The sequence below is a fragment of the Cygnus atratus genome, chromosome 1 (assembly GCF_013377495.2).
Source record: "Cygnus atratus isolate AKBS03 ecotype Queensland, Australia chromosome 1, CAtr_DNAZoo_HiC_assembly, whole genome shotgun sequence".
Classification (NCBI taxonomy): domain Eukaryota; kingdom Metazoa; phylum Chordata; class Aves; order Anseriformes; family Anatidae; genus Cygnus; species Cygnus atratus.
Window position 1 is genome coordinate 7,963,943 of NC_066362.1, and position 72,089 is coordinate 8,036,031.

At 40.8% G+C, this 72,089-nt stretch overlaps 1 protein-coding gene across 1 annotated transcript; it reads right to left on the bottom strand.

Annotated features, from left to right (window-relative positions):
- Window positions 1–3,651: 3,651 nt before the first annotated feature.
- Window positions 3,652–48,134, bottom strand: GRM3 (glutamate metabotropic receptor 3). Its single transcript, XM_035549390.1, has 5 exons — window positions 47,637–48,134; window positions 34,999–35,854; window positions 14,878–15,944; window positions 9,114–9,288; window positions 3,652–3,725 (listed from the first exon to the last, which is right to left on the bottom strand). Exons 1-5 carry the CDS (start codon window positions 48,132–48,134, stop codon window positions 3,652–3,654), a joined length of 2,670 nt encoding a protein of 889 aa, XP_035405283.1.
- Window positions 48,135–72,089: the final 23,955 nt, after the last annotated feature.

Consider the following 72,089-nt stretch of genomic DNA (forward strand, 5'->3'; position numbering starts at 1 on the left):
TATTTTCCTTAATCACCAGTGATATGACCCGCGGTAATGGTGTCAAGCTGAGGCAGGGGAGGTTTAGGCTGGACATCAGGAAGAGGTTCTTCACCGAGAGGGTGGTTGCACACTGGAACAGGCTCCCCAGTGAAGTAGTCACTGCACCAAGCCTGTCTGAATTTAAGAAGCGATTGGACTGTGCACTTAGTCACCTGGTCTGAATTTTTGGGTAGACCTGTGCAGTGCCAGGAGTTGGACTTGATGATCCTTATGGGTCTCTTCCAACTCAGGATATTCTATGATTCTATGAATATCTTCTGGACATTTTGCACTGATTTTTGGGTTGTTCAAGGAGGACGTATTTTTAAAGTAGGATTTGATCATTTTGAAACAGGTATTAGAGTTTTTCAATTTGAAAAGAATTTTGGAATTCCTTTTGGAATTTCTTTGACTATGACTAAAACCTGTTGTATCCAATTAGTTTAGGAAATACAATCACTTGAAGACAAAATAAAATGTTTTGTTTTGCTTCAGTGGATTTTGTTTTTGTTTTCAAACTTCAGTCAGGACTTTAAAAGAAACACCTCTCCTACCTAATAATAATAAAAAAAGAACACCACCACCACCACCACCAAAAACAAATCCCTTTTACTTCAGATCGACCTGTGATGATTTTTTTGTCTTATTTCTCCGTTCAAGCAATAACTACAACATGATCAGCTATTCAGACATTTCTGCACAGACCTTTATGATTTGTATCAGTGAGCTAAGGTGCTGTAAGATTTTGTCTTTTGAATGAGAAATGAAACTTGTCTGCAGCCTCCATAGGCACCACAGACACTGGGTTAAGCCTCACTCTCATCCCCAGCATTTCCCCCTGCTCAGAGCCAAGGTGCCTGGGGATCCCATGGGCTCTGTAAGGAACCAGGGCAGGTCCCTTCTGACCCAAACCATTCGGAGATTCTATGATGGGAGCACTAAAGAGACCAAAAGGGTTTTATACTATAAAATGAGGTTTTATATAAATGGAAACAAAGAATGGATATTGTTTAAAATAGACAAACTCAAATGATGGCGTGAAACAACAGAAATAATAACAATAATAAAAGCAATAATAATAACAATAACAGCAATAATAAGAATAAAATTGCCCTTTCAGGACATCTCCTTTCAGGAGATTTTGATGCCAGTGCAGTGTGCAAAGGTTTTGCCAGACTTTGATGTTTTCCTTTTTTTTCCCTGTGTTTTGAAACTGGATTATTTGAAGCATCGGGCAATATCACATAACCTGCAACTGTGGACATCCAACAGAAAGCTGTAAAAAGCTTTCAAAAAACAAACCAAGTGAAATACAGGAATATCTGGAACATTAAATGGGGCTGGAACTCCAGAAGGCCACGTGCTTTTTTTTTTTTTTTTTTGTGTGTGTGTGTGTGAAAAACCCACAAGCAAGTGGCTTTCAAACCCCCTTAGTATTCATAACGTGTTCTGACAGACATTAGGTCATTTTCTCAATAGTGCTATTGAAATGAATGAAAACTCAGGGACAATAAGATCCTCACCTGCTATAAATTAGCTTCAATGATGCCAATTTAGATTTTAGGGGTGTGGTTCATCTGACACAATGCCTTTATTTTTGGTGTAAATTTTGTGATCTGAACTAGCTGTGTTAGACCTTGCTTAGAGAGATTTATCTCAGTCTAAAGTAGCAATCCAAGGTAAGTTAGGGGACTTGAGCCCACTTCTGTCCACAAAGGGAGGTTGACTGTCTCATAGGTAGTTATCTATATTCTATGCAGTGGGTGTTAGGTGAAGTAGATCTGACCCTGATTGTTGCTTCCCATAAAAACTGAGAAGAAATTCTCTCTGCCTTGGGCATTTTTAAGATGCTCATAAAGATGATGTTGATGCAAGCACATTATGATCAGACACTTTGACCTTTTGCCGTACTGTGAACTGCCTCTTAGTCTAAAAAAGAGCATACAAAACTCCCATGAATGCCACTGCCCAAGACGTCCTCACTGGTGAACACATGGGTATGCAAAAGAATTATTCATCTACCTGTGAGTAGGAATTTTAAGAACCTCTGTGTTTAATTTTTGCATTCAAAATAATATTTCCTTTGCTGGTTCAGCCCTTAAGACTTGCACCATTCCAGAAATGTGTAAAAACCTCTGAAAATGAAGGAGAATTGGGCTCCAGAGAACTTCTGCATCCAACACCATGTATCTCTAGTCTCTGCCTTTCAAGCCTGAGTGGTGTTGCCTTTGAAGTCAATGCGACTTTTGCTATTGACCTTAGCTGGAATGAGATCAACGGGAACAAGCCCTTAGGTAAATATGCCCAGACACATTAATCAAAGGTGTGTTTGTTTCCTTAATGACTTACTGGACCGAGCAGAATGGAGGATTTCAGATTGTTTCAATAGAGTGAGCGTGGCTTGCAGAGAGAAGCTATAAAAGCCAGACTTTAAGCGTATTTTGCAGTCCTCTCAGTAGCCACTCTGTGTGTGTGTGTGTGTGTGTGTGTGTGTGTGTGTGTGTGTGTGTTTGTGTGTTTTGGATTGTTTGGTTTGAATGCAAAGGTCTCCTACATTTCTCTTTTGTAACTTTTTTTGGTCTCCGTAGCGCTCCAATTAACTTTCACGGCACCGGTGATGCAGGCAAACAGAACCAGCTTTGTTTTGGCTGGAGGTATAAAACAGTCTTAGGTAATTTTCTGACAGATTTTCTTCTCTCTCTTTGCCAACCTAATCTAAAATCTCTCTGCTTTTTATATGCTACCAGTCTACTCTGTGCATAACGGATTTAAATCATGCCAAATGGGTGAACCAGTAATCAAAATTTTTTTTTGCTAATACCTCACTGAGATGCAATTAGACATTTTCACTTTTGGAAATTATCCTGCATTTTAAAAACAAGAGAAGCACTTGAGATGCTTTAATAATGTGCTTTTTTATTACTATATGTTTTTAAGGAGAGGAAATTTGTACTTGGCCCTGACAAAGCATCCATCACAAGCACAGATTATGTGCAGTGGATTTAGTAACACAGGAACACACTCATACACACCTAAGTGTACACATACATGCTTAAACTGTAGGCTTTTTATCCTTTCTACCTCCCCTGGTGTTTAGGGAGGACCCCTCAGGTGCGTGATGACCTTGAGGGAGGAAGAAACAAAAATGAAACCATGCTGAAAAACTTTTATCTCTTTATTATTGGTGCCTTTACATTAATACTGCTGTTTTGTGCTGAGAAAACCAACCTGTTACACGTAAGGTAACTGTAATATACAACATAGAAATGCAGTCTAAGTTAATTACAACAAGGAGCTACAAAAAAATTTTGTAGGAAAGAAGTCACCTAACATTGCAACTGTGCTTGCAACAAATCACTCCCTTACTGCAGGACGATGCACATTGTGAACCATGGCTATTTACACGTCCCTTACAACCGTTAACAACAGAAGGGCTAAAATCAGTCTAAAAAGTTCCAGAACATCACTATATACTGTACAATCCTCAAAAATAATTTATTACACTGTTTCTAAAAAAAGGTACTAGTCTTGTTTTGTTTTCTTTTGTCTTCTGGTGTTTCTGGAGTGCACAACATGTGCAAAATTTTGCCTAACAGTCTAAAAACTCAAGAACTGAACCGCAAGTCACAATCACAGAGATGAGGTGGTGGAGTCCAGGACTTCCCTTCCGTTGCAGACGGTCGGTACGTACATACTAGCAGATGCTGAAAGAGAAAGAGAGGAGAAAATCAACTGACTTTGGGGGCGACAGAGAATCACAACGCATAGGATTAGGATCTGGACCATCTGGACCATCTCACCCAATTTAACCAAGATGACCATGACGAGTCATGGGCAGAGGTGACTGTGTCAGCCGTGGGGCTGCTGGAGGTGTGCTTGCACCTCTACGAGGTAATTCAGATCTGAGGCTGAGGCACCCTCTGGAGGAACCTGATTCCTCTCTGCTGAGTGTTGAGAGAACTTAGGGTGACTAAGCTTCACTAAGAAGTGTCTGAATAAGATGCATGAATTTTTTTTTTTTCCTTTTTTTTTTTTTTATGATTCTGGGCCACCAGGTCTCACATTACAGCATGTTGCATGGTAATGTGAGCTAATGTAGCTTGAGTGGTGCAAAGGTGTCTTTGTAGAGTAAAACGTGAGCCTGTGGATTTTTCATTTCTTCTTGGCACGAAATTATAAAGTCTGATCCTACGTTCCTGAAATAAAACATATGCATTTTTAAATCCAGGAGAGAATCCACCTCCACACATTAGGGCTGTGTGTTAATGTATTTTTTAATAACAACAACAACAAAAAAATTCTATGTGCATATTGGATGGAATAAAGAAGTTTTTGAATACCTGAATTTGAAAGCATAATTATTTCTCACTTAGTTCCAGAATATTTTGTGGCCATAATCCCCTTGATTTCTAGGATCTCTGGATCAGGCTCCAATGTGCATCCAGAGGTAAGGGCTAAATTCTGTTTCCCTTATCTATCTATATTGTCTAATGCTTTTTTCAACAAATTTTCATTGCTTCAGTGATATGACAATTGAACCTGAGTAGCAGAATCTGTTTCTAAATGTAGTTGTATTTTGACTGTAGGATATATTACCGTTCTGCCAAAGACAGGTGGTTTTTAATTCAAAAGCAAGCTGGTTTGTCCATCTTTGTAAAAATTATCCCCTGGGCATCAGGAATGTGTTTTCCGATGCTCTGTGACATCTCTGCTTACAGCACCTTAAAGCTGTTTTTTGAAAGATACATTAGGTTAATGATAACAGTGACCCCTAGAAATGTGATGCCTTCATCAAAGAAAACACACAGCAAGCAATGACTTAGTAAACTCAATCATCCAGTGTAAAAAGCAATTTACGTAGCTGACAAGGGCATGCTCACTCTTCCAAAACTGGTGCTGGCTGCAGTCTTGGTTGCAGACTGGTTCTCTAAATACTCTCAGCATCGTTTTCAAAATAGATCATTATTTCTTCAAATAAACTCCTATTTCTAATTCTTTCATCGATGGGGTAAATATTTCATGGAAAATAGAACTGCTTTAACATGACAAATTTAGAGGCACCCCTGGACTAATCTGTTACTCAGAGAGTGGGGCGTGCCCCTAATAAGCAGAAGAAGCAAGAATGAGCCCTGACTCTGAAGTAGGTAGATGGAATTTCATCTTTCACAGCTTGTGTCTATGCTGAAATCTGTAGGTAGAAGGGGACAGGACATCAAGTCCAGGATTTTATGATAATTAGCTATCAGGTTCTATATTCAGTTTTTAACTGGAGGTATTCTGGCAGTACACTGACCTGAAGTTTTTCTTATTGTTATTTTTATTACCGCTTACTGTAGGCAAACAGAAAAATCCGTACTACTTAGGAGACTTGTTTCAAACCCTAATTCTTCTCCAGTACGACTACAGGCAAAAACATTTAGCTTCTATCAACATCAGTCGCCCACCCAGAACTTTTTTAGCTTCAGGGGTTCTTTGAAGTCCAGCCCACTAAAGAGTATGAATAGCACAGTAAGTGGGTCAGGAGGATGCCAAAACTGGACAGAGAAATATGGTGGTAGGCGAGGAACAAGTGGCCTTGCTTTTTCAGTCCCCAGGCTTTCACAGCATGTGAAAGCGCTTCTCTTGTAGTGCCGGCAGGCAGGTATTAACTCTGCCGGGTGGAGTAAAGGGTTCACACTGAGTGTCCAGCTCTCTCAGTTGTCTGAACAAAAGATTTTACTTTTCCTTACAAACCTTGGCGATCTTAAGCACTGGCACTGTAGAGTTCTGAGCTTCATGCCATGTAGCAAGTGAGGGGTCTCCTGAAAGATCGGTGAACCTGCTAGGGACACCTCAGCTCCATTTTGCCTTGTGTTCAGGCCATGCAGAAATGTAAGACAAGACCAGAAGTCTTGATGTGCCTGCAGTTCATGCTTTTCATAGAATCCCAGAATGGTTTGGGTTGGAAGGAACCTCAAAGCTGCTCCAGTGCCACCCCCTGCCATGGGCAGGGACAGCTCCCACCAGCCCAGGCTGCCCAAAGCCCCATCCAGCCTGGCCTTGGGCACTGCCAGGGATGGGGCAGCCACAGCTCCTCTGGGCAGCCTGGGACAGGGCCTCACTGCCCTCTGAGTGAAGAATCTCTTCCTTATAGCTAATCGAAATCTCCCCTCTTTTAGTTTAAAACCATTCCCCCTTGTCCTATCACTATCTGCCCAGCTAAAAAGTTGTTCTCTTTTGATCTCCTCTTTTCCAGAAGCCCTTCAATTTTGATTGGATAATCCAAGAAAAAGACTCAGGGCAAAACCACAAGAGCTCAACACCACCATAGGCACCTTGCACCATACCTATACAGTCAGGCAGACTCAAACTTGCTGGGTGCAACTTCCTCTACTTATGCTCATAACTGGACAGCTGTGAGTTAATTATGTATAAAAGCCATATATTAGCGCTCGTTTGGAGCTAGGGCTGGGCAAAGAAGTTATGAGAGAGAAAATTTACCAGCTTGGCTGTAAACAGTAGTTTCAGTTCTTCTGACCCCTGTGGAGGACACCTGGAGGAGCTGACGTCTGCGTACAGCTCTCCATGGGGACATAAATGGAGGTAATGACACCTTCTGGCTGTAAAAGCTCAGCCCCCACCATGTAGGTGCTTAAATCAGTCCTGAGTTCTCTAGGAAGGTTTATGAGTGCTGATCGCCTACCTTATGGAAACACCTTTCCTGTGCCCCATAAAACAGTCCCCAGGAAAACTGGGCAAAACTCTGGATGGGGGAAGCAGAATTTGTGCTCTGCCAAAGGTGAAATTCCAGATCCAAATAAATGTGTATGGATATAAATAAACATTTCAGAGCATGTCATGTACCTACATACACATATATCCTACTTCTTAAAAGTCTCAGCGAGTCACTTGCTGTTCGTGGCCCCCTCAGCTCATGGCATTAATGACTGATAGAGTGAGGAGGTGGTGGCAGCCCCTAGCCAGCAGAGATGGGAGGCCATGGGGGTAAGAAACACACTACCCGTTCAGGCAACTGAGCTGCATAAGGGTGTAGGGGAATCTCCTGTTCTCTGAAGCTCTGATAATGAACAAGAACTGGCTGTTTGGACGTTGCTGACACCAGAATGCCCTGCAGCTAATTTTGATCAGCCTCATATTAAGCAGTTTCTGACTGAAGAAAACACCATCAAGACCAAAGGAAAAACAAGCTGACAGCTCTGGGACTGATGAGAGGAATATTTCAGATTCCTTTTTTTTTTTTGAATAGATGCTGCGTGGTTATTGATGTTGTCTCACTCTCCTCCTGCTGCCACTGAAGGAACGTACCCAGTGATGAACAGGGTGCAGATAGAAGTAGGCTTGTAACAGGCATGGAAAGGGCCGTGGTATGGATTAGAATCCATTTGGAAGACAATAGTTTTGGAGGTTTATGAATGACTACACAGTTAAAAAAAATGCATTAAAAACTTAAATAAATGGAAAGGTGTGAGTGCAAAAGTATTTAAGGCTTGATCTTTATACTTCCATTAATGTCTTAAAGATATTTACAAACTTGAAAAAGTGAGCTCTTAATCTAAAGGTATGCACTGAGGATCTCTCAGTTGCATGCATGCACACATACATACCCATATTATCCAGCCATTGCCATAATAAAAAAAATCAAATTCCAAAATGCAGTCCTGTGCAAAATTGTCCATGAATCAAAATGATTTCTGACTTATCTTATTTAATAATATGAGGGAATTAAATATATATATATGTCAGAAAAAAAAAATCTTTACAAAATCCGTAAGGGACAAAAATAATCATACGAGACTTACCATTTTGTCAGAGGGCCAAACTTCTAAAGGTTTTTGGGAAACCATGGGTCTTGCAAGTCCAGCCCCTTTGGGAGTGCTCTGCACTTTGGACACTTAGGGTCATTTCATCTCTCTTTATTTAAGTTTTCAGAAATAGTAAATAAATTTAGTTTCTGGAGCCTGGGCTGGATGAGATGGAGGATGTGCAGGGCCACATGGCTGCTATCTCTTTTTAAGGGACCCCGGGCATGCCTGGCACAGAGTGGTTTGGGAAGGGAGAGGCAGGGATGGCTGGGTTCCCTTTACCTCCTCATCCCTGCCCACCTGACACACTGCAGGGTCTATAGCTCCTTCCACATTCTGTCTGAAGCTTGTTATACCAAATATTTCTAGAAAATTTTGAAATTTAAGTCACACTCAAAAACCTGAGGCTAGGTTAGCGTGAACTTCCTGGCAAGCCTTGCTCTGTGCGTCCCCACTTTCTTCTCTCTCTTATACCTCGCCTCTCTCTAGCTGCAGTGTGTTTTTCAACCAGCTCTCCAGGTTAGGCATGCTGTCTGCAGAGCTCTGTGAACAAGGTGCTGTGTGCTCCCATCCTTGCCTCGTTAAGTTTGACAAGGAAAAAAAAACACACATATATGTGACCTATTTTTTTAACCCCTAAAAATCTCTGAATAACACACCCAGAAGAAGAGTGACAGCCTCATAACAAGATCACAGACATGAATCTACTTGGGATGAAGGCACAGGGAAGGAGGGAGGCTGAGCAGGTGAGCTCTCCTTGCAGCCCAGCACCAGTTGCTTTTCCCTTCTGTGGCATTTACAAAGGGTGTTGCTTACACTCAGCATACAGAAATGGTTTCTGGCATTCCTTGTATGCGCTTGCTGCAGAATTGGAGCTTTTCCTTTTTAAGTCAGGTGATAAAAAGCATCGAGAGAGAGCTGCATTGTGGCCCGGGTCCTGCCAGAGTGTCATTTTGATGGGAATACTCCAGGGTAATCTGTTCCTGGTGTTGCCGCCAGAGTGACAGTGACAGCAAGCAATGGGGCCTCCTTGCTTTGTGCTGAACAGGCTGAAGTCAGAGCCCGCTGCAAGCTCTCTGCTGGCTTCAGTAAGCTTTAGATCAGGCTCCGAGCTCATTCCCATGGGAGGAGGAGGAGTTTTTCTCTCCAGACACAAAGAGATGCTTCCATGGGGTACACAGCCATGCCTACAAAAGACTTTTTGTTGCTGGTGAAAAAGCATCCTTTGCCTTTACCCCAACCCACTGCAACCCCAGATCCTTACAGAAAGGCAGCAGTTTTGCTACTTACACTGGGAGTAAGTGGTCCCGGTCCCACTGACACTGAATCTGTTGAGGTGGAGTCTGTGAGTGACCACATTCTTCTGGGGCTGGAAGAGGATGATGTGCACCTTGGGTGCGAACAGACAGCCCAGCACAACAAAGCCGCTCAGACTCACGGAGATGCACATGGTGGTGGTCTGTACCTGGGAGAGAGCGGGGGCAAAGGGCCAGGTTTCAGTGTGGAAAGCTCGGAGATTCAGAGTGTTAGAAGCATCATCATCATACAACAGTAGGAATCACAATCAGCACTGGTACAGGCTGGCTCGAACATCTGTTTCATCCCTATCTTCCACAATCCTAGGATTGTACAACAGAGCTGCATGGTGCTGATGGTGCTCTGTGTCTCTGCATATTATCAAGGGGTGCTTGACCAAGTGTGCAGCTAAGCTAAGCACAAGAGTGAGAACAGTCTCTTTCTTTTACCCCCATACCGTTGATTCCTAACTTGATCAGGAAGTCCTCTGTAAAGCCTGTAATGCTACAACTGAGCAAAGCCAGCTACACTGGAAACCAGGCTGCAGGCACAGTGCTTCATGTGGGGTAACATTTGATGCTTCATGAGAAACATCCATTTGAAACCCTTTTATCCTCCAGTTTCCATCCTAATTAGAGAACCTGATCAATCCCTTACTGAGACATAGGTATGAATTTGAGTAAGCCTGAGAACTGGTGACATTTGCCAGGCTGACCCTGAAAGGTGCCCTGACTTTGAGGCAGGAACCCTTGGGCTGAGAAATGAATTGTTTGGAATGCTACAGGATTTCGGAGTAGTTGTCTTGGGCCATTTGTTAGCATAGCTTTTCTGTCACTGTCTATCTTCCTTTTTTTCACAACTAGGTGCCAGTTTACTGCCTCATTTTCAGTTTATATTCTTTTCTTCCAAGCAGATTCCTTAATTAAGATGTTGAATTAAACTGCCATAAACTCTACTGCTTAATTTGAATGATCATACATCCATGACTCGTTTTGCCTTAGTCACACTCCTGCAGTCCTTGGAGATTAGCCTTCTTCCGTGGGAATGCTTCTCACGTCTCCTCGTCAGAAATAGTTGTTGCAAAATGAAAATTGGAGTAGTGAATGGACTTTGTTGCTTTATATATCCACAGAGCGCCATGTGTGTTGTCAGCAGTGAGTATAATTTGTGTGATCATATAATTAATTATCACATATAATTAATAATCACCAAAGGTGGATGTGGCAAGTATAATGGAAAGATGCTCGGATCTCATGAGGGGAGGGATCATGGAAGACCCTATAGGGACAGCAAGAGAAAGGGACACCTTAACATTCCCAATTGCACTTTCTAGGTCACCAGTCTGTTTTTGGTCCCCAGGCCTCTGCCAGCACTTCTGAGCAGGTCTTGAACCATGCACTGTACGGGTGAAATAGGACTAGGAGTTTTCTAATAAAACAAACATCCATCCAGTATTTTCAAGATATGGTCTGTGCCTTCGGGAGTAGCTCAGCTGTGCGGACACAATTACACACCTGATCAGTGAAATGGTTTGGGATAAAAATAGTCCCCCCAGGGTGTCTTTTAACCCGTGTCATTCAGAGGCTCCAGGTGTAACCTGGCCCCACAGACCCCAGTGCTGGCAGAGCCAAGGCAATCCTGCTAGAGCAGGCAGGATCTCCCAGGCAGGGGAGTGAGAAAGTGAAGAAAAGGCAGGGAGAAACTGTTTATACAATAGCAAATTCTGACACACGATTTCATTATAACCAATCTAACTCCCAGACTTTTCTCTTCCTGTGTATCTGCATTTCTTTAGGTTTTGTCTGAGGTAATTGGGTGAAAAAAAAAATCACTCAAGTGTGCTAGGTATTGGAGCTGCTGTGAAATATGTGTGCTTATTAGTCACATCAGGTTTCTTTGTATCTTTGATTCTGAAGGATAACGCCTCAATGAAATCAATGTGGACCTCTGCATAAAAAAAAAAATAATCTTTTCCAGAAGCTCTCATTTAAATTTCTGAGAGTGCAGCCACCAAATGCAGCAGTTTCTGGGTTCTGCTTCTGGGACTTTCTGGGAACTAGTTCCGGGATCATTGAGGGATTCTTGGGAAGTCTCCAAGGAACATCAGGGTGTCTTGCTGCTGCTGGGAAAAGGATTCTTGTAGGAAGCTGTGACTTCTACCAACCTCCAGCAGCTCCTAAGGAGCTGTCAGCTGCCCTTGATCAAAGAGTGCTGGAGTTTGTGCCCCAGGAAGGTTGGGCACTTGTGTTGCAGGCACTGGGAGGAGCCCTCTGTAAGAGCTGGGCAGCTAACAGGTTCAGCAGCATGCAGAAGTGTGCACAGAAGAGGGTTAGAAATGATGCTGAAGGCTATATTTGTGTGCTGAGTGATGGTGATGTGCCGCAGGGCATGGTCCCCAGCTGGGACAACTAAACCTGGCACGTCAGAGGGCTCAAACCAGACTGAGCTCCTGAGGGAGGATACAGCTCTGCAGTGCTGGAGCTGCAGGGATGCCTGGGGAGGACTGGGGAAGACTGGGAGGTGGTCTTCTTCCCCGCAGAAGGTGGAGGATTTCTGCTTAACCAACCTGATCTCCTTCTACAACAAAATGACTGGCAGTGTGGGTGATGAGAAAGTAGCTCGTAGTTGTCAATGTCTCCCATAACTTCCTCATTGACAAGCTGACGCAGGAAGAACTAGAAAAGTGGGCAATGAGGTGGACTGAAAACTGACTGGGCTGCTGGCTCAAAGGCTTTTGATCGGTGGCACAAAATCCAGCCAGAGGTCAGTCAATAGTGTCATACCCAAGGGGATGATACCAGGGCCAATGCAGCTTAACACCTTCCTTAACAGCTGGGATGATGGGACAGAGTGCGAGTGCACCCTCAATAAGTTTGGAAATGAAACAGAACTGGGAGGAGTGGTTGATACATGAGATAGCTGTGATTCAGTAGGACCTCAGCAAGCTGGAGAAATGGGCTGGTAGGAAACTCATGAAGTTCACTGAAGTGAAAAGCAGAGTCCTGCAGCTTGAGTGGAATAACTCCATGTACCAGTATGAACTGTGAGCCAACTAACTGAAAAGCAGCTTTGCAGAGGAGGTACTGAGGGCCGTGGTGGACAGCAAGTTGATCATGAACAAGCAAAGTGTCCTTGCAGCTCTGGGTAGGTCAATGGCCTCCTGGGCTGCATTAGGCAGAGTGTTGGCAGCAGGTCAAGAGAAGCATTCCTTTCCCTCTTCTCAATGCTAGCGAGACACTAGTGAGATGGAGTTGCTCAGCCTCAGAGAAGAGAAGGCTGAGATGGATCTTATCAGTGTGTATATGTACCTCATGGTGGGAGAAAAGAAGAGGGAGCCAGACCCTTCCCAGTAGTGCCCAGTGACAGGACATAAGGCCATTGGCACAAAATGAAATAAGGGAAATTCTATTTAAACATAAGGAACTATGAGGATGGTCAAACGTTGGTACAGATTGCCCACAGAGGCTGTGGAGTCTTCATCCTTGGAGATATTCAACACCTGACTGGCCACGGTCCTGAGCAACCCACTGAAGGTAACTCTGCTCTGAGCAGGGAAGGTTGGTTGAGACGATCTTGAGAGGTCCTCTCCAACCTTGGTGCTTATGGGAAGACAAATTTTGTGTGGAAAAATCCCAAAGCTGACCTCATGATTGAATCACCATGAGTTCAACTGTAAACTCTTCTCTCAGAATTTCATTTGCTGGTAAAATTTATTTTATTCTGGGAAAAAAGAATATTGGTCTAGAAAATATAAGCAAGCTTAGTCTAGAAATAAAAAACACAGCTATACCATAAACCCTTCTCAAAGTAGAGGAGGCCTTAACTAAATAGCAGGACTTTCTGGTGGGTAGATCTGTAAGACATAAAGATGTATGCCATCCCAGCACATCTAACATGCTCTCTGGTGCTTCTCATACAGGGTTCATACAGGGACATTTCCACATCATTACTGGTAGGGATTAGTACTATATCTATCTATCTATCTATCTATCTATCTATCTTTATTGTTATTTTTGAACTACAGTGAGGCCAACACCAAGGATACGTTTCTAGGAGTTCTCCCTCTTTTTTCCAGAAGGGTGAGTCCTAGCAATGAATCTCACGCCAGTCAGCATTTACTTTTTTCTTTGCTAATATTATGTTTCTAAGACTGGTCATTAGTGATACCACCAGTATCAGTATACATTAGGATGGCACAGGTTAATTTGTAGTCTACATGTGATACTTCATGGAAAGTAAACGAGAGATTTTCAAAGGAAAGCTAAAAATGTAGGCATAAGGAATGGGATTTTCAAAAAGTTCCTGACATGTCATGAAAGTATCAAAAAGGTGTCAAATTAATTTTCTGTTATCTCAGTAGGACCCAAGTTGGCTTATTTGGAACCTTTTATTTAAATTAAAACCCCATGGGTGCTGCTGAAAAATCCCACTCAGGAGACGAGGCTAAAAATATTGCTTGAACAATCATCATTCTCCTCTTGACCATTAGTGCCTGTGCTGCCCACTTGTGTGACAGTCTGCACCAATATTACCCTCCTTCTGTGTCTATCTTTCTGATTACTTTGAGTGTCAGGAGCTTTTCCCCAGTGCCCACCTTAAACTTTTCCTTCATTAGCTTCAAGTCATTACTCTCCATTCTAACTTCTCCTGAGACTGAATAATTCTTTTCTCTCTTTTTGTTGCCTTGAAATTATTTATAGTCTATGATCACGTCTCCCTGGGTTTACTCTTGTCTAGACTAAATATATTTAGCTCTTTTACTGTCACTCTGCGTGTCTTACTGTGGTTGTTTGTTATCTACCCTTGTTTTCTCGAGGTTTTCAGTACCTTTCCTAAGCTGAGAAAAATAGTACTAAATATACTGGTTCAGGATGGTCACACTAAAAGCATGTTAAGTGTCATTATTAAATCTCCAGTTTTACATGCTATTTCTTGTACATACTACTGTTAATAATTGCACCCTAAGTTAGTCTCCTACCCTTCTTCTGGACAGAAAGTTGAATTAATTCAGTATAATTTGTTGTAGGGGCCAACTCCATCAGTCACTTCTCACATCATAATAACTGTGAGATTTCCAGTGGAGCAGATCAGAATCTTTTTCTGAGACAATTTCCTTCTGTCCAAAAATACAATCTTATTGAACCTGAAGCTTTGCAAGAATATGTGACAATTTAAACAATTTAGTATTTTTTAAGGTTGTTGGTGAAGTCTGACCAATATTTTCTGCTCAGTGAGGTATGTGTTTTATCTTCTACAAAGTGGAGAGAAACTAAAAAGTTCTATATTAAAGCATAAAATCTGTTAGAAATTAAAAACAAAAAATAAAACAAAACAACAACAAAAAAAGAAGGGGACTAGTTGCTTCAGTTTTTAATTTAAGGCCCACCTCCACCAAATAACTCATTATGACTCACTCTAGCTTGTGATCTTGTTTTTTCTGGTGAGACTATAGCTTCACATACTGATGTACTAGTATGAATATTTAATTCCTATGTTATGTCTCTATCACAATCAAACTGATAGTATTAATCACTTCCATCCCCATACATACATACACAGTTCAAAATGAGACCATCTTTCTTAGAAATAAGCTAAAATTTTGTAATATTCTTGGGTGGACATTAACATTGAAACAGAGTTTGTTTGCGAGGGATCCAGGGGACAAAGGATGTTGAGAGAAGCTATTAGTGAATGAATGATGACAGGGTCCTCTAAAGTGGTGCACATGATTTATGGAAACACATATCCAAAGACTTACTCTGTAGTCACTGGATGTCACATAAAATATGGGGAGAAAGGCCAGCCAAATGATGCACGTTGTATACATTGTGAAACCGATAAACTTGGCTTCGTTGAAGTTCTCTGGGCATTTCCTTGTTTTGAAGGCATACACAGTGCATAAAACTACGAGGATTACATCATATGTTAAGGAGATTAACATACTGGAATCTTTAACATTGCATTTCAATATGACAGTCTCTCTCTTCTCAGGAAGAGTGTACCTCCTGGTGCCAGGGGCCTCCAAGATGAGCCACACAGACACCACCACAATCTGTACCAAAATGAGACTCAGGCATATGAAGACCTGAGAGCTGGGGCTGATGAACTTTGGCCTTTGGGCACCGTTCTTAACACCATCAAATATTCTGGCTATGCAGTTTGTTTTTGTCAGGAGGGCAGAGTAGCAGACAGCAAAAGAACTTCCTAGCCCCAGACGACGCAGGGTGCAGATAGCTGGAGAAGGCTTGGCTATGAAGAAGAAAGTCATGCTGTATGACAGGAAGACCCCAAAGAGCAATATGTAGCATAGTTCACGGCCAGAGGCTTTGACAAGGGGAGTATTGTTGTGCTTGATAAACACTGCAATGACCATAAAAGTACAGATAAAGCCCAGGCATGCAATGGTAACAGGACCTATTGCCCAAGCATCTTCCCACTTGATGTAGTCTTCTGGTAGGTCATAGCAGCCAGTCAGGTCAGCTGTGGGCCATTTTCCTGGCCCGCAGTCTGCACAGGTAAATTCATCAGCCAGGTACTCATATGTTTCACAGGGAATGCAAATCCAGCAGCAAACGTCTCCCGGTTGCATATTCTTCATCTCGTTAGGAGCACAGGGGTCACTGCACTGCGAGACAGGGACAGAGCTCCTCGACCAGTGGATGGAGTCCACCTCAAGTGACAAGGTTTCTGCCCAGTGACCAACCTTCACGTAGGAGTATCTGTCTCCAGTGTACTGGAAGTTGAACACGTTGTATCGGCCTATCCCATCTCCGTAGGCATCAAATTTGACCATACTGTCTGCAGCGTTGGGAGGGTTGAATGGAGCTGTGAAGGAAAAAAAATGAGAAAAGAAAAAAAAAAAGAGAATATTAGTGTCAAAACAGCAGCTGACTTTTTTATCTCTTTGGGAAGCATAGCCACCAGGCTGCTTACAGAGTCCAACTCAACTGCCAACAGGTAAGGCAAGAGGTCTGTATCTGTCAGATTTTTTTTTTGCATTGTTTGAACATGGAAGAAGCAAAGAACTCAAATAATAGAACTCTATTTCACTTGATTGAATGAGAAATAGTTGTGCATGTGGAGAGTTATGTTAGATTATCAATGTCCTTATCTTTTTATTGGGTACAAATAAATTATCCAATGTTTTCCCCCCAGCATGCACAATCATGACCTTTCACATTATTTCTTGAAACAAAGAGGTCTGCTTCTAACTCAGACTCAGAGTTATTTGGTGAAATTCAGCTATCATAGAATAAGAAATATTAAATGGTCAGATCCATAAACATCAGTTTTTAGACCAACAGTTTGAAATGAAGTTGAATAGTGTATTAGTGATGATGATGATGAAGTAACTATGAAGTCCTCAACAATTTCTTATTATGTCTTCTTAACTTCTCCCTATGTTGTAGGAATTCAAGAATCCCTTCTACTTTGCTTCAGTTTTCCCATCTTTTGTCATTTCTTGTCTGGTCTGAACTTCCCAGCATGTGCTGCTTTGGTCTTATATCTTGTTTTGGGAATAGGCGAAAAAAACACAAACTGGATCTGTGACCTTCTGTGGGAAGTCAGTATTGTAACACTTCCAACTGGTAAGCTCTGTAGAGTTTTTATTTTTCCTCCAGCTGAGGTTCATGCAGAGAATGAAGAATTATTAAAAATGTAGGAGGAAATTGCATTTACCATGTGATTTATTGGTTGTTTTCTGTAGCATCAAAGGTGAATGGCTTTATAGGCAGGAAGCAAAAGGGTGTTGTGTTTTTTTTGCCATTGATGAGCAATAAAGGTGATTTCATTCCCAGTGTCTTTGGTTACAGAAGTGGTTCCACTGTCATTGCTGGAATAAATCTTTTTCCCTGCATCTGTGCCCATGCTGTGCTTGAGCACCAGCAATATTGTATATGGATGTAATATATTCCTCCATTTCAACCTCCAGATACTCTGGATTTGTTGCAGTAGATTTATTTAGCTTCTATAAACCACTGAGGCCAAATTCTTTCACCTTTTTCTCCTACAGAGCATTACCTTACTTTGCGGCACTCCCACTAAAGTCAGCGAAAGGGACAGTGATTTTTTGGCACAGAAGCCCTGGTTAGAGGGTTCATACACAAGCTGGACCTCCCCAGGAGCTATATCTGGAAGCGTGCTTCTTCCTCAACCTTCTTTTTACCTTAGAGCAAGGTAGGAAAATAATTTATTTCTATGTATAGTCTTCTGGTTTTGAGCCAAGACTCAAGACTTTAAGTTTTAAGTTCCAGTTCTTATCCCTGCTCTCTGTTGCATTTTGCCCCCTCACCTGTATCCACTGCAGTGGTGGACAGCCTTGGTTTGCAGGATTACAAAATAAGTCTGGGTAACCCAGGAATATGTAAGTGGACTTTTTTTTCTCTCTCTTTTTCTTCACTCTTGGCATCAAGTTGTACCACAGTCTTGCCCAACAAGACCTCTGAGTACATAAAAATTAAGGACAGCATAATACTCCTCCAAATGGCCCGTCCTCCTGGAAATAACATGCTCTAAATTAAACAAGTAGCTAAATTAAAAATATAGGTCAACAAGAAGAATACTAAGCAGCCTCCCTTCAGTCCCTCCTCCTCCTCACACATACGCACGCAAGCTCTCTCAGCCAAAAGCAGCATTAAATGAAATCATAATGCAGCACTTAACAGCTCTTCAATAATGTGTTGTCATTGCCAGTGTCTTATTTCATTATTCATAACACTTATATAGATTGTAGAAATTGTTAACACAGCAGCCCAGTTTTAAGAGCCAATTTATTCACTTCGGTGTCATACAGGCCACGTCCTGAGGTGTGCTGAGAAGTGGTGACTTCTGCTGGAACCAGTGGAGCTGCAGGTAACTCTGCTAGAGTATTTGTCATTTATACAGAACTAAGTATTTGCCTTCAATTTTGCAGGTAGGTCCAGAAGGCAAAGCAGGTAATCTCACATACAGTTAGCTTGAAGCTCCCATATATTCACTTTCCATGAGGCTGTTTCCACACTAGAAATACGATGAAAAGATTTTTGTAGGACAATTTGTTTTAGATCAACCACAGCTTGTAGCTGGAAACGTTCATTTTTAGTGGCTGCTGATAGAGGAAAATAAATGGCACTCTCTCAAATGGAGAGGATGAAGTCATTTACCCAAACAACGATGTATTAAATTATATTATGGTGAACCAAAGCATACAAATGAGCCCACTGGGTGGCAGCAATTAATATACCTACTGATTTTATGTAAAATCATTCAGGCATTTTAACTGATATTTATCAACATATTCTAGATCCTGTAACACCTCTTCCAAAAAGACATGTTTTCAGAAAAGTGGATCTAAAAATTATAATAAAAATAAGATGTTTATATGCAAGAATACAAATCCATAAGAAAATAAGATTTTATTTTCTAGGTTAAAAGAATATTTTTTTGTGTGTATTGGCAGATGATCTTCCCAGAGATGAAATGTCAAGGCTATGTCACATATCACTCAGATTTTTTTCATAGCTAGATTTCAGTTTTGTAAGTAAACCTGTGATCTTTAAAACAGACATTTCTGCCAGAACTTTTTCAGAGTTCTGGCTAAGGTGTTTTGTTTTCTTCCCTTGGGAGATGAGAGGCAAGACCCTCTGGGTCTATCCATGCTATCTGATTGACAATACAAGCTTCAACTCCTTTGAGCAGTATCTTGGAGTCTTCTCCTCCCCATGCAGTTCTTGAAGTGAATTATCCTTAAGTAAAACAAGTTATCCAGGAGAAATTATATAAAAGAAGTTGTCAGGGAAAAGAAAGGGTAATTAAAAATGACTTAAAGGTAAACCAGTGATGCTTTGTACTCCAGCTTGCAGCAGTTTTGCAATGAAGGTATAAGAGCAGTGACATTTATGAGAACAGGAGAAAAAGGTACACATAGTGCAGAAGACAGAAACCTATGCAGCCATGGTGCAGGCAGCCCACATCTGTCGGCTCAGTGAAGAAATCCTATCAGAGGAGAAAGATGCAATTATAGAAGTGCGGGACAAAACTCCTTCAGGTTCAAATAACAGAGGAAAGACTGTGCAGCTTTATGACTATTTCAGTATCAGGTATGGATAAGAACATGGCATAGCTTTTATATAGTAAATTATATAATTTCATTTCTATCTTCCTACGTTGGGATCATCTTTTCTATCACATAACTCACAAGTATAAAATCATTATGTTTTTGCTTATGTGCAGTTAGAAGCAAGTCAGTCACTTTCATTTGGAAACCTTTATAATTTTTCATGTCTGTGCTGTACAGCTCTTGGTGACATGAAATAATTTGGAAGGAAAGTTTGAGGGGAGGATTAATTTAATTATTGAGTAAAACATTGTTTTAAGAGGCAGTATGGGGAATCTTTTCTGAAATGTATCTGAATGCAGTCATTTGTGTCAGTTGCAATGCAGAATGTGTCAGTTAGGTGAAAAATACTTCAGGATCTTTCAAGCAGGGATGAGTAGGTGAAAAAAAGCAAAACAGTTTAAATCCTAATTAGGCACAAGGAAACTGTTGAGGGACAGGGCAGCCTAGGAAAAAATGAGCGTCATCTTAATGGGTTTGGAATCAGACAGAGCTTTGTTTGCCAGCGACGTCTTTGGGCCAGGAAGGATGTTTTGCATACAGGCTCTTGCATGTGTGTGGCACAGAGCTGAGTGTATAGATGTTGTCTTATAGAAAGTAACATCTGTAACGCTTCCTGGTAGAACAAAGACACGTATGCCTACATCTGAGAACATCTTTCATGGCCGATAAAACATGCATCTGTTCCGTGCTTGCAGAGTGCATCCTTTCAAAGCAAGGTACAGATCAGAGGCACAGCTCAGTAGCTAGGAGGCAGTTCATTAATAACAAGGCTTGATGAAGGCTCTGCAGTTTTTCAGCTCGGCAGCATGCAAAGCTGTGGGATTTCACAAGGTACAGAAAGAAATGTAGGAAGGAATATTTTGTGCACCAAAGGCACCTTCTTCAACAGCCTGTTGGCCCCAAAGACTTTCAGCCAATAGACTCTAAGGAGATAGTAGGATTAAAAACAAGTGCAAATGTAAAGAGGGAACAGATGGGAGTTTCTGGAAAGTTGAGTAAAATCTTTTCACTGTCACTAGAAAGTGCTGCAAAAACTCTGAACTTCTGATTTAAGACAGCAAAACAAGACGTTTATGTATTCAATGGAAAAATAGTTTTGCTGCTCTTTGCCCCTTCCTGTTGCATATTCTGGGCAATGCCTCATTAAAACGCTGTAAGAAAAAAAAAAACCATAGTCATAATATAACAACAGGATGTGGTGTGTTTGTTCAACAGACTCATCTGCATGTATGATGCCTTATCTTGAAAAGTATCACAAAGGACCACAAGAATCCATATATCTTTTAATTTTCTTTTAATTTTAGCTAGATGTTGTTTGCTGAGGTCAAAGTGACTTATTCCTTCTTGGCTGAACATTCAGACCGAGTAATGGAGACCTGATCCGCCCACTCCCGTTTCTATCTCAGCATAATGCAGCTGGTTTCACACCTGATTGGCAGGACAGACACTGAAATTTGGCAATTGGAAAGTTAGTGTAAGGAATACTCAGAGTGAGGTGTCACTGGGTTGTACCTCTCCGCAATTAGTAATGAATGGGCTTAAAATATCAGCTTTCACACAGACGAGCAGTCACTTATAACCTCCACACCATCATTTCTGGATATGTTTGGGTCATGTGTAGTATTGACTTTTCTCATTCAAAAAAAAAGATGCGTAAGCATTTGAATGCCTTATCTCTTGGCTCAGCTTTACTCAGAAACAACTTAGGCAGGATGGAAAGGTCTGGTACATGAAAATGTGTAGAGACATGGGCAATGTCAGGATATATTGTGAGAGGGGCATAGGATTGCAGCTGGTTACAACCACCCCTGATTAGTCTTCTGCAAATGTAATTTTCCTTTCTATGTCTACCTGTTTTCCATTCAGCTCTATTGTTCCTCCCTTGGGTTAGAAAATCACTTGCTGTAGGGACTTCTAACACATCATAGACCCTCCTAGGGTTTGCAGTAGTTAGACACAGAAATGTTTCTCCGGTACTAGTTGCAAAGGTCTACCACTCAGATATCTTCACATGAATTAGGTATCCCAAGTTCCTATCCTAGAAAAGAGAGGTATTTCTAGGGTTCATCTAGAGTCAGCTGAACTGTACCCTTTTTTTTTTTTAATGATTATTATTATTTTTTCCTGCAAACCATGAGAGTGACTAGTTCAGATACACCCACAGTAAAGGTGTCCAGGTGAGATGTTGGGTTGAGTGAGTAGGGTGAGATGAATATCACCCAGTCAGTTGGACCAGAAGGGCCTACAGCTGGTCGAGCCAAGTGACAGCAGCTTGTATGAGCTCTCTGCAAAGTACCTGGGAAGATGTATCTCCTGCAAGCTATCCCCACAGGCTGCTGTGACTGCTGCGGGGACTATCAGACAGAACAGTCCAGGAGAAAAGTGAAGTGGAGACTGGCAAAAGAAACTAAGAAGGGTCTGAAAGATTAGAGGAATTCATTTACCTTGTCATTCTCCTCAGTTTGGCTAAAGGTAAAATTCCCTACCTACCTTTCTTATGAAACACTTCCCCTGAGTGTAATGCTTTACAGCTTCAGGTATGTGTTGTCCCCTTGCTTGTGCAGCCCTTGGGCATAAGATTTGTCCTTAAGTCTCAGGGAAAATGAATTTGATGTTAAGTTACAAACCTTCATTGAGGAGATGTTTTTCATTAGTAAATCACTCTTGTTTTTTAGAGAATTAAAAAGGGGATTTCTGCTTAATTAAAGGATTTGTGTTTCACTGTTTTGAGACACGGAAGGCAAAAACTTATGAATACTTAACAACCGCTATATTTCTCCATTAAAAATACAAAATATATCCCCTGAAATTAAAATTTCTTGAAGTTCTTTCATTAAAGTTGCATTAGAAACTAGAAAATAAATCAAGAATTTGAAAAACAAAACAAAACAAAAAAACAACATCCAAGCTGTCTTTTTTTTTTTCCCCCTTATGTGTACTTGGTTGATAACTGATATGAATGAATTTTGAGATTCCAACATAGCAATGCCTTTTGATTGATACCACTCTTTTAATTTTTAATTTAAGATTATCCACTTTAGGAAATGGCTGGCACGAGAGGCAAAACGCATGCAGGATAATTTATACTAGCAATCAACTTGTAATTACAAAGGAAATTAAACCATGACTTTAAACTGTCTAACTCCTCCCTCAGGCCAACTAGTTATTTTGTAAACATAAGCAAGAGGAACCCAATCCCATTATGAAGAATTATGACCATGGTTAGGGTGACAGAACAAAAGCTTGGGAGCTGGAACCACAAGTTCTGGGCTGGCCTCTGGTATCTTTTGAAATGCCCTGGCAGTTATCTGGCACTTACTAGAACATTAACATTGCATTCAGACCTTGAGATTATGGTTGAGACTTTCTACATTCTAGGGGTTAGGAGTTCCCTGTGCTTGATGTGGACTTTTGGGTGAAGCACATTCTCATTTAACCTGAGCAATGGGAAGTTGTGATGTGCCTTACACTTTGCTTCTCAGTGACTCTCTGGTGTGGCTGGAGGAGTTTGAGGCTGCATTTTTATTTATTTATTTATTTATTTATTTTAAATTCACTTGCTTTTGGACAAACTGAGGTATTTGGTTAAGTTACAGGGACGTGAATCTTACTGGTTTTGGAGGAACCATTCTGTAACGTGCTAATTGCACCCCCCAGATTGCATACAGTAGCTGGTGGATAAGGAAGTGTTGAATAGCTAACAAATTTTTAGTTGTCCTTCTTTGTCAGCCTGAAGGAAACATGAATAGATTCAGTTTTTAAAATATTAAAGGAAGGTGGTTAAAACATTCACTCCTCTGTGGGGATTTGAGGATTAGAGAGGTGCTTCTAGACAGTGCTCTGAATAATTCAGCTAGATATTTTGCCCTTAGAGATCAGAACCAAATGAACCTTGAAATAGACCCTCTGGCAGTTTTTTCCTAATTGACGCGATATGAAAACACTCCCAAATCAGGTGGGTTGACATAAATTTAATTACTTATAATGCTATAATTGTATTTAGTAGTAGTAATGCTGTAGATGTGATGGTCTAAAATTCAAGAAATTTCAAGCTTGTAATAAAAGGCAGTGTTTTTTCATTAGACCAGTCTATAGATGGAAGAAATGCACAAGCTTTCATCCACAAGGTAACTCCATTAGGTCATCAGAAAAATGGCTCAATAAATTTGAGCAATAAATTTGAGCAAATATTTTGAAGGAACAACTCTGCTTGGACTTCAGTATATCAGGTTTTTATTTTGTTTTTCGAAACACAATTTCACTTTGCAAAATGTCTCATTACTATCTATTTGCAAAGTGATTGCTTATAGCTTTTTGTTTGCTTCTTTAAAAATATATAGTTTGGAAACACAAGGTGCTGATGAAGATGCAAGACAAGACACAACAAAGATACAGTATGCCAAAAGCTTTTTTTTTTTTTTTTTTTTTTTACAGCTATGTGGGCAGTCTAATAAGAGTATTGCCTCTTCCTACAAATCTTATGGCTCTATGCTATTATTTTTGTTAAAAAGCTGCTGAAAACTCTCAGCAATCACCTTACAAATTGCTAATAAAGAGGCAATTTGCCAAATGAAATTGTATTTCCAGTAGGAAGATAAAACCATGAAGCAGTGAATTCTAAGGAGAGCATCTTTTTGAAATAACTGAAGCTCAAATTTATTGAACCTTTTGTGGAAATAAAGGAGTGGTAGGATTGTTAAAAGCTTGAATAAAGAAACAATGCTATAGTGAAACACAAATAGCAACCTTTATGCTCAGATATGTTATGCAGCTCAGGTATAACATTTGGCACATCTGGTGGAAGACCAACAAAGAAAACTTGGAGTTCAGCTGGAAATGTAAATGTTTCATGCATCCTATGGTTAAGATTCTGCAGAGGATCAGATATTTCTCTGTGAATGTAATATGCATGTGAAAAAAGTGGCTTATATTTATTTAATTTAAACTCAATCAGGATGTTTACATCGTATGTGTAGTTTTACAGAGCTCCTAGAATCAGTGGGGAGAAATAGGCACTTCCAAAGGCGAGCTCTGGCTAAACTGAGTTACCATTAGGAAAGTGGGGAGCTTTCTCCATTAATATTTCTCTTATTAGGGCAAAAAACTAGATATGTTAGGGAAGATATGAAAGCTGGCTGAGCTGAATTTTGGCCAGTGATGGAGAAATCATCCAAGTAATGCTTTTGGTTAAGCCCCCTATGTACATCATATGTGATTTATCTCCCTTTGTAAAATTTGATTCTGGATTTTTCTTTTTCCTGATTTCCATATAATAATGCAATAACTAGAAATGCACATCTAATAAAAATGACAGGTTAAGTCAGCATTCAACAGAGTGTGTCTCATGAATGGACAAATGCTGACTCAGCCAATTTAGATGTGAAAGCGGGTGCTCAAAACAATGAATTTCAGTAAAGATAGTGAGATAAAGGATAAGAACAGCTGGATTTTGATGTTATTCATGCATATCACACACCAGCTATGCAGGAACCACATCACCTCTCCCAGCATCATCAGTGTTCACTGATGTGCATTACCCTATAACATGCAAGCTGCATGTCCTATTAATACTTGCAAATTCTTCTGCTTTCAGGAAGAAAAGATAAAACTGAGAGCACAGAATCATTTTTGCTAATGTTTTGCTCCACTGAATCAGTTCAGCAACAGCAATCACTGGACCTCAGGGGAAAATGTAAAAAGAAAATGTTGATTTATTTGCCTGTTTAATGGTTGAAGCAGAGACACATTGATAGGCTTAGACTGATAAAGTGTTTCCGAGATCTAGAAAGAATACTAACAGCACTGCCTCAAACCCTCATCTGACTTGAGATATTTTCCTTTCTAAAGAACCTTCAAGATTTTTTTTTAATTATTCTGTCAGTTACTGGACTGGACTTTCAGTTAGTAGCCATTATCTATTTATTCAAATACATGTGTAAATGTAATAGAGGAAGTTTAGCATAGTTTTTTCAGTACTTTTTTTTAATAATTATTTTTTAATCAGTTCCCAATAGCAGCTTCATAACAGTGTCTAATTTGCCACTGTCTGGTGGAGGTCTATCATTGCCCAGTGGAAAAATCTACTGAACTGATATCAAGATTTGGAGCAACAATCAGCTGCTCCATCCATCAGGGCCATACATAAACGCCATGGAAAAAAATCAACTTTTGGAGATTCTGTAGGTAAAATTTGCTTGTTGCCATATCTTTCATCCTCAAGAGCATGAGGGCCACATAATGTATGGTTACTTACATCAATGGAACATTGGAAGGGATCACAAGAGCCCAACTTTCTGCTGGTGCAAGCAGCTATGTCATTGCTGCCTAGACTGGAAGAGTTCAGCATGCCCAGCTGCATTTTCATACAATCAAGCATTTTCTAATGTTTTGTAGTAAATTTAAGATTAACTGTAAAAGGTAAAGAATCACAAAGAAAGTTTTCCCAAAGGAAGAGAGTAGGAGAATTCTGTAGCTGAAGCACAGGTAGATGCCTGAGGCTCCAGATGTACACACAGAAAGGATCTGTTGCTGCTCACTAAATGAATTCAAGCTTGGAAACAAGACAGGATTTTTTTTAGGATAATCAAGAGAAAGAAGAACATATATACAGCATATGCAAAACATCCTGTGTATGGTGAAAAGACAAAGACAAGAAGAAAACAAGAAGTTACAAGGACTTTAAAGTCTTCTGGAAGAATGGGAGCAAAGGAAAAGTGGAGAGAAGAATTACTCTATCTCTTGGGACTATCTCCTGGTCATGGATGCCCCAACTCACCAGTGTTGCTACTGAAAACTAGGAGGTTCTCTCCTCCCCTTCTGTAGGAAAAGATTGCTGCTTTTGGATTTTCTGTTTACTACATTTTGCTAATACAAAATCAGCAATCATACATGAAGTAATACTAATTGGGTTAAGTAAATTAGAATTTTAAAGAAAAGTAAGTGAGCGTGTCTGTCTCCTGATGCAACCTTCCCATATGAGAATGTGGTTGATAATGTGGCACGGAGTCAAAGTGACATCAGATGCAGCTAACACAAATCACTTTCCACCCCAAAAGTCCGTACGCTCTCAGCTGCAGGATTACACGAGATTTCTGGGACACATTCTGTGTGAAGACTTTGTTCAGGGCTGTGCTTCACCCAGTTTTCTCGCACTAACAGATTCCCTGTTTCCTCTGAGCACAGAGCTTTTCTTTCCCTGGCTAAGACTAATGTGTCTTAGCTGAGATTCGCATTTCAGCCACAGAAGTGGTAAATATTTCATATGTACAAAGGAATTGCTGCATTAGCTTATTCTGTTGTCCAGCAAATTGTCTGGAATCTGTGTGTAGCAGCAAATAGGAAAATGTACAGCATGAAACCTCTGTTGAACTGAGGACTGATAGCACATACACATTTAGAGATTGTCTCTCAGCTTTCAGAAGTACTTTTGAATTTCTTCAGCAGGGAAAATGATAGATATATATGTGCCATTAGACTAAGATGAGATGATTCATGAATTGGCAAGTAGAAAGACGGGCTTGTAACGAGAAAAGCAAAACTATAGGAAATGAAAAGTGGATGTGAGACTGGGGTGGATGGGTCCTTCAGAGTGTGAGGCACACAAACCTCTGCTTTCTGTTTACTGGTTGTTGGCAGCCACTCTTCACATCACCACTGCTTCTGGCTCTGTGCTGTTCTTATGGACTGAAGAATTAGTGAATTTGGGTGCGTAGACCCTACAAGACAACTTAATGATCTTAGTTTATTATTTATATGCCTCAAGATTAAAGACTTATATCTGGAGAAATCACCACTGTGGCTTACCACTGAACCCCTTTGCATCCCTATGGTGAACAGCTGAATTGCTTTTGACTTACTGCTCTGTGGCTGGAGCGAGAGGCTAGAAAACAAATCAAAGGATGTTTTCTGTGACTTAGCCATGCTCCAGCTGGGGTTTTGTGGCCAATTTTTTAGACGCTTCTCTGCTCTGATACCCCTGTGCATGAGTATGTGTGTTCTTCCTGCTGCCTTGAAGAATTTTAGCATTCTTTGGTATTCACTTGTTACATCCTCAGACAAAATGTGTTTTCATGGCAGGAAGAAGAAAACACAAGGAAATGACTCACCCAGATAATAGCAATGAAATATCTTTTTACATTATATCCTGTATCTGCTAACAAAATACCCATAAATATTGCAGTGATGCCAAAGCAGACATTCTCTGAAATGCTTTTAGAGGTGTTTAGAAATGTGGATCTAACAGATGAGGAAATGAAAGAAAGTGACCCTTGAACACATTTCTCTGCCAGCTCCATCGAGTTTGCAGTTGATGGGAATCATGTGGAAGGTCAGTTTGTGAAGAGTGTTCTTACAGAAAAGGAGTTTCTGCCCCATGAAAGTGCAGAGCTGGTTGCTTTTAAGAATTCAGTTTTAGAAGGTAGGTGGGATATATTGGCCTGAGTGATTTTTTTCTTGGTGAAAATATTTGCATGAATAAGAAAGGCAAATTTGTGTTAGGATCTGCAAATCCCTTCAGTCATTCCTCTGAAACTAAGTAGTTCTTTTGATTCACTAGATCATTTACACAAAGGGAAAGGGTATATAAATTATATAAAATATAAATTTTTGAGAAAAAAATATGTGTTAGTGCAACAAAATCCCAAAACAATGCACAAGGAATGTTTTGGGGTTGGGTTGAGTTCTCTTCTCCCTTTTTAAATGATTTTGTCTTGCAGACAAAGAAAAATGACTGTATCACTAAGCCAATTATTTCTGTACTGAGTTGGAAATAGGCAGAGACAAGCGTGAGGTGAATAGCTTAGGCTTTGCAGAAAGCCACAATAGATTTGCGTGCTCATCTGGGCTGTAGTTTAACGAGGACAAGTACAGCAGTCAGGTTGTGGCAGGTTTACCTGGAAACGTGCTATGTGAAAGTGATGTAGGATTCAGGATCTATGTCTAGATTGCAGCACCGGGCTACTCTGAAGGTTAGTGTCACATTAATGTAGCTGTGATGGTTTGGTACCAGATCCCCTTTAGTCAGTTGAGCCTCAGAATATCTTTGTAATGTACTCTAACAGGTGATGCAAAAGTCTTCCAGGAAAGAAGTGATAATAAGTTATCGTAGGAGAAAAAATATTTTTCTGTACAAGATGCTTTCAATTCTGCCTTTCTAGCACAATTATTAGCTGTCAAAAATAGAGTTTTGGTAAAAAAATAATGTAACATTTAGTTATTTTTGGGACTAGTCATCTGAGTTTGTGACTTTCTGTGGTTTTCTGCATCATCTTTTGAAAAGACCTTTTTCTCTGGGACAGTGGAAGTCCAGGACACACCTGGATTGCCCAAAAGAGCAGTTTGTCACATTCCAGTGTGTCACATTGTCCTGTTGTGTCCCTATGCAATTTACTTATGTCCTTGTCCTTGTCCTCATCCTCATTAATACTGTCATTGTCATGTTCTGAGTGCAGCCCCTGCCTTTTCTAGCCACTACAACAGCACCTCACCATGAGAGTAATACTAACTGAGATTACCTCTGGAAGTGCTAAAGTACTCTTCTATAGGAGGTAACAACAGAATGTGGTCATCCTCTGAGCTTTTCAGAGCCAAATTAGATATTAAAATGTAAGGAGCAGGAATCCTGAACCAGACTTTTTTCTCACGTGATACCTCGCTCTTCCAGGTCACAAGAAGCAGCCCCGACAGCTTGAACATGTGAATTCTTGCACAGGCAAATCTGTATGAAGAATAATATCATAATCCTATGGTATTTCCAGGGCTGTGGAGACATGTGGGACTGGAAAAGTGAGTGTGTTTGGCTGGGGGATGAAAAGGCTGCCTGAGCCCTCCTGCTCCTCTGAGCACTTTTGCTGTGCAAGGCCCAGGTGCTTGGGATTCATATGGCATTTTCCAGTGAAACAAAAGATGAAATAATAACTATTATAAAAGAGACAGCAGGCAAACACATAAAGTCTGTGATTTAGAGAAATTAGGTTACTGAGCCTTCTGTCTCTCAAATGTGTGATCTGAAAGAAAAGCACTGCTCAGTTTTCAGTCATGCATTCCTCTATAAGCACAGGATGTTTAATCTGATTCTCATTTACACGCCGGGGCATCCTATAGATTTATAAGATGCCTAAAGGCTACTTCAATAATATGAACAAAGCTGACTATAAGTTGCATGCAAAGCAGGGGCTAGTTAACTTCTTGTTCATTTTTTTTTTCATAGTTCAGCTTAACTGGTGGCTTTTATAAATATTGGATTAGAAGAAACCGAAATGGAGAACTGCTTGTTATTTTAGGGATGTCAAGGCACCTTCACCTAAATATGCTGCTATAAGAATCCTGGGGCCAATGCTGGACTGTGGCTTCTGCAGACTTTCCAGGAACGACACCCAGCTGGGTGAAGGCCAACGGCAACATCCTCCCAGTCTTCCTGAGGACTGCAACAAGTTATTGCTGCTCTGCACCTTGCCAACACTGCATTTCCCATCTTCTTGTCCATGGGAGCTCAGTGCCCAGGTCTGACAGCAGAGTGGTGGCAGGAGGCAGAAATACCTCGTGCTTGGGAAGCAATGACCTGGCACACCTCAGCCTCTGCTGCTGGAGCTTGTCTCAGGAGGCGAGAGCAGAATTCCACCTCTGCTCCTGCTCACTCAGGCCAATTAGTGTTAAGTGGCACCAAATGAAATCATGAACAGACCACATTTTATGATGGTCTCTGACTACTGACACCATTAACAGGTAGGTTGCAGACCTACTGTCATAGCAAGAGAAATTATAATGGAAGTTTTATTTGGGAGTTGTGCCCTAGAGGTGGCAATGTCTGCATCCTGCTGGCAGTTCACCAAGTACACAGCTTACATGCTATGGTGCATGGCACAGAAGGTATGTGGAGTGCAGATCTGATTGTTTGCCATTGTGATACCTCCAGTCCAAGCTAGAGGATTAAATGTTTCCCTGGCAAAATGGTTAAATTTTATTTTCAGCCAGTTTACATCTGTAAAGTCCTGAGCAATTTGGTCTGATCTTTCAATCAACCTTGTTTTTAGAGGGAGGCTGGACTAAAGACCTCCTGAGGCCCCTTCCAACCTGATTTATTCTTCAACTTTATGCTTCTATAAATTACGAGTCTACAGTATGCATACATAAATATATATGCATGTTAATACACATGTATATAAACAAATACATATATATATATGAATATACACACGTATTGAAAGCTTTAGGAAGAGTTAAGCAAAAGATTTCTGCACAGATTCCTCTTAGAGGAGTAAATTAGCAAAAAGAAAACACAGCAGATCCACATGGACTGACTGACTGTGTGAGAGGCAAAGGGGATCTGACCTGATGAGCAGGAGCTCCTTGGGTGAGATAATGGAGCAGCAGGGCTGTCTGCTGCAGAGTCTGGGATTGTGCTCTAGCTTTAGTCTGTGTGTCTATCAGCGGGTATTCTGTGCTGTAAACACGCACCTGGCCTTTGAAGTTTGTGCATATGTAACTGCATTCATATAATTTGTTCATCTGTACTCCATGCAAGCCTTGTAGGACACCGAGCTTCAGAGGGGACTTCTGACAGAACATATTTAAGGCTAAATCCCAGAGCAGGGACCTTTGCAGTGTCCTTGCGCTCAGAAGTAAGGTGACATCTGCCTGTTGCAGAACATGACTTTTAAGCTCTTTCCTATTTAAGTGGAAGGATTACCAGAGAAATGGCCTGTGAAAGTATTTTCCCACCACAGAAGTCAGAAGTGTTCAAGAGAAAACAAGAAGGCAAGTTTGTGTTTCAATTTCATGACATTTGTATGTGAGTGGGGAGGCAGAAAAGAAAATAAACCTCACAGAGAAATGTAGGGTCAGGCAGGAATAAAAAAAATTGTCATAAAGTCCAGTGGGTGAAAGGGGACAAATCAGACCTGACTTTTACAACACTTTTCTCATTTTAAGTGATCATTCTGGTTACCCACAGGAGAGGATGTTGCCTGATATGAGCAAGGTTTGACCATGTAGCCTTTGTCCTGGAGGAGCAGCTAGACCAGGAGCAACAGGCAGAGCACATCTATACAGTTCCCTGTCCCTTTTTCCTAAGCAGTGACACCTCTTTCACACTGCCTGTGCTAATGTTGCATGTCCTGGCACGCATCAAATACTGAGGTTCACTATAGTAGCTGTGGGCAATGATAATACTGCTTTTCTGTTTCATTCTGGTGGCTTAAAGGAGTTAAAAAAATTAGTGGAGCTGGTTTCTGCTTATGCCTCTCCATCTCTCAGAGGGAAGGGGATTTCTAGATGCTTGGAGCTCTGCCGTGTTTTGGTGCTCATCCCTGGATCACAGACCTCTCAAGAGCCCCCTGTGCACTCCTCTCCACCAGGAAGTGTCTGGGCACCTGTGAGAATTTGAGTTTACTCCATGCTCTCTCCTGTGGAGCCCTTTGCTTTTGTTCAGCACTTCTTTGTTGTTCTGGTAATACAAGCTAACAGCCTCTTGAACCAGCATCTCTCTATCAGCAGAAGAGCATCATGATTCAGAACATCAAGTGCTGCACTTGTGCCCTTAGGAGGGAACAAAGAGCATAGGAAGATCAAGTAGATAAACCAGCCTACATCTCTTTGAAAGTCCAAACAGGCAGAGAAGGAGTGAGTATGTTTATCCATGGGCTGGGCTTTGTGTTCTCAGGTCCTGCTGCGGGAACTGGGGATCGGGCATACACAGCTTATATGGAAAATAAGCTGTATAATAATAAATTACAGCTGTATAATAATAATATACATCTGTATAATAATAAATTACAGAAAATATTCAGGATCTCATATTTGTCACATGCATCTTATTGACTTGCAAGAAAAATAAGTGCTGAGTATATCTTGCAAACAACAAGGAATGAAATCTCAGCGTGCCTTTGTGCCACATTTCAGTTCCATGGAGTTACTTCAATTTAAGGAAAAGGGAGAAATAAGTAGGACCCCAGAGATATTCGTGAAATACCTGTCACACAGCATGTCAGGGGTAGCAGTGGCATGGGAGTGCACAGCTCCTGACCAGTCCTATTCTCCAATCAGCTATTAGCTGATGCTGAGTATTTCTCTACAGATCCCATTATTGCTGTGCCTGAGAGGCTTACCTCAGGCTTTCAGCTAAACAGTAAGTGGGAATCTCAGTTGCTCTAAGCTCCTTCTGTAGTCAGTTGAAAGAGATATAGGGGCAAATCATATTTCATGTGGGCCGAATCTCCCTCTGAGTGCTGATCCTCTCCGAAACCTATAATTGGAAAATGACTAAAACTAGTTAAAGTGTGGAAGGTTAAAAAGTGTCTAAAATTGCACAGTCTCACACCAGTCATATAATTGCAACCTGTCATTTGCCCAGACCGGTGTGTTTGAAATGCACCATCACATTGGGAAGCAAGAACATATTCAGTGACTCTTAAATGTCAGATGTTGTCATGTTAAGTTGCAAGGTGATACCTGCTGCAGGTTTATGCATGTGAGGCTCATCTATCTGTACCTGTTGTTTTCAGCACAGGAGACATTTGTTAAATAGTTATTTGTGGGTGAGTAAACACGGTTATCACTTTTGTTCTGTTTATTGCCTGATTCCTTGTGGTGGGTGTGCAGTAACCTGTTTTAAAGAAGTGAGAAAAACTGCAATCTCATTTGGTTGTAGTGTAGCTGATGGGCTGGTAGCATCCATGCCATCCTCTCTCTGCACTGATCATTTGATCGTTGACCAAATGTAGCATGCAGGAGGATCCTGAAATTGCATTAACAACACATGCAGAGACTTTCTTCAACCAGAAAAGAGCAAAAGTGAATTCTTGGTCTCATGGAAATTAATGACAAAACTTGTGTGGACTGAAATTTCACACCTTACTGAAAAGAAGTCTTTGGAAATTTGCTGATTCTTTCACTACTTGAAAATCAGTCACCTGGTTTCAAAAACTGCAGATATTAAAAACATGGATTCACATTATAATGGGAGAACTGATAAAAAAGAAAAAGGAGATGAGCAAACCATGTTCTAAGCTAGCAATAATACATATGGAACAGGGTCATTAGAAAATAACTCACTGGGATTTTAACATTTTAATTTGGATATGAAAATTAATAGAAACCAAATCTTTTCAGAGTTTCAAAGACTTCCATGTTGACTTTTAAAATATTTCACTTGATTCCAAATAGTATTCTGTTTCCAAAGTTGCAAAATGATAGATTTTGAATTATTGTTATTATTTATTTAGCTTGGACAGCTTCAACTTCTAATTCATAAAAAGTATAAAATATATTTTAGTCAAAATTAAAATGAAAATTTCTGACTGCATCTAAATGAATTTTTGCCTGGAGTTTTGGTCAATCACAAACATGGATGTAGATATTTTGACTTTATTTCTGAATGCTGAGTGGGAAAATTCTTGGGTGTTAAAGAAGTGCATGATAGAAAAATTATTAGCAATTATGTACTGTAACCAAGATTGTTTAGCAACAGACTAAAGCTTAACTCTTTTGAGAAGGTATGCATCTAAACTCATTAAGATGCCAGAGAATGTTTCAAAATTATAAACATTTAAGTTACTTAATTGACTGAATGTACTGAATGGGTAGGCTGCTACTATCCTAACTGTCTCTGGCAGGGGCAGAACTGCTGAGGCATTGCTCACCACTGCCATCCCTTCTAAGCAATCTGCTAGTACCTAGCCCCTGTAAATTGCGGCGCTCCTAAATCCCTTTTGTTTCAGCAACTTCAGGACATTTAAGTATCTTTGAGGATAAGTGTAAGCAAATAAGAAAATATTTCCTATGTATTGTGTGCTATGGAAGGGGAGGAGAAACGGTGCTTACTTATTTTCCATAAGGTCTAAAAGGTTGATTCTTTAGTCTAAAGACTATTCCTTAGTCTAAGGTCTAAAAGGTTGTCCCTTGCTGTATTCTTTGACACATGAAGTTAATAAATGAATGAAATACAATTACAGTACTTCACATGGTATATGTACATTGGCTATGCATCTATATATGAGATAGTATACAACTATTCTTTCTCATATAGCAGTCTTTAGGAGTAGACAAAACATAAGCATCATGTTGCTTGGGCCAGTTGTTGCTGTGCCTTGCATGCAACACTCAAATGAGGGTTTTGAAACATCATTACCAGATCACCCAATCCCTCTCCACAACTCATCTGTGAACCTTTAATCTAGCTTTTTGTACTTGGTCATAAAGCTTAAAGATCATGGAGATCTATAACATAGGTAATGGCTCTGTCCCACATACTTAAATATTTTATAATGATCTGATTCTGTGGCAGGAATTGCTGTTTTACTGTTGCAAGGACATTGGTCATTGATCAGGGTCCAATTATTATGTAAATTCTCATAACAAATGAGGAAGAGAAGGCCAACTCTTGGCATAGGCATAGCAGGCTGTTGCCCAGCTTAGCAGGTGGTGAAATGGTCACTGGCCTCCAGATATGCCTAGAAAAAGCCAAATTGGCTATGAATGAAACGGAGGTTGGTGTACAGAAGTGTAGAGGATGGAGAGTAACATTTCCAAGACCAGCTGTTGCCATCTCCACCTCTTCCTTCTGCTGGAAGCTGCAAGAAACCTATTTTCTTTTTGTAGGGTCCTCATCATGCTCCCTATCCCTCTTCTTTCTCTCTTGTGACAGGAGTGGTCCTGACTGGATATGGCCCTGGCTTGAACTCTGATATTAGGGGCTACTGGGAATTCAGCTGGCTTTTACTGTGACCAATGAACATTTCATTAATTACAATGACATTCCGTACGTACTGAAAGCGTAGTTATTACCTGTAAAGTTCACTTTCAAGAGGTAATCTTTGTACAGCTTCTTGCCATCCAGATGTTTCATGGCATCACAGAGCTTGGTGGTGTTTGGACACAGAGTCCGCTGCATTTTATGCAAGGCATGGGCCATCGCGTACACAGCATTCACAACAAACATGATCTTGGATTCTTGCTCATAATTGGAACTGTTGATGGTGAAGTGCTTGTCACAAGTCTTTTTATGTGGTTTTCTGTTCTGGAGATTACACTGGAATTTTTGCTCCCAGAAGTCCTTGAACCAGGGGTTACGCCTGTTATTGTAAGGACTGAGGCTTTGGAAATACCTGTCAAACTCTTTAACTGGATGGGAAGCAAGTTCCAGGGTTATTGCCCCAGAAGCTATGTGCTCATTACCTTTGACAATACTCTCTTGTGCTCCCCATCCATCGCTGGCAATCCAAGTAAAGGAAACGTTGAAGCGGTTGGCAGCTGCAATGAGCTCCCGAGAGTCATCACCTCGCATGAAGAGCACCACCACTCTGGCATTGGGCTTCTGGAGCAACTCTCTGATCACGCTGTCATAGGATTTCCTGATGTTGGACCGTCCCACTTTCTCAGAGGTGGCAATGCAGATGTTGCGGAGGCGAGCTTCCTGCTCGAAGGCTTCGATCCCTGTCTCCCCGTAGTCTCCTTCCGAGGCAACCGTTGACACATAGGTCCAGTTGAAGAACCGTAGGATCTCAGCCATGGCTTTTGCTTGGTAGAAGTCGGGCGGCACCGTCCGTGCGAAATAGTCGTAGCGGGATTTGTCGCTCAGCTTGGCACTGGTGGAGGCATAGCTTATCTGGGGGATCTGGAAGAGTCTGAGCAAATTTGCCACCTGGAAGGAAGGACAAGAGCATGGAATTTTAGAGGTGGTATTTATAAAAACATATAGAAAAATCTAGGGAAAGGCAGAAAATAGTGTTTTTTAATAAGAGGTGTTGGGACAATCAAAGATTAAGGATGTTGATAGAGGATGTTGATAACATTCTTCAGTGAGAGCAGTGCACTGTGGATGTGCAGAATAGCTGTTCTGCTGCCCACCTAATTCCCAGAATCCTTCTGGGACTACAATGGCTATTTTACTTCTGTCAAACTGAGTCTGTTTAAACCAACAGAGAATTTAACAAAAATGGCTGATATATTCAGGCTCATCCTGTGCTCTTTACTAAGGTCTGGGGATTTGCGTGCCTTTTCCTCTTCATAATGTGGTTCTTCTTCTCCAAGAGTCAAGGTGGTTGATAACCAGATGCCCGTAAAATATGCAAATTTTATGCAAATATAACAGATACACATGTACAAGCCTTCTCTTTCACAGAGTTTTCTGACCTCACTTATTCATATGCTTAGTCCCCACTTCTCCTACTTACTTTTTTTTTACTCTGATTTCTGGACTGTTCTGACTGCTGTCCTCCTGAGATGGCAAATATCTTGCATGCTAGTACTCCTCTTGAGCTGCACAATGTCATCAACAGTTTTTCACAAATAATAAAACTTTCTAAAAATCTCTAATTGTCCTTCTTGTGTAATTTATATTGTCCAAATTATTCTCTTTTATATGTCCCTTGTTTAACCATTCCCAAATCTACTTTGTTATTCTCATAGCACTCAAGCCCCTGGAAATTAATGAAAAAAAGCTATGGCATTTTTTCCCTATATTTGCTTCTTAAATGACAAAGGGAAGATTTTGGAGGTCTGCTCTCGGTGCATGGAAATTGTGTCCAGTAAATTAAATTTAAAGCTAATTTTGGAGTACAGCCTGACAAAATCATTTGAAAAGCAACAGTATACTTGAGATTCTGAAAGGAAACATTAAAAATTGCCAATCATTTAATTTTTCACTTTTCCCCCAAATAGTTCCCTGACCACAGACTACAGAATTCAAAGGCAAAGGACTTTTCTTTTTGTGAAAAAAGTTTATGAAACAAGACAATTTTTAAAGACTAATGCATCAGTAGCAACACAGACAATGGTAAAAACAACCCAAATAATTTTATTGCTTTTCAGTGACCCATATCTCTTGGGATTTTATGGAGTCAGATTTTGTCTTTTCTTTAATGCAGACACTGAACCAGCCAACCTCTTGCTGTGGCTTAGACTCCCACTGAACCCTGGTGCTGTCTGGACCAGCATCTGCTGCCTTTCCATATGTGCCCGGTGACTTCCACAACCCCCTGGGCTGTCTGAAACATGGGACCTAGGGACACTCCGTCCTCCTGTCCTTCTGGGACACCAGCAAGAAGGTGGCATCTTAGGTCTCTAGATGTCTGTATGTGGGGAGCTGAGCCATGCCGTGGTAAAAAAGACATCTGGGAGTAGTTTGCTTTAGTTTAAATGAAAGTAAAGCCTTGTCTATACTGCTTGGATGGTGTGTCCTGATGGGAAGCTTGGGATAATGCCCTGTGGTGTTGCCTAAGGATGTAGGTACATGGCTGGGAAATGTTGTGGCTGAACAAGTTATTGTCCTTCAGAAAACAGCTGATGCATTCCTAACCACCCTGCCAAATGGTAACATGCATTAAACTGCTTTTTTTTTTTTTTTTTCCTGGAATTGAGGGATTTGATTTTCATTGTGGTCATTTAAACTAACAGACATAAAGCAATGGGTTGGGCTGAGAGTCTTGTTTTGTCACCAAGGTGCAATGGATGGTCTGGGAGCATCATTCAGCCTCTGTGGCTCTGTAACTTTTGATTGCATCCATATATTCACATGTTCACATCTGCTAACTCAAAAAGAGCACTTTGATTTGGTGATAAGAATGTCCTCAGTGTAGCTATTCCAGAACATTTCTTGCAGAACTGTGTGGGCTGGTATTGCTATTCTTGTCTCAGTTTATTCTAGCAGGAATTATTTTATTTGAGCTAGACCATAACAAGGATATGCACACATATCATTCTGCAGTTTTTCCCCCAATTTGTCTAAAAAAGAATTCAATTTTCTACGTAAAGTGGTGTTATTTAGTGTGTATAAGCCTTCAGCACCCCTGAAAAGATAGTCCTAACAAATATAGCAGTTTTTCTATTTTTATTTATTATTATTTATTTATTAGTTAGTTTAGTTTAGTTCAAACAACAAAACTACCCCAATACAGGGAAACAGAACTACTTCCTGATTTCATATGAGGCCGTGTGCCATGAAGGTCATTATACTTTCAGGGCCACTGCATACTGCTTGCAATTCTGCCTCCTGTGCTACAGGGAGAAGTAAGCTTTCCTAATGCAATGTTGTTTGCTGCAATGCTCTTTAGGGCTGTCTGGATAGTAGGTTCTTCCATAGCCAAATAAAAAATAAATAAAATAAAGAGCCTGATTAATCACAGAGGATAGTGACCCAGAGCTACAACTGATGATGGAGCTCAGGTAAGCTCTATCTGGTATTAATTCAGATCAAGAAACTCCTCTGGAAATTTTGATATATTTTTTTTCCCTGCAATATTTTAACATTTTGATTTTAAGGACTGATTTTTCAAAAGAGCCCTGGTCACAGGTTTTTTGGTGACGCAGCAAGTTCCAGAACGGTCCCACCTTTCCAGCCATTTCCATGCTGATCTGAACGTCTGATTCTGAAAATCAGACCCAGATAAAATGACTAGCAAGATAAAGACAGAGGCAACAGGTTCAGAGGAGAGCTGATGCCTAAGGCTATGTCTATTCTGCAGAGTATCGTTGTAGTACAGGACAGCATAATATGAACTAGAATTACCTGTACTAAGCCTGAACCACTGCAGGCATACCTACCCTGTAGCTCCACGTTGCCTCGGGTTGCGTGCTACAGAACTGCAGTGCACATCTAGCTTTTGTTAAGTGAAATAATCCATTTTGGCAAACCTCCAGGCAGCAATTTAATCAACCCATGGTGCATGAAATGCATGCGTTGGCATTTAAGTAAGCAATAGTAGCTTTTATATATATGTGTATAATATATATATTGCTGTTGAAAAACTGGTGGGTTTTGCAGGTGCTTAGCACCTTTGAAAATAAGGTTGGATCTCTGTAGCTGCAATCTTAAAGCAACTGATTTGTGCAGTTTGCTGTGAACAAAGCATGCTGATACAGTCAGCTTCCAGAGTGATGGGAAAACTTTATGATATCATGCTGCTGGATTTATTAGTATGGATGCTCTCCTATGTTAACGCATCCACTTCCCAAGCAAATATGTTTGTTCAACCAGCTATCATAAAGAACTGCCCAACATGTGCAGGGCAGAAAGTCCAGTGGGATCCATGTCCCTTGGTAGGAACAGGCTGTGTTGGAGCCACATCTATATCATGGTAAACTGTCAGTGTACTTTATAGCACTGAATATGGCTTCATGATAACTGCCTGCAAGGGGCAGTGAATTAGGTACAGCACTCAAGCACATGAATCTGGTTTCCCAGTGTATTTCCAGCCATTCCATAGTGCTGATGATAGATGGCATCAGGTAGGTAACATCCATGTGTATCAGAAACCTTGGTTTGTCTTCTGATTTGTTGAAGATTTGTTGAATCTCATCAAGCACTTTGCCTATCCTGTGTAGGACTTTTTTTTTTCTTTTTTTTTTTTTTTTTTTTTCCCCAGTAATAAGATTTATTCCATTGTTTCTGGTTAAAAATCCCCGTCGTCTTAACAGCCCAGAGGCTGCTACATGGGCTGCTTGAATGTGTGTAGGTTTGAGGAATACATAATACACTTTGGAAAAAAGAAAAAAATCTCATAAATGTGAGAACAGATAAGGTTTCTTTGACACGATACACAAGTGGGCATTGCACACTGGTTGGACAGAGGAGTGCCCTTGTTACATCACAGTGCTCTGCACTTCTGAAACATTTTCCATGTGAGAATCTCATGGTACTTAACATGGCTTAATGAATCTAATTTCACAGAACTCCTTTGAGACAGAGAAGTACTGCTGTGGTTGTTTTGAACAGACAGTAAATTAGGCTGCTGAGCAGAATGGGAGAGAGGTAAAGGAGGACTGTCTCCACTGAGAAACTGGAGAAATCCCTGTCCCAGTAAGCTGCAATCTGTCCTGAAAGACAGACGGCAGAGATTCAGTTGCTGCCTTTGGTTTCCCCCCAAGAAATCTTTGTATTCCTGAGGATAAGTTGCTGGCCCAGTTTCCTACAGTGAGAGCATGGCAAAGCCATGTCTCAAGGATTTGCTAATGGCTAGATCATTGCTGTAACCCATGAGCTGATCTCCTGCTTTGAAGAAATGTGTGCTGCTGCGAGTATGCATTGCATCTAATTTCTAAATGATGGTAATTAGAGTGCTTTTTTATCTATTTTATTTTATTTTATTTATTTATTTATTTATTATTTTTATTTATTTTTAATTTATTCTTTGGGCAGTTGCAGGTCAAACTACAGCTAAAACATTTATTAAAATGTAAATATTTTTTATCTTATCTGAATTTTCCCTTTTTTCAAAAAATATATCAAATGAAAGCAGAAAGTGCAATTCTAGAAAGGCAGGAGGGGAACATTGTTTCTGAATGGGCTGGAGAGTGGTTGTATGATAAGTGGTGGGCATAAACCTAGTGCAAAAATAAACCATGTACCTCTCTCTAGTCAACTGCCTACACTGGCCTTTATCACAGAACCACAGAATTGTAGGGGTTGGAAGGGACCTCGAGAGATCATCGGGTCCAACCCCCCTGCCAAAGCAGGTTCCCTAGAGCAGGCTGCCCAGGTAGGCGTCCAGACGGGCCTTGAATATCTCCAGAGAAGGAGACTCCACAACCTCCCTGGGCAGCCTGTCCCAGGGCTCCGTCACCCTCACCGTGAAGAAGTTCTTTCGCATGTTGGGGCGGAACTTCCTGGGCTCCATTTTGTGGTCACTGCCCCTTGTCCTGTCCCCACAGACCACTGAAAAGAGGTTGGCCAAATCCCTCTGTCTCGCACACCTCAGGTATTTATACACATTGATGAGATCCCCTCTCAGTCTTCTCTTCTCAAGGCAGAACAGACCCAGGTCTCTCAGCCTCTCCTCATAGGGAAGATGCTCCAGGCCCCGTATCATCTTTGCGGCCCTCCGCTGGACTCTTTCCAGGAGATCCCTGTCTTTTTGTACTGGGGAGCCCAGAACTGGACACAGAAATACATTTATACACTCCCCATACTCCTAGCTCCTCTCTTGTAAATTTTATGTCCAGTTAGAACCTCTCTTCTTTCCATTTATAAACATTTTCTTCCATCTTCTTGTCACGCATCTCGGTAAAGACCCAGTAAGACTCAGTAATAGGCTTTGTTTTCTTGAGGACCAACCCTTACTTACATAAAGGCTGATATCAGGTTCCCTAAAAGCCTTCTCTTCTCCAGGCTAAACACACCTAGCTCCCTCTTTTTATTTATTTATTTATTTATTTAATTTGTAGTGTATGTGCTTCAGACTCTCCTTCCCCTCATCCTCCCTTATTTATTAAATCTTTCTCTTATTGAGGGACCAAAAGTTAGTCATAGTATTCCAGATATCATCTAATGTGAACAAAACGGAATAATAATTTCCATCTATCTACTGGCTGTGTTTCTGTAGGTACAGCCAAGTACACAGCAAGCCTCACTGACAGATTGCACTGTCAGCAACAAATATGAATGGTACTGAAGAGATCAAAGACATCTAGGTTGGAAAAGTCCTTCAACATCATTGAGTCCAACTATCAGCCTGACCTACCGAGTCCCATCACTAAAACATGTCCCCACTTCATATCCTCTTGGATTACCTGAATTAGCCCATTTCTCACCATACCTGAATTGCTGCAAGGAAAGGTTAATGTTCATGGCCTCTACCATAACTTTTCCTGTCCTTTTGGGATTCAGTAGGCTCAAAGATATGGCTCTCACCTTGGGGATGGTGTGACGCATCCACATCAAAACTTTTTAAGCCTTGCTAAAACATTTCATAGTCCTATTTCCTTCTTGTGCTAAGTGTGGGCAGTGCACACTGTACCACAACATGCTCTAACAGGCTATGACACCCAGGAAGGGGATCCCAGCAGCTAAAAAAACATTGCAGGTGCAACTCGATACACAGATTTTCGGCACTGGTTAGAGGACAGACAAGGTGGTGATCTCCTTTAGCATAACAGCCTGGGAGCTCACCCTGCTGAGGTCAGTAGACAGGAACTAAGCCAGAAGCACTGAACTTATTTAGGAGTGCCAGCCCAGCTTGTACTTTGTGTAATCTTCTGGCACGTTGCAGGACTGAGGCAGTAATTTTCATCAGCTTCCTCTCTTTTTGGTATCAAGAGAGCTGTTTATTTGTGTTTGTGTTGTCCTTCCAAATAATAAATAACTCAGGAAAAAAAAAATTACCAAACATATGTATATTTAAATTGATTAACAGGAGAGGGGAGAAGAAAGCAGTATTTTCAGCCTAGCTCTTCTCCTGAAAATTTTGCCAAGAAAGATGGAAAAATGTAGCTCAGTATTTGTAGAGGACTCAATAGCTGTCACATCTAGAGAAGCACTGTTTGAACAGTGAAGTACTTGCATCTATGAAATGAAACACCAGAAGTTGGGAGAACTCTGACAGAATGATATCTAGGATTTCTATGTAGGACCCAGCAATTTCTTTTTATATGCGTATCCTGTGTAATCAAAACTAAACCAAAAAGGACATGCAGAGAAATGTCATACTCTGAGAGCAGAATTGTTTGGAAATCTTTTTAATGTTGTTGTTGTTTTTTCTGCAGGGGACAGCACAATGAGCTCCCACATATGCACTCTGCCTCCATGCAGCATTAATTGTTGAAACGAAGTATAAGCTTAGAGCTAAGCCAGCACACTGAGAAGAGACCTGTGCAGAAGACCTTGCTTTGCGCATGGGGAGTGAGACTTCTACTCTGAGACTTCCTAAATCTGACTACGAGTGACCCATGCCACGTTTACACCTGCTTACAGGCTTTGAAAAAAAGGAATAAAACTGCAGTTGATGGTTCTAAAAGCATGAAATAGTTCTTGAAGTTAAAAGAGCCATCATTGATAAATATGGTTGTTTCAGACTCATTAACTGCTGCATAAGTCCTCATCCGAAGGGACAGAATGAGTGTGGGTGGTGCCAAGATGTCCCTAGCTAGTTCCTATTCTTGGACAGTTTCTCTTGTAGTTACATCCTTTCTCACTTGGAACACGATAGGGCTCCCTTCTCCTTACCTGTGAGCTCAGGGGATGGCTACTCACCCCTGTAAAATCATATCATTTCCATGTGGCAAGAAGAGAAAATGCTCACAGAGAAGGAAAAAAAATCCCAAACAAACAAGCAAACCAAACTGCAAAAGCATCAGTTAGCTTGAGATTTTCAAAGAAACCAGCCAGAAGGAGGTATACCTAGATTTCTTTGAAGCCTTTAGGAAACACATGTCCTGTGCTGTTTGGGCACTTTGAAAACCTCAGCCTAGTGGATGCTCAGTTTCTGAATGTGGAACAGAAACAAAGAGAGGAACAAACAGCAAGGACCTGGCTGGGGGGTAGAGGAGGGAGGCAAAGAACTGAGATGAAAGGGAGAAGGAGCTTGAAGGAGACACCAAGAAGTCAGAAAGAACATATGTAACTAAATATTAGTGGCAGATGGCCCATCTCACAGAATAGACCTTTCAGTAAGGATCTGGTTAATGTTATAAACCCCAAAATTACCTGAGGCTGTTGCACAGTTCAATGCAAAACTCTTCTACACAGTACAACACAAATGGCATTTATGCTCTGTGCTTATGCTCTATGCCTTGGTGAACCCCGGCAGCCCCTCACACATGTATCTTGTCCATTTCTCTATGGGGTATCCCTATTGCAGGGGGGCAGGACCACTTATGTTACAGCGTCTTCTTGCATGTAGTCCTTCTAAGAGGATTTTGCATTTGTTTCAGTGGGCATGGAAATCACAGGCTATTGTTTAGGCTCTGTGGATGGAAGATGGTTAATTCCTGGAGAACGGAAAATGTAGGTGGTTAGTTTTCAGGCTCAACAAGCCCTTGGCCAACTTGTGTGACTAAAGAGAAATGACAGCCAGGAAAAGATTGCCAGTAAATGAGTACATACTCCAAATTCCACACCATATGGTCACTCACTTAGAGAGACCTTAGCTTTTGTCATAGCAGTAGTGTAACTTTAAACCTTCTCCAATGTTTGTTGCTATGGTTTACTTGAGACACAGAGAGGAATTCAAGAGAAGTCATGTGGACAATGGTTTGTACTCTGCATTTTTTCTGGATGAGGCTCTAAATTGGAAATAACCTTCCATGACTGTCGTCTAGAGATCTTTTTTTCTAGGGTCTAGTTTTCAGAAACAGAGAAGATAATGGGTGAACAAATCCAGCACTTGAATAGTCATATTCCTGCTTACACAGGCTTATTCCTGACAGAGCTGATCTGAGTATTTTAAACATGGCATTTGGATTATCTGTGCAGGTGCTCCTCTATGCAAATGAGCAATGCTTTTTTCTTATCCCTTTTACAATGTCATTAAACTTCTCCAAGGAAAATATGTTTGACATTTGTGTTGTAAACTAGGAGACAGTGGACAATCTGGCTTGGCTGGAAAACCACTATCCCAAAATAAAGTCCTCCAAACTTTGGAGAATTCACCTTCTGATCCCAGAATCAGTTCCGGTCAGAATTTTTTATCATGAAAAAACCTTTTTAAATAAGCTTTTCCACTGACTGAGAATCTAGACTTGGGTTTTGAGGGATCAAATGCTGTGCAGATTGGGCCCACTGCTAATTTAAACACACCATCTAAAAACTAATTATCCAGATCGTCATTAATGATAATAGCCTAGTCTGACCAGAAAATAATTAAGCATTCTGCATTCTCTTGTTTTTCTCTCTGCAAAAAGTGCCTATCGTGCACACTGACTCAGTGGGGAAGGTGTTCGTTGCTGATTTACCAGCAAATTCTTTTTTCCTTGGTGGAAGGATAATGAAAGAAGCAGAAATCTGACAGCAGGAGCATCATGAGGTGATTTGGCAGACAGCTGTCCGGACAGAAATCTGGAGAGGGAAGGTGAATGGAGGTGAAGAGGACGTATTGAAATATAATGACAAATTCATAGGAGGAAAAAAAAGAAAAAAAAAAGAAATAATTTCTTGTCTTAAGGGCTCAGCATGGTTTATTTTAAGGCTGAGAAGCTGTGCTGTGGACTTTATGCTGGTTATAGCTCTCAGGCAAAAGAGAAACACTTGTCAGGGCTCCATGGGAAAGCCCCCAGCACCCCGAGGGCTGTTTGGAAGCAGGGGCCCAGGGCGTGCTCAGCCTCATACCTGCACCTACCGAAGTGCTCTCATGTTCAGCAGGGAAAGGATTCCAGCTGCTGCTGCAGCTACAGTGTACAGGTGACAGTCTTTGTAAATTTGACAGCCTCTTCTTCTGGTGTGGCACCAAAATGTTTGGTTTTAGTGCTCTGAAGTCCTTATGTCTTCAGGCTTGAGCCTGCAGTGCCCCTTTTTCTCGAAAGAGGTTTTCATTTGAGAAAGAAGCTACAACTATGTACCTTAGCTATATGAGCAGAAGGAATTAATGTCTTTATTAAATATTTTCTAGATAATTTGAAATCTAGAGGAAAGCTAGAAGAGATAGACTGGAGAACGGCTAACCTAATCTATGTCAAGGGGAAGTAATCTACTGAGTAGTTCTTTTCTAGATGGAAAATAGACTCAATGACACACGACATGATTTGTGAACCTATTTTTTTTTTCTGAAGAGCTGTGTGAGAAAGATCTTATGTTTGAACAACTATTGGCAACTAAAGGGAAACTATGTATAGAGTACTCTCAGATATTCCTATTGTTTCATCATTATTCATAATTTTTGAAAATTGGGTGCATATACAGATATGCATGCAGTTTTATTGCCATTTTTCACACATACAAAATGAGAGAATCTCTTATCAGGACTTCTGATTTCCATCTGACAGCTGCTCCAACCCCAAGCTTTTGGAATTTGAGATATTGGTATGTATAATATATTCAATGTGTATTGCATCCAATCTGCCTCTTCACATATGGATTTAATCTTGCGTCAGTCAGAGACTGGCTTCAAAGGGACAGACTGACAGATGTTGTAGAAGAAGCCCTAGGACATTTTAGGAGCATGGTGTGACTGCCTCAGGGTGTCTGGGAGGGAAGGAAATGCTTGTACTGTTCCCTCCATGGTAAATACTTCTATGGATATGCCTTTTAGGCTACTTTATGTCCTTTGGACATGCTTGAATTTAGAGAGGACTGAAAAACAGGCTGACTGCAAACAGCCAGACCAAAGGTACAGTGAAGTCATTACTGCCAGTGGGATCAGGCAAACATATAATATTTCTTCCTCAAAATATTTTACTAGCATTGAGATACTTGCATTTCTGGGAACTGATGAGCCAAGGGTGGTATCTACACAGAATGTCCTGTTTTTTCCTTGTCGCTTCTTAAAGTAGGTTAATTTTTAGCATTCACAATAGCCTACCATTTGCTGCTTTCACTTGATGTACCCTTTGTCTGACTGGAAGACACAATGAATAATGATTTCCTTAACACTCTTTGTTACTCAAGATTTTGTAGCTATCATTTCTCTGCTTCAGATGTCTTTTCCAGACCTGGAACTTGTTCTTTGAACTTAAAGTGATCATATCCACATAACTTCTCATGGATACTTCCCTGCCACCCCAGCTGGTCCATAGTAGGACAAAACCACTTCTCTGAGAGATGGCTGAGCATTTTCCCTGCCAAAGCTATTCTCCTGTGGTATGGGTAACCATTTCCCCGCTCGTTCCCTTATGTGGCTACATAGACAAGACATGCACTATATCAAAAAAGAGAAAAAAAAAAGTGATCTGTTGAAACAAATCCATGCTTATGCACAATGTGCCAGAAGAAGAAAGCAAGAAATACTGAGGGCATCTGCCTTCTGTTCTGGACTTCTGACAGTGCTTGCACTGGACTCTGACAGGCAACATTTCCTGGCAAAATCTTTCTTCGTATGAACAGTATATTAAAACTAAAGGAAAGAGAGCAAATTTAGAATCCATTCAGAAACTGTATTTTCTGCATGTGATATTTGAGACCTTGCTCGTTGAAGTCAGCAGAATAATTTTCACTGACTTCAGTGTGCTTAATTAGATGGTAAATGCTTGTAATCCCTTGGGTCAAGTGTAATTCTAGTTTCTGGCTAGTGTGCCTTTTTTGCTTTATTACACCCTGGAAGTAAGACAAAGATTTCTTCTTTCATTTTAAATTTCTACTGTTTACATGACAAATAGCATGTAAACATAGCATGACAGGCATACATATACCCAGAAATATAGATGTTATTATTTATTATTGATGTGAAAGCAGAGATCTAAGCATGAGTTTGTAGAAGTCTCATGAAATCCAAAGTTCAAAATAAATACTAAGATTTGTGGAAACTTCAAATGCTCTCAGGATTCATCATGACTAGAGGAAGTGAGCAGCTGGCAGAGATGTTCTGCAGCTGAACTACAGCAAGTGTTTTAAAGGATAAATCAAACTAAAACAAATTCAGTAAAGGATTATACACTAGATTGAACCCTAGGGTAAACTGATTGATCTCAGACTTGATTTTTGTCCATCCTATATAAGCAGAAATTCTCTCACAGGAATGGCAGATAAAAGATTCTCACCTGATAGGGCTACTGGGTCTTACCTGTATGGAGACACTGCTGTAGGAACCACCTATGACTCCTGCAATGAGTAAAGGTAAATTCTCTTGAATGGCGTATGAGCCATCTGGGCACATATACTCTGTTTCGTCCACTTTAGTCAAAGATGCCCTGACAAACTCCAAAGACTGTTCTAAGGCATATGTATCCCTGGAACACGTGTCCAAGATGTGGACTCCAAGCTTAATTCCTGGCAGCAAGTAGTTGTCTCTGTTGATTTCATCAATGGCAAACAACATGGCCTCCAAGCGCTGTATGCCTCGGTCTTCATTGATTCTCCCACATTCTTCTATCCCGGTGCCTTTTTCGTTGATTGGGAATAAGCCACCTAAGACCAGGTCTCCTTCTATCTTGATTTCCTTCCTTACAAAGCTGTGGTCACTTAGGGAAAGGAAAACTCCTTTGGAAAACAAAGCTAGCGCAAGGACTTGGAGTCTGGTGAACATCTTCGTTGGTCTTGTTTTAGCAACTCTGAGAAACATGGGTGGGAGCAAAAGTGCTCTTCAGTCCTTCTGGTCCATTGCCAAAGTTGAAGCACTGTCCCACAAGCCAGTGAAGAACAAGCCAGCAAGACTTTCTGGTGCACCTCTAAAGAAGAGACGAAAGTAATTAGAAAAGGCAAAAGGAGAAGTGAGCTGTTACAAAACCTTTATTAATAAACCATTCAAGAGCAGTGTTAAGGGAATGCTGGACAGCACAGGTGATAAGAAATATATTTGTCTTGTGCTCTCATACAGCACCTTATTCCACACTCCATAAATGATTGCAGACTAAGCATCTACTATGACAGCCATGCACAAAGACCACAGGCACATGGGGTGATATATCTGATGTTGACCACTGCTCAACAATGTTTTATATTTTACAAAGACAGAGACCACACTTGGTATTTTTCTCATGCTCTCTTATTTCATCCTCTCTCTCTTCTGGACTCAGAGTCTTATGCATTATTATTCACTGTATCTTCAGCTGCTCAGCTGCTCCTAGATTTCCCTTAGTAAGTTTTTTTTTTCTCTCTCTCTCCATTTATTTATTCATTTATTTATTTATTTTTTGTTGATTGTACTCACAATTCCTTCAGCTATAGCACTGCCACAGTGCTATCTCCTATCTCCTTGCTGGTAGCTTTTGCTGTGCTCAGCACTTGGCCTTCAGATCAAAAGTCTCTGGCTGAAGTCCACCTGCCCTGCCCTCCTTTACCAGCCTGCTTGAGCAATGAGAGGGTGGAAGAAATCCTCCTCTTGTGGTTTCACCTCTATTTTTGGGCTGCATGAGTTGTCTGAAACACAGGAGAAGCCCTGTTTTACCAGGTGGGAAATGAGGGCTGGATATTAGACAGACAAACAAAGCCATGTTGTGCCATTATACTGTCAGCATGCTCCCTGGCAGGGGTTTGACTCAGGTCAACCAACACTTTTCTAAATGCTGCCTGGACATGCTACATGGGCAAGCAGAGACCAGACACCATTCCCAATGAACAGTTTGGATGTGGCCACAGACTTTTGTCCCTTTAATGCTGGTTTGTCTCAGCAACAGAGAGTGGTTTGTGGTCCGTTTTTGTTATTAGCATTGTAGTTCTGCAAGGCACTGTACTAAGTGACCTACCAAGGTTAATTATTATGTGGAAGGCCTGGAAATAGAACCTGAATCTTCATCAAATGCCTTAATCACAAAATTATCCCTCCTTAAGGCACAAAAGAATTTCTTGCAAGCAAATTAAGTCAAAAAAGAAAAAAAAAAAAGAGATGAAAGAGAAAAAGAGGAGACATGACAAGGAGGAATCTTGTACTTGATGCTTGCTTAGGGCATGAAAATGCCTACAGCTGGACTTGCTCTCTTTAATGTTAATCACAGATCATTGCTTGGATCACAGGGAGAACAGAGCAGTGATGTATGTACTTAGGATATAATTTTACTCTCACTAAGGTCGAGATATTTTGCCAATGACCTTAAAAGGAGAAAAATCAAGCTTTAGAGTGAAGATAATTTTGCAACAATTCTGTAACTCATACACAAAAGCTATTTATGCGATATAGATGCATGATTTATCTCTGGACTCCTTGTCAATATCTCTTCAAATATGTCAATGTGGCTCCAACTCCTCAGATACATTAGGTATGGTAATATCTAAATAGATCACTTTAATAATTTATTTCTGTACTTACCTTTTTATTAGCAGAATATATATTACTATAACACTTGCATGGTTATTTATAATTTAGAAATGTTTAACACAAAAGAATTGAAATAAGCAACAATTAAGATTTAACAGTGAATGATGGATGAGCAAGCTTATTCCAAGGCAGTTGTTTATCCAGGTACAATTTCAATGTTGCTGTACCAAATTGTGTGAAAGATTGTGTTTTATTCATATTTACTCCAACAAAGTTCTCTCTTAAAGGTGTCATGCACAATTAAAGGTCTTTCTCTCCAATCCTTGTAATATGTGTGTAGTCTGAGCTGCAGGTTGTCTCAGCAGCTTTTTCCATTCAGAAATAAGTGATATATCAATGGAAAACAAGCTTCATCATCTCCCAGTGATCTATAAGCAAGCCAGATTGCTGATCACATGTGGTTTATTAACCAATTTAAGAAAATATCTTTTCTCTGTAATGTTAGGAAGAGTAATGAAGTAACTGTGTTCAGTAGTCATTTCTGTTTCAGACCTAGTACTATAATTTGTCAAATAATATTCAAGCGTATACAGGACATATAAACATGGTGACAATATCCAATTGCAAATAATTAACAGACAAAAGGGTAACATTTGTCATATACTTTTTTGTGTGCTTAATAATTCAGCTGGACCAACTTCCACTGTTCTCAGTCATTAATACACCATATGGATAAAAACAGACCTTTTTATTTTTTTCCCTTGTAATATTCATCCTATTTACTTCTGTAGCTTCTATCACCACTGTATCTCAGCAAATATTCATATATTTATCCTTGCAACACTCATAAAATATTTTTCCCTGTTTAACACTTGGGGAAAAAGAGGCACAGAAAGATGAAATGAGATTCTCAGAAGAGTCTAAGTCCAGATTTTCATTTGATTGGCACTCACAATCACTATCAAACTTTGAAAAGGGCTCTGCTTCCCTTTAGGCATTGAAAAACATGATTTTGAGTGCCCTGCGCCCCATGGTTCCTGGAAAACCTATAAGGTATTCTAAAACCTCTCAAAGACATGCCTAGAGCACAGATTTACCATGAATGACAAGGAGGTTGTTTTCATCCCCCTGCTTCCTTCATAGGTGCTAATTGATTCAAATGGTGTCACCATTCAGCTTGCATCATATTTGTGTCTGAGGGGTCTGTGTTTCAGGTAAGTCAGTGGTAAATATTAGAAAGGGACCTCAAAATGTTTGTACATTGCACATAAAGAGGGTGTATATGAAATGAATGCTGCTATGGTTTGGAGAAATGGTTTTCCCTAAAGATAATGCAAAGGATGCTGTGCTGAGCACCAGATATGTTTCTCTCTTTATGCAGGCTTGGTAGCCTGCGTCCTGCTGCCTGTGTAGAGGCATTGCAGCATCCTGTAGAAGAGCAAAGGTGTTGTATGTGGGTCAGGGAGTGGAAGCGTTAGTGCAAAGGCTGCTTGGTTCAGGGGGCTTCCCCTCGGGGCTCTCAAGGAGTGGTGCTTCCAGGGGCAATGGTTTCTCGCTGGGGTGACACCTGAAGGAAGATGCGAGATTTGGGTAGCCGGTGAGTGGAGTCATTATGGTGACACCGAACAGACAGCTTGATGTGAAGAAGGGAGGTTATTTTAAAGCAGCTCACAAAGATGGGCTAGCATCGCAGTTTCTCTCCTTTTCTCTCTGGCATGCACCTCCCACATGCCTTCTCTGCAGCTTACATAATTCACAAATGTATATACAGACATTTTGTACCTATTCCAGGCTAATACAGGTCATATTCCTGCCCTGAACTATTCTACTCAGTTAGCACCCTGAGCTGACCCTTGCCATTTCACCACACTGACAATACCAGCTGGGCTTTGCAATAACAGCCCTCTAAAAGCATGCTTTGGGGATGGCAAGTTAACATTTCAAAAAGGAGTGCCTGTTGATCATACTGCAATTCTCTCATTTTTCATTTGTGTTTAATGTTTTAACTCCAGCTGTGGGCAGGGTTATGTTGTTCTAGGTGTTCCCTTAATATCAAAATTATTAAAAATACGTACAGCCCAATAGACTGTGGATCCCTGGTGGAAATAGATGTAAAGCCTAGGCGTAGAAGCAATCCAAATATCAAAATGAAAAATAAACAGAAACAGGCGGGAAGAGAAAGGTTTCTATGTCTGGATCAGCAAGTTTCTGCCAGCACTTCCCTACATGAATTTCAGCCAGCGGCACTCGGCTTGTGAGACACCTACCTTCACTGGGCACTCTGCCTTTGGAGCCCCTTCTCTTTCCACATTAAAGGTCCCCAGGGGAGAGTGACATCTGCTCTTGGGGGACTCTGTCAGCACTTCCCTCAGAAAAACTGACTCACTTGTGTTAAGAAAGCAGCCGTGTCGCTTTTGTTGAAAATAACCTTGTCTCTTGGTCTGTAATATTCTCTCTCTCTCTTTTTTTTTTTTTTTTTCATACTATTTCTGTGCTTGTAAAAAGCTGATTGCACAAATTCAGCACTGGCTGCCAGTTTGCTTATTTACTATAGATATGCACATACTTCTTTCCATGAAAGCAACAAGAATGAGAAAAAGGATGTCTGGGTTTTCCACGTTCAGTATCCCAGCGATATCATCTACAAAACAAAATCTCTTTCATGGCTTTCTTCCAGGGCTATATCCACATGACAGCTCTGGTCTTCTGCAGGCTTTTTGCTTTGAGCTCAGAGAGCAGATCCACCTGTGCTATCAGTTCAGGAGTGAATCCTTGTTAGGCTTAGTGCCTTGGGCACTGCAGTCTATTTTTCTAAGTGTCAAACTCTGAAAAGAAATGCAATTCCATCTTTCGTTTAGCCTGATGACTTGTAAGTGGAGTATGATTGTTCATAGAGCGGTGACAAATTTTCTGGCACCTTCCACCATATCAGTACCAATGCCTGGCATTGGCAGGCTATCCAACAGCTGTAGACTTTCCAGTTCTCCACTTATAAGGCTAAGGACAGGACAAGAAACTTCACTGATTGCACCTCAGATCTCCTACCTGGTTTTTAATGCCATTAACTAACTAGCAAATGTGTCAGTCTCCATGAATGGGCTAAAATTCTGGATATTTTTTTTTTCCTCATCCCTACCCTGTGCTATCTAAATTCCCCCACATCTTTTCCCACTTGCAGTGTTTTGCAAGGCTTATCTGTTTACCCGTCTTCCTGAGAAAGGATGCAACAAGAGCTGAAGTGGGTGCTGGAGAAGATTATGTTTAGATTTATTGTGGGTGGCTCCCTCTTGGCAGTCGTGGATTTTTACTGCATTATTCAGGACTATAATGTGATATTGTGGTGCTGGAGCCATATGTCAACTTGGTATCACCTACCACCCTTAATAAACTTTCTTTAGAGGAGGGCTATGCCCGGTGGAAGGTCACAGGGGAGGCTCCCCATGCCTGTGCTCTTGTTGCACATTATAACACTGAAGCTAGTAGTTCCATCAATATATCTGTCTCCAAGGGCACCCCAAAGGAGATATATCTTTCCCTCAGCCCTTGCTGTGCCCTACAAATCTCAGCCTAGGGAAGCACATTTCTAAAACAATCCCAATTCTGCCTCAAAATTCTGGTGTGTCTTTAAGGACTGACACAACAAGTTAAACACCACGATGTCTTTCTCCCGGAGATCATGGATAACTTGCACAGCAGCATTGCTCATCCAACACATTTGGCACATTTATATGTTCTCTGCCAGACATTGACCTTAACGCCTGATGAGAACTGCTCTGAAAGATAAGATGTCTCATTGCATCGGAAAAGAGTGATAGAAAAGATTGAGTCTCCTTACCAATTATAATTAGGGGTGTCATCACCTCTGGAAAAAAATAATATTTTTAAAGGAACCCAAGGCTTACAGTGGCAGATATGTGCCAGGTACACAAATTGCTCACATCCTGATTCTGGGTGGCTGAAATTTGATAGCTTGAATCAGGAAGTAAAAAGAAGAGGAAAAAAAGTTGCAGAAAGGATAGTGAGATAGAGAAAACAAGTAAATTTCTTCCATGAAAATCAAGATATTTCCTTCATGAAATGTTAATCAGGTGCTGACGCATAAATTTGCTGAAAATAAATCAAAGTGATTTTCACTTTCTGGCTGTTATATCTATAATTATTTATTTATTTTATTTTATTTCCTTGAGAAAAAAAAATGATAAAAATGGCTTTATAGCTAGGTGATTTTGTTCCTTGCATTTCAACTTGGAGATCCATGCTTGAAAAAGATTAATTAATACAATTACCACTGCCAGTAGTGTAAATACACAAGCGATACTAGTTTATGCCATGCATCGCATATTGTAGAATTGTTGTTGATCTATTTGAAAAACCTTAAAATTTTTGGGGGTGATTTCGATATAAGGAATGACATCCAAAGCAGGACTTAAAATGTCAGTGTAGAAGGAGATTATTCCTCTTAAAATACAAATTTATATTCTGTTATGTTAGAGGAAAAGTGAAAAAGAAATCAGAACACCGCATTACTGTTTGTGCTGTGTTAGCATCAACAAGAGATGCTTTATGGTTTCTACAATGTCAACATACAACAGATGCCCAGCCCCTGCCTCAGAAATCTATGGCATATTCATCCCGTTTCAAAAATAGAATTTAAAATATTCAGTTCACAGGAAAACAAATGTCTCTGATGTGATATTCTTGAAGTTTCTAGATATTAGAGGACTCTGTAGATTACAACAGGACCTATTAATTTAGCCTAGCGAGGAACAAGGAGCCAGTGGAGATTACAGGACATTAATGTGATGTGGAAATATGGGTCTTTGCTTCTTATTAAATCAAGTGAATGTGTTTGGCACTGGCTGAGCCCTTCATAGTGAATTTGGTCTCAGAAGACAGAGCTGCAGTAAGCAGACCCCCACAGCTAGAGATCTGGGTCAGGCCATGCAGTCTCCTAACTCGTCTGAGTTTCTTCAGTACTTTGACAATAAGTATATTCAAGTGTATTGGGAAGCCCAGCCATGAGCCTGAGGCTTTGCACCATCTGGACAATTTGTGGTGTAATAATCTTGATGTAATGCAGGGTTAGACCTTTGCAAGTCCCACCATCTTCCCGTCTGTCTTTTTGGATTGAGCTGAATCCTACTGCTCTTTATCCATCTGCTTATTTCTTCCAGGCATTGGCGACAGCTGAAAGCACATCAGCAGAGACAGCGATGAACAGACAAGTGCTGTCTGCTTATTGATTGTGTGTTATTCGACTTTAGACTCAGTCTTCCTGTGTGGTCCCAGAAACACATGGAATAGGAAAAGTGGGAATACAGAGACTTTGGGGACAAAGGAGCAGCTGACTTCAGTGACCTGTGGATGTCACGGCAATTATTCCTGCTGGGTGCTGTGGGGATGCCATCACCATGCTAAGGTCAGCTATGACAAAGGCTGGGTGAGAGAGTTAATAAATGTATGGCACAAATGTAGAGTTGTTGTGAACCATTCGGCATCAAGTCCTTCGATGTAGCTTTTAGCTAAGAGGAGCTTAAATACCTGTGCTTGATGAAAGTGAAGATTAGCTGGTGAGGTTAATGTCTGCTTAAGGGGTACCTGTGCATTTAGTCTCTGGACAAGTGTGTAGCCTTTCTCTCTCACTTGATTCTTAAGTATGACCTTTTTTTTTTCCTGCCCTCACAGAGCTCATTTCTGTCTTGTGCTCCTAACCACCTGTCATCACTCTGGAACATCTGCAGAGTTTTTCCAGGGCCCAGATCTCTTGGTGAGCATCTCCAGCTGATGTGCTCTGCCTGTGCATTCTTGGCTCCCTCCGAATGGCATCAGTACGAGCTGCCAGATTTCACTCTCATCGCTCCTCTGCCAAGACATTTCCATCACATTGTGGCAGCGGGGCCAAAATACAGCTGAACCTCTGCATATGTGGAGGGCAGAGTCCTTTCTCACTAGTGCTTCTGTTGAGATTCAGTTTGGCTGCTAGCACTGCCAGGGTTAGTCATGCAGGCCTGGTAAAGTTGTCTGTACCCTTTCTCTTTACCTGCATGAGGGATGATTTTTGCTGTCACCTAAGGTGACAGTGGGACCTAATCCTGGCCTGGAGCCCCAGGTAGCTGCATTCAGATATGGTCCAGTACACTCCACCTCACCATCAGGTCAGGAGAAACTTTCCTGGTATAGCGAAGGCGAAGGCCGCAAGCAGGCCCAGCCGCCTCCATGGCTCATCCTCACCCACCTGTGACTTCATTACAAGTCAAAGAAAAGCCTTCCGAGGTTGGTGATCCCAGCGCTGTCTGACCTGAGCTGTGTCTCCCTGATTGCCACAGCAGTACAAAACACTCAGCTGTGAATTTTCCAAGATGGTTTCTCTCCTTTGTCAGATCAGGCAATATTTCTCCCTCTGACACATGCACTGGGAGCTCTTCAGAGCAGGAGCTGTTGCCTTGCCCGTGGCTGTTCAGTGCTGTGCTCTGTCTCACCACCACCAACCATTTACTGATGAGAATCAATCTGCCTAACTTGCATACTTAGCATATGGCAACATTTTAGGCACCTTTGACCTCCCTCAGGAGAATCTCCTGATTATTCTGACTTTGGGACCCTGTTAAGAAATACATCTCTCTGGATGTCTCTGCAGACCTTCAAAGGCCACAGAAATATTTTTAATGAAAACTCAGATACTTGCTTTGGTAGGATTACATGAATAGGGTCTCACCTGCTGGTCGTATGTTTTGTTATGCTCTTGATAAAACCAAAGAACTATAGAAAAGGATCAAAATGGTGAAAGACTCTGTTCAGGTTTATGAGGAAAGGAAAGAATTGAAGAGTTTAGCAGTGGATTGTAGCTTTTTTTGCTGCTGATGTGTGTGTTGTGTGTGGGGTGTGTTGTTTATGTTAGTTTTTTTTTTTTTTTTTTTTTTCCAGAATGAAAGGATTAAAAATTTAACAACAGTAGCCTCTCTCTAAATGATCCCTTCCCCCTCATCCCTTCCCCCTCATATGAAGGCACCAGAGCCCAGACTGGTAACTCGTCCATCACATGAATGTTACCTCCAGGCTACAGTATTCAGTGGAGTGTGAAATCACAATTAACGGAGCAAGTGTTTTGTAAGTGAACAGAGACTGCTGCAAATTACATCCTGCTATTAGCTGATTTCAGAACAACACTGTTGAGCAGCCTCATGATTACTGGGCTGTGGCGTGTATTAAAAAAACATTAATAAAACATAATTGATTGTGAATTGTGCTTACTTGCTTTATAATTTTAATCACAAATGTCACAGAAGTTTACTGGAAACAAAAGCTTCATTCAGCTATTGTGAGGAACTGGATTGTTCTAAAAATTTTAGTGAACTTGATTCACAGCTGTTGTAGATCAGTAAACTACAGAAACCTATGGGTTCTGATGACTTAAGAGTTCTGCTTTGTGTTTTTATTCCCCAGTCAACAAAGAAAGGTGTGAGATTGCCTTGTCTCTGCCAGAAAGTACAACTGGGAACTTGATGGAAAAAATATCCTCAGTCTCTCAGAGCTGCCATTCACTTGACTTGCCCTTAGAAGCAGGTAATGTCACCGAGAGGGAACCGGGTCTAGTGGTTTCTTTTTTACTGAGAAACAAGCAACAATACAGAACTGTGCTTAGAAATTCACTTTTATTTCTCTCTTTTGAGCTCAAATTATTTTCAAATCCTAAATCGTGTACACTTATGGGAACCCAATAGCATTTAATTCTGATCCATGACCCTGTCTCATCTCATGGGCAGACAAGTTATGCCACAGTAGGTTTATGGCTATATTTTTCAAACTTGGATGCTCTGGTATGAATATATGGATTTTAAAAAGACCATCCACAAGCAGATTAATCTGGGACTTTGACAGAATTTGGTTCCCAGCCAGTGATGCAAACTGCCTGCTCTTCTGTACCACTTAATGCTGGTCACTCTTAGGCTGAGAATCCCCAAAACATTTAACTTCAGGCACTGCCTGCACTTGCTGGTCAAGGGAGAGTGACACTTATCTCCACTTATTAGCCAGATTTAGTCAGAGGGAGTCTGAACTGTGCCAAAGTCCCCAGAGAAACATGCTCAGGTATGCGGGCTGCACTTTGTCCTAACTGTTTTGTTATGGGTATGTAAGCTCTATGAATTTTCATAAAGTTTTCTCACTTTACAAAGAGGTGTCTTAAATCAAAAAAAAAAAAGATAGGAGTTCTAATCATAGCCATCAGAAATGCTAGTGCTAGCAGTGAAGAAAAATCTTAGAAGATGACCCGAAATGCAGTAATACAATACCTGCATTATTGATTGACTTTTTGGCAGCCTGTGCCTTGGCAAATAATCTAATATAAACAAGGAGTGGATTGCTGAAAAGCATTTCCTACTAAAGAGCTAGCAGTACATTTTTTAATTCTTATTTTTATAAAAATAAAAATAAACCCATGAAAGCCAATTTTTCCTGTTTCTGGAAAGTTATATCCCACAAAAGCGGTAGCAAACATGCCTCATGCTGACTAAGGGAGTGACTTCTACTGGCACGAGACCAAATATAATGCCAATATTATGCAGGCTTTTTTCCTTTTCTGACCCAGCTCGTAGGTGAAAGTGTACCCTGGACAAAACACCTCCAGACTGCATCGAGCTGCTCCTCTTTCTGTCTCCTCTGTCCATCCTTCAGACCTCACATAAGCCATTTGCTTTGTCCTTTCATGTAGCTTCACAACAAAAGATATACATACATATATATTTTTATGTGAAGAGCCAGATCAGATCCTCATGTCCCCAACACACTTGCTGCCTTCTCTCACTGTAAATGGCTATTGCTATGGCAACAACTGTTTAATTCAAAATGTATAGGGGCACTTAGCACAAATTATAAATGGTGAGATACAGCAGTGTGCTATGTGCAACCACAGATTTATAGCCCACCATGGACCTAACCACCATTTGTTCCAGGACATCCTAAGGACCTTGCCACCTGTGGTATGGCACCTTCAGTTCAGTGTAGCACAAGGAACAGCTTTCTCTAGCCCTGGCTTTGTCTTTATTCTTCTGTGCACAGGCAATAAATGGCATTTCAGCCATCCGATCAGCCACAGAACTGAGTTTGTTGGCATATCAGGCAGGTCCTTCATACCTTTGCCAAAATACTTAATGGTAGGAAAGTGTGAGGGGGGAACTCCTTGGTAATGAAGGCAGGGAAAGACACAGGCTCTATGCAGTGTTTCTCAAATGTTATTAGTGTTCTCCACCAGCATGCCTGGTAGCTGGTGAAGGGACCAGCTGTGCTGCAGGACAAAGCACACCTTGTGTCTGTGACACTTCTTGTGAGGATCTTCTCTGTGGTGCCAAATCTCAGACATGAGAATTGTATGGTTTATAGAGCAGAGGAGGAGCCAACACGAATAATTTTAAGAATTCCTGGTGAATTTAGGAGATAGCTGGTAATTCAATCATTTATTTGCTTCTTTCTAAACCTGACTAAAATTGACCTCTGTTCTCATGTATGGCAACATCTTACAAAAGGCCAGATGAAAATATCCCTACTCATCCTTTACTCTTTCAAAGAATCATGTTAATTGTTTAAAACCATTCAGAGGGAGACATTTTGGCTAATGAGATCCTTCTACATAAAAAGACCTTGGGAAATCCTAGTCAGAGTCAAAACTCTATCATCCTGACTCATCCTAGTCAAAACTCTAGTCAGAGAACTAGTGCACAAGAATGCCAAACTGACTAGGACCAAAAAAAGGTTTTCTGGTACCATACGGACTGCTGCATGATGTGGGACAGCCACTGGAGCTCTCTGTACCTCGTAGTGACTGTTTACAGGAAACGAACTTTTACTGCATTGACACTACTTCTGTGGTTTGCACAAATCAGTGTCTCCTGCTTGGTTTCTGTAGGAAGACATGAGTGCACCAGCAGAGAGAATCTAGATCTTAATTTGTAGGTGGACTGTGAACAGTGAACCTTCCCTGTAGGCTTCTCTGGCAGTGGTTAAAGCTGGTGCCTAGGAAAGACAGCAAAAATCGAACAAGTGCATATTGCTGCCTCCCAGGAACATGCTCGCAACCTCCAACAATTTACAGCTCAGAGGGTTTCTGTGCTGCGGGTAATTTCTTTGGATTTATTAGCTGTCAGTAGATTTGTCTTCTACAAAAAAGTATATTTGCCCTTTGAGCCCATGAAACTGTTCGCATCTACCAAACTACCTTCAGAATTTTGAAATGAGGTTCTGGAGGTCACCAAGGAAAAACACCTCTAATTTTTTCATGGGGAGAACCGCCTCCTTGCTTGATCCACTCACCTTCCAGATGTTGTGCCTCTCATTTTTATACTGGAAAGGTGATGTGTCTGGATCAACACCAGAAGATATAAGACAATTTCCAAATTTTTCCACTGAAGAAAAATTTTCATACCTAATTTTAGGCAAAGTGAGATTCCTGTTTGGTTTCCTTTACAGTCAGTGGAGGAAGACAGGAACTTCCAAATGGCAGTTCATGTCCTGGTTGGGTTGAAATACACTCTGAAGGTGCTGCCACCACTACAGAAAACCCCATGGTGGATTTTGGTCAAGGAAGAGTTAAAACTCTTTTGCATTTCTTTTTGTATAGAGGTTTATTATTTCTTGAAAGATACAGTCCACATTAGGGATGTACTCCTCTCTCACTCCAGGAGGAGTTAGATCTGATTTATTTTGGGAGGGCCAGTGCTGAATATTCTGCTTTCTGTGTGGCCTGGGTGCCTTATAATAACAAGCTGTCTTGTTATTACAGTTCTTATTGCAATTTAAGATTAATACTTTTATCCTAAATTTCACTGAAGCCAGCATGAATGAATAATAATCTCATTAAAGAATTCAGGAACCGGCCAAGAGTCACTGCATGTGTTTGTTAACAAAACTGAACCAGACGCGGGGATTTCTTTTCTTTCCTTGCACTTCCTTGCTTTGATCAGGGAGAAGCTCCACATCTGCCAAAATTTCTCCTGACCACAGGAACATCAGCAGCACTGTCCATGCTGCAGCAGGAGCGCAAAGAATGCTATTCTCTGATAGTTGCCCCAGATTCTTCTGTCAAACACTGATTGAAAAATGTGAGCTAGAAAACCACAAGGCCAGGTGCACACACACACAAAAAAAAAAAAGTAGGTTAGGAATCGTACATGCCAGATTGTGATCCAGACTGCATTCCCCTCAAGGGCATATCCTTCTAAATCCACAGCTTGCTTCATGGGGCAGGAACATGGCAGAGGAGAGCAGGCGACCTTCTTCTGCCCCTTGTACAGATGTGCGGGGAGCAAATGGAGGGAGGGAGGCTTGGGCTGTGGCACTCCACCCTACACCAGCCTCACAGCTATAAGAGGAGAAGAATCCTACACCGCAGGTGATGAACTGCAGAGATCTCTTTGGTGGAGCAAGGAGAGAAATCAGGAAGCAAACGGGAGCCCTGGGAGTTGCTCTGCTCCAGCACTAGTGCAGCAAAAGGTTTGTAGTCAAGCCATTGCTGAACCTCAGGACAAATTTTGGGAGTCTCATTAATGGTGCCTGGGCAGAGGAGAATTGTGGGAGGAGAGCAAGCATGGAAAAATGAAGCAATTTTAAGGGGAAACTGAAATTTGTTTACTTTCTAGGGCTTTGGCAAAATCCTATACCTTTGAGCTACACGGTGGTTTGCAGGCAAGAACTGTAGGTTACAGAGTTTTAAATCAGACAATGCTATGTGCTTCTAAGACCACCAGGCTCAGTTTGGCAACCCTTCAGGTCTCCGACCCAGCTGCCATGAAGGGTGCTGGCATAGTTTTTCTTAGGAAATCAGAATCAGTGTGGCCAAAATCCTCAGCCTTTTCCTACTACACAGAGGAATGAAAAACCTACATTCAGGGTGAATGAATGCTGTGAAAGCAGGTGACAGTACTGAAATGGTTAATCCTATGACCTCTCTCCAATACAAAACAAACAAATTATGTAAGAAAAAGCCCACATTTGTCTTCTCACAGGCTGCAGTTTTTAATCCATGCTAGTGGGTTGCAGAACAGACACCTCCATCTGCAATATGAAGCTATCTCATGCAGAGGTAACAAGTGCCAGAGATGGTCTGTTGGCCTGACTTAAGGATTTCTCACTGGTTTGAAAACCCTACCAAACTGTTACGTGTGCTTCTCCTGTTAGGCTTTCCTCTCTAAAATAAAGCTACAAGGTATGAAATCAAGGCTTACTGAAATCAGAGCCAAAGTTCCATGAATTTCACTCACACCCAAGCTACACTGAGTCTCAGCTTGTGTTTTTTCTTTCTGATGTGCTATAAGGCCAGGGCATTTTATTTTATTTCCAGGACTGATACATTGTCTGGCAGTTTCCAGCTGATGTAAGACAAGTTACAACAGTGACATACCCCAAAGGAGGTTTATGGAAAGTCTATTTTCCTGTAGCTTTCTCCATGGAGGATTCTCAGGTATCTGATATTGTGGCTGAGCTCACTCTCTAGCCTTTCTTTTTCAGTGGGATTTTAATCTTGTTCTGATTCTCTTACTCACCCACCTTCCCTTCCTCAAAAGGAAGCCTGTAAAAAATGAATATCTTTGAGGTCTACATTTTGACCATTTTTGATGAAACTAGCTAGCATTCAAACTTTATTAGAATTGACCATTAGTGTAATTGCATAAGCTGTATCTCCTTAGGGACCTGGTTGGCACCTGGGTGCCACTGACAGTGAAGAGGTCCTGTGGATCCAGCCAATGGAGTTTTCTGCATCAAGTGAACTCATTAGATTCCCATTTATTCAGTGAGGTCAGTGTAGCCAAAACAGTTGGGCGTGCAATTTGTTTAATCAAATATTGGCATCCATTTTAGGCTGAATCACACCCTCCGCTCTGTTGACTATATTGATTTAATCCACATTAAGTCAAGACAGCTAGTTCACATGCAGACATCTACAACAAAGATGTCCAGATAAGATGGATTCCCCTTTCAGCAAATCAGTAAATTTACCTTTTTGATATAGCTAAAGACCAGCCCCTCTGTCACATTATTTGTATACTATCAGACTCCTGTGTGCCTTAATACTGAAAAGCACCCCACTGTGATAAGAGCCATATGAAATAGGAAGAATTCACATTTTGCAAATCCATTCTCTCTATGGGTAGTGTCTTAGCTGAACTCTGAAATCATTGATTTGCTGGCTTTGAGTTGTTTTGTTCGTTGAGCCCAGAGGATAAGTTTTTTTTTTTTTTTTTTTTTTTGCACAGCACATTTCTCTCTTGTATGGCTAATGCTAGTTTATTCTCCTTCAAAACTTACATAATGCTTTTACAGAAGAATGCATCTGTGGTATGCTTTCAGTTTTTTTGTTGTTGTTGTTTTTTTTTTAGAAAAATATGAATAAACCAGAATAAACTGGAAGATTGTCAGTATCTTTTGCAGCTTATCTGTATTCCAGCTCTACTCACGGAAAATGCAGAGTCAATTAAAACCAACCAAGTGTAATAAATATGTTTTTTGATTCTGTCAGCATGGCTAAAGATGAAAGGTAATGGCAAATCCATAATAGAGTCACAGAGATCAAATGATCTATCAATCTATAAGCTTACATTCATGACAGATAAATGCTCTTATTATCTTTACAGCATGCCCAAGTTTGTCCAGCATGAACTTGGTGAGTTAACTTGGTACCCTGTAGCTAGGAGGCTTGTATGTACGATGTTTACTTTTTACAATAGATTTGCAGATGCTAAGAGTTTCATTTCTTCAATCTGTCAACTGCTCCCTGCATTGATCACTGCTCAGCTCCATCCTTCATCAGCTCTCAGCCTTTTCCCACTCCTTGTTCCCAGTCATAATCCTCTCGGGCTCCTCTTTCAAGTCTTTCTGCTCCTCGTGTCTGCAGCCTTTTTCTCTCAAGCTATTCATCCATTCTAAGACACTTTGGGTGCCCTTATCATTCCAGTGGCATGTTTTTTTGGTGTTCCTTTTCTTTCTTTCCTTATTTTTTTTTCCTTTTCTTTCAATCTACCTGATTACATTGACAACAGAGACATGACCCTTCTGGTTGTCGCCCCCAGTATGGCTGGTAGCTGAGAACACCAATTGCACTGAAATCCGGACTTTGCCTCTGTGCTCTTGTCATTCTTTGAATGGACAAAGTGGTCCCAGGCAGACACTGTGAAGCAATGCAGGCTCCTCTTTTGTTGTGTGGGATTATTCTAGATGGCACTAGAAGAGCTGAGAGGCTCAAGTGCATTGAATGAGGACAGACTCTTTAAAGTCTTTAGCTATTGGTCTCTTAAGAGGGTTTTCCTGAGTACATGTAAGCAGTGATTTTTTTGAAGGGCTGGTAACAGACCAGCTTCAGGATATTCTCAGAGGTTTAGCAAAAGTCTTGATCAAATGCCTCTTGTCCTCACTCTCAGTGTCCTGTTTTAAAGCATAAGCAACTGCAATTGCTTTTGGAATAAAAGCTTGCTAGACACTTTTAAAATGACAAAACAACAGTACTCTTACATAAACACTGTCTGAAACCTCACCCTCAGCCCACTCTCAACTCACCTTAAACTGAACCTCACATAGACCACATCCTGCATTTCCATTCAAGTCATGCTCTTTAGAGAATCATGTGATGGAAACGTTTGACAAATTTAGGAACAGGCACCACTGAAAGGGTCTCTTAGGTTGGGATAAAACTCATAATTTTTTAATGCTGAATTTAAGAATTTGTATCTGTTGCTGATTCAGTGTTCATTAGAGTCAATATGAGACCTTTGACTGACTCCTCTGGTTCATTGAGTCAGAAGTATTATAGGCTTGAAATATGCATTCTCTTGTACCCACAGCCTGTTTTAAGCTAGGAACGTAATCACGCTCACTAGAAGCTGGTGAAGCATTCCTTTTGTGTCATTGTAGTTATTTTGTTATGGATCTAGCCCATTGTTAACATTAAAATCATTTTGTTCTCTCGTTCCAGATATTCAGAATAATTCATTCATCCTGAATGAATAACAATATTTTGTACTTTAACTGAATCTTAGTACCTTATTTAAAACCAGTTACTATCTTAAATTAAACATGAGTGTAATGTGGGAAGAGAGAGGAATGAAATACAGATCTATAATTTTTCAAGTGGAAAAATTAAATTCTTTCCTCCTTCCCTCTCTTATTTGATGGATCTAGTGCAAAGCGTATTGAATTAGAATAGGTATAGTAAGAAAGCCTTTCTCTGAAGAGGATCTAAGAGATTTTCATATGTGCAGGTGTTATAGAACTGGATCTTGTCTTCAGGAATATGGACACAACTGCTTTTACTGTCTGGGACAACAGTTTACCTGACATATATACAAGTGAAAAAATAATTTTTGACAGATCCATGTTGATGTCCCCTGCAGCAAGTGTGGGTGGGTCCTCATTGTAAACACCTTCAATAAAGAGAAAAATAGATCTGCAAAATGAGTACATGTACCATGTTAAAATGACTGTTAGAGCTCCATATAAGTACACCAACTGGTTATTTCCATTTCTGGCAGAAGGTGCAAATTTTCTCCATTGATATATAAAGGTAACAGGAGTAGCTTCCAAATTTGTCCCTGCTTGTCTGTTGCATCTCAGGAGCCACAGAGAAGGAATTAAAAACTCATCAGCTGGTCAGCATGGAGGCTGGGAGCTTTGATGCTTTCAGCTGTTAAGCCTGCTGTTTCACATAACCCATTTTCAACTCCTAGATCTGTTGCTCAAATCAATGTGTTGATGTTTGGTTGCAGACAATACTGTTTCAGACAGGGTAAGCAATTTATAAAATTTCCATCAGGCTAAGAGTAGCAATGAGCATATATAAGTATGCATGCATGTGGGCTTTCTGGCTGCTTTCAACATTCAGGAAACAATTACAGTAGAGCATTAGCTGTGCTTCAGTGCATGCTGTGAGTTTAAAGCAATGGCATGATTTTCACTCAGGGACTGCTAGTTTCCCAGGTGGCTCAGCAAGACAACATGGAAGGAAACCTGCCACACACCTCATTTTCCTTTCATTACTTCTGTATTAAACACCTAACATTTCCATTCAGAAATATTGTTTTAAGGAGCTTTAGACAGTTCTCTCTGCTCCACTACCTGAACTAATAAACAGTAATATTTTTTATTTCTTCACTTCTTAAAAATCACCTTATTGCTGAGGATAAGTACCATCCCTTATGTTTTAACAATGAGAAGCTGAGGAGAAAAAGCATGGCTGTGAATCAATGGCAGAAGAAGCAAAGAAAAAAGCACTTCTTTCCCAGTGCCACGATCTAATTCTCAGTGAACACTGACATTGAAGAACAATGAAGAGACCAAGGAGCTAGGGACAGAGAGGTGTTACCTTTAGTACAGCCATGTCCATCTGCAGTATAGGAGTGTAGGAAGAAGTGGTTCCTGTTATGAGGCCACTATGGTTGGGGAAAGTAGACACTATTTTGTGTACTGAGATTCTTTTTTAGGTCTTCATTATCTCATGTTTCTTTTTCTCCCCAGAAACAGCGATTTATCTCCCATCGCTCTTTACAAATGTTGTTTCACTTAATCACATCACCTTGGCCACTTCACCAATGCTTCATAAAGCTGTTGTTTTTTTTTTTTTTTTTTTTTTTTCCTAGAAAGATGCTGAATTCCACTGGGATAGTGATTGCAAAGCCCATAGCAGAACCAAGAGGAGAGAGCTCTACAATGTTAGACCAGAACAAAAGTGCCCTGAACATCCATTTTCCTTTTGTGAGAAAGAGAACATCCTGGCATTTTATATGAAGGTGCCCTTCAGTATTTTCTGACTCTGTGACAATCTGTACTTTAAAGACTGACTTCCCCGTATTTCTTAGGAAAGCTCATGTACACCCCATATTTTTTGCAGTCAAGTCATTAAAATCCATGAGAATCTTTCTATGGGCTTTGGGCTTTAGCTCACAATGTGACATATAAATTCCTCCTCCTTTCTTTGGAAGGGGTCCAGTCTATCGGAAACTTGGTTCCAGGCTCAACTCTGTCTTTGGCTCACCGCTCTGTGCCTATATAAAACAGGGATAATATTACTTTTTGACTTTGTGGATGTGTCCTAAGAGTTAATGCTTGTAATGTGCTATATACTATATACAGTATATAGTATATATATAGTATATATAGTATATATATGAGTACACAACCTAGCCATCTTCCCAGGGCTCCCTCTCCTTTCTGGGCACAGGCAGGTTCCTTCACAGGATTTTCAGAGCTCCTGGATTTGGCTTCTGTTCCAAAGTGCTTTCTGGACAGCCTTTCTAATGGCTGTGGGGGAGCTTAGGGTGGCTAAGCTGAAATATGAGGGTGTCAATAACCTCTGTTGAGTTGAGTTTAAATTACCCTGGGATAGAGCCACTGGCATAGACAGACAGCATGTAGACAGTGGTGCTTGGCAGGCTGACACTGCTTTCTATAAACAGCCTTCATCTTGCAGCTGTAAGCAGAGGGTTGCTGGAAAGTCCTCCCCAGAGCCTTGAAAAAAGCCAGACTAGAGCTTGAGGTGCAGTTCCTAATATGCAGGGGCTATCAGGGCACCGAGGAAACCCTCTCTGCAAACAACTCTATCTGTGACCCCAAATCATGACAAGCATCAACTAAAGCCTCAGCACACACCATTTTGGCAAGCACCAGTTATTATTGCTATTCACTGCTCATATATTTCACTTTTATGTAATAATTGCCTTACAGCTATGTTCACATTACCTTCCCTTGCTCCAGCACTTACACGCACTCAAAGGGCAGACTATAAATATGGGTAATACCTCTGCAAATGTAAACGTTTTTGTTTGTTTTATGATGTTCACTTGCTTGACTGGAGCGTTCCACTTGAGCCTCATACCCTAGCTGGTTCTAACAGATTGTGAAGTGGGATTCAAGCCTGGGTAATGACAGTTTGCTTGCTTTACAACACCAAGACAAACACTGGTCTGAAGCACTGTCGTGAGGTCAATCAGGTCTAAGAATTTAAATGCTGAAAGATTTACAATTCCATTTTGACAGCCCCCTCTGCTCTTCATGACTTTTCCCCCAGCAATAGGATTCATTTAAAGCTTTAAAATATGGGAAGCAGAAAAAGAATCATTAATTTTACTTACACAACAGCATTCACACTTGTAAGGTTTTGACAGCTTCACTAAACCCAAAGGAATTCAGATAGCTGGAGCAAGTGAATGCGTACTGATACTCATATTGAAAGGAGGTAGTTTTAGGGCTGAACGCATATTTTCTTCCTGCAGGAAGCTGACAGTGATGAGAGTATGTAGGATGATTTACTACTGCATTCACGTGATGCTATTTAATGTTTTTTTCCTCCTGTTCAACATATTCTCTTTGTGTTTCTGAAATCAATAGAACTGCAGCAAGTCAACAGATTATTTCAATATTTCTTAGGATGTTCTCCCCTTATCAACATGCTTAGTGCCTATTGTTTTTGATAAGGAAAATAGAGTCCCTAAATGTTATGTTTGCTGCCTAGGAAGTTCAGATGATGACTGTGTCTTTGGGGATAAGAAATCCAGCTGCGGAAAGATAAACATGTATGTACGGAACCAAATACTTTTGGAAAAAAATACAGTGGGATTTTTTTATTATTATTATTTTTATCACTGTCATGATTTTGCTTGGAAAATATAAAACTTGCAGTGAATTCATAGGAATGTGCTTACTCGTTCAGAAGGGTAGACAGATGAAGAAACGCAAACTGCAGACTAAAACATGAATTAAATGATAGCCACTTGCTGATCATTGTTCTGCTGTCTGTCCATTATCTGTCTGGGTGTAGGTAGTAAATGCCACATGAATTTAAATAAAACCCATTACTCACACTCACTTACAGACGGGATGATAGGAGTTGCTTGACAGATCTTACGCAGGAAACTTGGATGTAATTGAGCCCGTTGCTGTGCTGATTCTCCTCCAGCAAAATTCTCTACCTGTGCAGGAATATTTTAAGACCTCACTAAATTTCAAATGGTGACAGAGCATTAGGGGTTTTTGCTTATTTGTTTTTTCTCTCATTATTGGTTCTCTAAAATAACAGATGGTGAAATCTCTCCTGAGTAAGCCAAATGCCAGTGTTTTCCCTTACAGGATGTCATGCAAAGGCACTAACAGCTCGGCTCCTACTAGCTCTATAAATTGATGGGCCTGCTCCAGTGCCTTTTAGAGTTCCTGGGTGTCATTAAAATACTTTGGATCAGCTCCTTGAGACATCTGAATGAGGCAGGCAATCTGTTTTAAATACTTCCTTATTATTCCCACAGTTTCATGTGGACATGCTGGTAAACAAGCTAATAATCTCTGCTTTAACAACACTTTATTTTTATAATACCGAGCCCCCCTTACACACGCATGTAAGGTCAGGACATTTTGCAGGTAGGTTTAAAACATTTTTTTTGGCCTTTCTTTCTTGAATGAGGGGCTTTCTATTTCTGAGAGGGCCATTGCTGTGGGTGAACACCTGTATGGTTACAGCTGACAGAGGGTAGATGGGTGAAATTGATCTCGATTGTATTTATATTTCCTTGGTCATCTTGCTGTGCTGTACTGAAGGAACATGGATAGTCTGATGGCTGCCAAGGGACATTTAGAGCTATTTCATGCTCCTAGAGCAGTCCTAATTCACTCTCTTCCCTCATCATTGTTAACTTATGAGCTGATGATCAGGAAATCTCAGCTGAATTCACGGTTCCGTACCAAGTGTGACTGTAGGGACATTTCTTCATCCCTCTAAGTCCCATATTCCCCACTGGTGATGTGAGACTAGTTGGAGTGCTTTCATCCCAGTGATGGGCTGTGAGGCTAAGCTGGGCTATATTTATAAAGGCAAAGAAAAGCTCATAAACTCAGATGTTGTTCTATTCATATCTGTCTTGTATTTCTTGTTAAACTTCTATCTTGCTTTCAAGCATATATATCTATTTATGATCACCTGTTTTACTAGATTGCTTTTGTGATTTATTATTCAAGAGGTCTTAGAACATACACTGATTGAACACAACCACAAAATGAATGAATCGAGGAGTATACAGATATCTCAAAATTGTAAAAATTAGAAACATTTGGCACCTGGGGTTTGTAGGCTTGTGTGAGATGCTAGCTACTAATAGTGGCTAGTGGTTTGGGAAGAGAAGACTCTTTTTGCATTCTGATATGTTGCTTAACACTTCCTGCTAGCTTGTTCTGCACTGATTTGAGAATTCTGATTGTAAGTATGAAAGAGGATAAATAAACATGTTTGAGAAGTACCTATAACAAAACTCCTAGGTCACTGGCTCCTGGTTCACAGTGCTCAACATGTCACTGCACATACACACAGCAAAAATAAAGACTCTCAGAAAAGAGGCCAGACTGGCTCTGTACAGGTGGGAGTGCCTGCAGCTGAATATGTCCCAAACTGGAGACCAGGTTTGAGTCTTTCTTTTGCACTTAAAGAAAAGGCAGGTAGGTGCTCCTCAGCCATTCCCTGACTCCACAGATAAAATACCTGAATCTATCAGAAATACTGTGGTTTAAGCCTGATGTAACTTAAAGTTGGAGTCCTAACCTGGCAAAACACTCACTGCACTAGGCTTTATACAAACATCCAGAGAACAAATCCTTCCCTCGTCATCTGTTTTGGATAAGAGTCAATAGCAGGCGATGAACACTTAGTGACACAGTAGCAACAAGGACCAGATATCTGCAAACCTGATATGACACTGGTTATGTACAGATGTTTGTGGGTTTGGTCTTTCGTTACTCTAGGCCACTTTATATTTCAGAGGGATAAGCCCTGAATTTATCCATGTTGGCACTCTCCTTGAGACAGGAAACAGCAGAGGGATAGAGGAAAGAATGGCATTCATATGAAATGTCTTGAAGGAGAGTAAATTTCTTTTGACTGCTGCCTGTGGAGTTTTCATATTTATTGGGAAGGAAATAATGCTCAACAATTGTCACCGCCTCCCAGAGAAGCAATGCATCCGTTTGAAGGTGAATATTGTGTCAAAGCTCACTGTCTCTCAGATAACATGGCCTACGACAGCTGAAGTCATTTGGGATGTTCCAGTTAAAGGAATCCAGGACCAAATTCCCAGGGGCTATGTACAGTTTCTGTACATAAAACTGTCTTTGAGTATAAAGGGGAATTTTCGAAAGCATTCAAAATCTCTTTTACCTTCTTTCACGGAATTAATTCTGCATTCCCTTGAACAACCAAATAGACCTTTTCTGCATTTGATCTAGTTTGACTGCAAATATATTAGCAAATAGGATGGGTCAGGAACCACTGTCTGGACAGGATGTCACCTGGCATAGCAGTGCTGTGCCCTTACAGCCAAAATCTCTGGCACTCCAGAACTGGATGGTCACATCCCAGCAGTCTGTTGTGAACGCTGCTGTCTCTAGCCCCTTTCCAGAAGTTGCCTTGGGAAAGTTTTCTTGGCAAAAACTCAAGTGCCAGGGACTCTGTTAGCAATTAAGTGATATAGATGATCACATTCAGGTGGATGCTCTGTCACTCTGCTTAGAGCTATAGTTGCAACCTTAGAGCTCCTCTGACATGAATACAGATGATCAGAACTGTGTGCCATCGGTCCTTCAGATGAGGAGCTGTACGCTAGCATCAATAACTATGTCTAGTCTCATAAATTAAATTTATCTGTGGAAGTTCTGAGACAATAAGATCAGTAGGCATACAGTGGTGCATCCCCATACAGCTAGCCTCTCTCAGCCACTAAAACAGGGTGCCCACATTGAAAAATACTTGTGGTGAATGGTCTCCACCATTTGCCAAGTCCCAAGCCAAGTCTAGGAATTATTTAGGACAGTGAATATCCCAAGAGAACTCAGTGACTGTTATCAGAAACATGTCATGGACCATTCCAATTTTTCTGTATGGGCAGCCAGCTTATATCATCTAGGTCATTTCACTGGCACTGTTTAGCTTATTAGTAATACAGAAAGACAGTCCTCTGCTGGAGAAATCTTGCCTGCTGTATCGTAGTACTGAATTTGCTTTGCTGATAGCTGCATTAAGATTGTTCTTGGGCATCCTCTCCTGGATGAAAACACTGCCATGCATCTCTTCCTAAGAGGTTTTCAGTGTTAATCTTCCAGGTGCTAGCAAAAATTCTTCATGTTTTCGACAAGCTGAAAGCTTCTTAGCTGAAAACAACAGAGGAGACTGGGTACATGAAGCAAAGAAATCGATGAATGCAAATTCTTGGGTGTAGACAGAGAGGGTATTTTCTGTAGATGCAAAGGGATGCTGGTGCCATTGCACAAGATATTTTAAGCTTGCACATAACCTGTGTATAAATACGAAAAAAA

Excerpts from the sequence above, each read along its gene's own strand:
- GRM3 (XM_035549390.1), bottom strand. The coding sequence starts at position 48,134 with ATGTTTCTCAGAGTTGCTAAAACAAGACCAACGAAGATGTTCACCAGA. Across the intron at positions 35,855-47,636 it reads ACAGCAGTGTCTCCATACAG|GTGGCAAATTTGCTCAGACT; the intron begins GTAAGACCCAGT and ends CCTTCCTTCCAG. Across the intron at positions 3,726-9,113 it reads CGGGACCACTTACTCCCAGT|CATCTGCTAGTATGTACGTA; the intron begins GTAAGTAGCAAA and ends TTTCTCTTTCAG.